Below are 72089 nucleotides of genomic sequence, written 5' to 3' on the forward strand. Positions count from 1 at the left end.
TCTCGTCAAAGCAGGAGAGAACATCTCTGCATCCTCCCAGGCCCAGAGGGAATGTGGTAAGTGCATCCATCCATCAAGAGCTCCCTAAGAAACACAAGCTTGTACACTTTGGTTTCAATAGGAAACAGGATGAAAAATAAGGACTTGTCTTCTGCTTCACTGCTTGAATTTATGCTTTTAGAGTGAAGTATAAATTTATCTTAATTATGAAATTTGTACCATTTGTCCCATTTGATTAGAGACAATGTTCTCTAATGACAATGTTCTCATGACAATTGCCATGTTCTTATCTAAAACTGGAAGGGGTGGTAACTCAAACATCCTGGAGTTTTCATTATTGTAGTGTGAAGAACAGCAGCTCCTAGAGCCACATTGGAGGCTTTCTGTTTGCTCTCTCTATAACCATTACTAATTTCTGAGGACTTCCAAATATCCCCCTGTGAATTCTGACTTGAAAGCTCATCTGGAAATTCAGACACCATTGGAGTCCCTACAAAGCCTTTCTCCTCTGTGACATAAGAGCCTATAATTTTCAATCAGAAGATGGATCTCATTTTTATCCCCTGTCTCTGCTGATGCCATTCATGGGATGCGACACTGCCTGATGGGTGATGGATAGAGAATTTTAACTAACATGGGTAAGAATATTAATACCATTCACATCTTTTTCTGCTGGCATGGTGATGGGGTTCAGATTCATATTGATGTTAAAGTACTCAGCTCTAGTGTTTTATAGCTTTTAACCCAGGCTTTTAAGGTGTCATTATACTGTGCTGTATTTGAGGAGTGTTTATATTCTGGTCACTAAGGAATATGGTCTCTCCTTATAAATACCTTCTTATTTCAAGACTTATTTTTTCATTCTTAGTGATTATTCATAAAGCCCTCAATGTAGAAATAGATTATAAACAAGAAAAATAACTCCAAGGGAGATTATTTAAAATGAAATTTAAATATAGAAAATTCTGTCCAGAATGAGGACATATCAGGTACTCGTGAGTGTCTCATGTGCCGTGGTCATTTTCCTTCTATCTTTTCTTTCCCATCTGTCATCTCAAAAGAATGGCATTATTGAATGACATCAGTGGGATCCTTTCCTTCAGCTTCACTTGAATTGAGCCACTAGGAGATGCCACCAGGTCACTGGGAGGAAGGGGAAGGCTTTGTATCTCATTTCTGGCCTCTCTTTTGTGAGGCTGTGTGTGCTGTCGCAATGGCAGGGTTTCATCAGCTGCCTGCTTATATAATACATTTTAATTCAGTTTTTAATTATCATGTGTTTATGGTTCTGCACATATTAGTGCAGGTACTCTCAGATGCCAGAGGATTTAATGGGGCTGGAGTTACAGGCTGTTTGTGAAGCACCCACTCTGGGTTCTGTTCACTGAACATGCCTTCTCTTCAAGAGTAGCAGGTGTTCTTAACAATGGTCCCATCCCTCCAGGCTCTCAATACCATTTCTGACCTACAAGGGTGAGTTGTCAACATTGCCTCATAACTTAAAATCTTATTAGAAAAAGTAATCCTGTTTAATTGTGGTTTCCCTAATGATGATTCAGCATGCGTTTCCATTTTCATCAATGCTGCTCAGTCACTGTTTGCCAGCCCATGCAGCAGCAGTGTTCCTAGTGTTGGTTCTTTCCAGTGGTCTGCCTCTCCCTGTCTTAGGCCCACAGGTGGCCACCACAGCCAAACATTGTATGGAGCATAGACACTCTTATGGAAGAGTTGGGGGTTCCCGAAGAGTGTAGGAACTCCACAGGAAGATTAACTAAATAGTTTAATCTGGATCCTTGGGGGCTCTCAGAGACTGAATCACCAACCAAAGAACGTACATGGGCTGGACCTAACCTTCACCACATATGTAGCAGATTGTGCAGCTGGGTTGTCATATGGGTCCTGAAGAAATGGAGGGTCTAACACTAATTACTTGACATATCATTACCAACTTTAAGTGTGCACCTCTGCCCTTTGTCTAACTGTTCTTATGTCTCATACCTGAGCTCAGACTTTAATGAGTACTCACAAGTTTCAGGACACATACCTTCCCTTTCCACCCTCCCCACCTATATACACACATGAAACTTTTTTTAGTACTCATTCCATTCATTAACATCTCATATGATATACCACTTCCTGGTTACCACCTCCATCAGCCATCGATATTACATCTACCCTCCACCCTCTCTTTTGCCTGTATAAGAGTGTACCACCACCCAGCCATTTTCTCCTGCCCCACTGCTTCTGCACCCACCTACTCCGGGGCATCTAACCTCCCAGGACCATGGGCCTCCCCTCCTGTTGCTACTGTGCAAGGCCATCTTCTGGTACATATGCATTTGTAGTCATGGATACCTCCAGGAATACTCCTTGGTTGGTGATCTAGATTTTGGGGGCACTGGGTAGTCAGGCCAGCCTATGTTGTTCTTCTAATCTGGTTGCAATCCCCCTCTGCTTCTCCAGTTTTTCTGCCAGCGTTCCCACCAGGTTCTCTGAGTTCAGTCTGGTGGTTGGCTCCGTATCCACATCTGCATTGGCCAGTTGCTGGACTTACCTCCCCTGGAACTGCCACATTTGGTTCCTTCCTGTGAGTGCCTCTTGACTGTGGCAACTGTGTTGGGTTTGCTGTCTGTAGACATGATGAATCCCCAGGTGGGGCTGTTTCTGGTTGGCCCTTCCTTCACTCTGTTCAATTTTTCCCCTGTTCTTTCCTTTGGACAGGAACATTTCTAGGTTAAAAAACTTTGAGAAGGGTGGGTAGCCCCATTTCTTGACCAGGGGCTCTGCCCATCTACTAGAGGTGGTCTCCACAGATTTTATCTTCCCCCTTCTCTATGTAATATGGCTAAGATCAATCCTGCTGGGTCCTGGGAGCCTCACATTTCTCTGGTATCTGGGACCCTCCAGTGGCTATTCCCAGTTCCTCATCCTCCCTGCTACCTATTTTTGTTTGATTTCATAACTCTCTGTACCCCTCTCACATCTACTACAGTTTGTGATACTGCCACCATTATTTCCTCTTCCTTCTTTCTCCAACCCTTGTCCCCCTCTTCTTCTACCTCCCACAATCCTCCTTTTCCTCCAATGCAGATCTGAAGCATCAAGATCTTTCTTCTTTCTATTCTCCATATGGTCTGTAGGTTGTATCATAGGCATTGTGAGCTTTTGTGCTAGTATCAACTTATTAGTGAGTACAAACCATGCATGCTCTTTTGTGTCTGGGTTACATCACTCAGTATGATATTTTCAAGTTCCTGACATTTTCCTGAAAATTTCTTGAAGTCATTATTTTTAATTGTTGCATAGGACTCCATTGTGTATATGTACCACATTTTCTGTATCCATTCCTCTGTTGAGGGATCTCCGGGTTCTTTCCAGTTACTGGCTATTATAAATAAGGCTGCTGTGAACATAGTTGAGTATGTGTCCTTCTTATAGGATGGAGCATCTTTTAGGTATATGCTCAGTAGCAGCATAGCTAGGTCTTTAGGTAGAGTTATTTCCAACCTTCTCAGGAATTGCCATACTGATTTCAAAAGTGGTTTTACTAGCTTTCATCCCACCAGCATTAGAGGAGTGCTAGTCTTTCTCATCCTCACCAACATCTGCTATCCCCTGAGTTTTTGATCTTAGCCATTCTGACTAGCTTGAGGTGGAATCATAGGGTTGTTTTGATTACCATTTCCCTGATAACTAAGGGCTTTGAACTTTTTTTCTTTTTTTTTCTTAGATATTTTCTTTATTTTCATTTCAAATGTTTTCCCCTTTCTAGGTCTACCATTTGGAAATCCCCTATTCCATCCTCCCTCCCCCTTTCTCTATGATGGTGCTCCACCACACACCCAACCACTCTTTTCTTCCCTCCCTGGCATTCCCCTACACTGGGGCATCAATCACTCTCAACCCAAGGGCCTCTCCTCCCACTGATATCCAACAAGGCCATCCTCTTCCACATATGTGACCTGAGCCATGGGTCCCTCCATGTGTAAGATTTGGTTGGTGGTCCAGTCCCTGGGAGCACTGGGTATCTGGCCTGTTGACAGTGTTGCTCCATCCATGGGGCTGCAAATCCTTCAGTCCCTTCTCCAACTTTTACATTGTGGACCCCTGAGCTCAGTCCAATGGTTGACTGTGAGGAGCATCCACCTCTGTATTTGTTAGGCTCTGGCAGAAACTCTCAGGAGACAGCTGTTTCAGTCTCCTGTCAACAAGCACTTCTGAGCATCCACAAGAGTGTTTGGGTTTGTATATGGAATGGATCCCAAGGTGGGGCAGTCTCAGGAGGCTTTTCCTTCATTCTTTGCTCCACACTTTGTCTCCATATTTCCTCCTATGAGTATCCTGTTCCCCCTTCTATGAAGCACTGAAGCATCCACACTTTGTTTTTTTTTATTATTATTATTACTTCTTCTAGATTTCATAGTCTCTGGTGAGAAGTGTGTTGCAATTTTGATAGCTCTGCCTTTATATGCTACTTGATCTTTTTCTCTCACTGCTTTTAATATCATTTTTTGTTTTGTTTTGTGCATTTGGTGTTTTGACTATTATGTGAATGGAGAAATTTCTATTCTGGTCTAGGCTATTTGGCTTCTTGTATGTTCATGGTCACCTCTTTCTCTAGGTTAGGAATGTATTCTTTTATAATATTGTTAAAGACATTTACTGGCCCTTTAATTTGGAAATTTTCACTCTCTTATATAACTATTACCTTTAGGTTTGGACTTGTCATTTTGTCCTGGATTCCCTGTATATTTTCAATTAGGAGCTTTTGTATATTGCATTTTCTTTAAATATTGTGTCAATGTTTTCTATGACCTGAGATTCTCTCTTCAATCACTTGTATTCTGTTGGTAATGCTTGCATCTATGACTCCTGATCTCTTTTCTAGGTTTTTTATCTCCAGGGTTGTCTCCCTTTGTGATTTCTTTATTGTTTTTAATTTCCATTTTTAGATCCGGGATGGTTTTGTCCAATTTCTTCACCAGTTTGATTCTGTTTTCATGTATTTCCCAAAGTAATTTATGTTTCCCCTTTAATGGCTTCTACCTGTATAACTCTGTTCTCCTTTATATCCTTAAGAGAGTTATTTATGTCCATCTTAAAGTCCTATATCATCATCATGAGATGTAATGTTATACAGGTTCTCACTTTTCTGGTATTTTGTGGTATCCAGGACTCAGTGTGGTGGGAGTACTGTGTTCTGATGAGGCCAAGTAGGCTTGGTTTCTGTTGCTTATGCTCTTCTGGTTGCCTCTCATCATGTGATTATCTATTGTGTTAACTAGCCTTGATGTCTCTAACTGGAGCCTGTCCCTCCTGTGAGCCTGGTTTTGTTTGTCTTCCTAGGGTCAGGCTATCTCTGGGTATGAGAGGAGGTCTTGTGAACCTGACCTGTGAGTCTGCTGTGTAAGAACTCATTGGGGTCAAGCTGTCTCTGGGTGTGAAAGGTGTGGGGAAGATGGCTGGGGCAAGGATGGGCTCTTTGGGTCAGATTGGAAAGGAAGTATGTATGTGTCTCGCAGGGCAGGAGGTTCTCTGTCCTTTGGGCCCATGTGTCCTCTATTAGGCCAAGTATTGAGGACAAGCTATGGGACTCACCTGTGAGCCTGGGTATATCAGAACCATGGGGGTCAATCTGTTTCTGGGTGTGATTGGGGTTAGGTGGGCTGGAAAAATATATCTGCTCTTGGGCAGAGATCAAATATCCCGAGCTTATCCCCATCCCGCGGGAAATAAACACAGGACACACCAGATTCTTCCACGGTTAACTTTTACTTCTATATCATATTGAGGTAGACCAAGAAAGCTCAGAAAGTGTGTGGCTTAAATACTTTTGGTGATGTGTCTAAACTAGGACTGGTAGCAACACCCATGATCTTCATGCACCCTGGGGATAGGTTAAAGCCCCCAGGGGTTGGGCAAAAGCCTCGGAGACGGACTGGTGACTTTGGCTGGCTGTGCTCTCGCAGCTGCGCACAATGAGGTTTAGCACCATCTAGTGGCGGCACATAGATTGCAGCCCTTTACATCTCCCCCTCTATAATTTATTAAAATGAGGCTGGTCTAGGCCTATGTAGTTATGTCCATCTGCTGTGGCCCCTGTTTTAGGTCGTTCCTCCAATGTCACAGCCTTACCCGTTATCGGGTAACCCTATCACCACCGGGCCCCATTGTCTTAGGTTGGTCTGTGCATGAGGAAAGTTGCCCGTCTTTGGATACCACAGTGCTGTGTGACTATAACTGCTAAATGGCCTAGGGTGAACTCTACAAAAGAGACCAGCCAAAAATGAATTAGTGGGGAAATCATGATCACCTTATCACATGCAATGAGGAAACCTCAGCAATGTGCACGGACTGATCAATGATCGTTGAGTTTCTCTCATCTCAATGCAATGTATCCACAATTTTGTGGGATGCAAAGACAGAGAACTCAAATGCCAACTAATTCTTGAGAATAGATAGCCAAATTTCAGGGGAGGTGCCTTGCTCTATGGCAGCAAGTGCTTGAGCAATTACCACCTTGTCACGTTTCTGTTGAGATCTGAGTTTGCATACCAGCCATAGAAGAAACACTAGTCCACAACACAGGGTTGCGCCAAACAGGCCCACTCCCACCCACTCTTTAAAATGTGAGAATGCAGAGGACATCCAGGAAGAAAGTCCTTTGATTCCATCGATCAATGATGGGTCCACGCGAGTAGAATTAATCATCATCACTGCTGTACATAGCACCTCAAGCTTTTCGTCAAATCCTTCAGACCAGTTTCCTGTAAGAAACAAAGACAATTCTTTAGATAGATTAGCTGCATGTGTCCAATTTTCATATTGGACACTAGTAATACATAAGGCTCCTGATTTCTTATCACAGCCAACCTGAGCCAATTGGAGCAGAATTTCCAGCCTTTCCTCCACCAGGTCAATGCACTGGTTCACTATCATTAGCCCACCTTTTAATTGGGCACTGAGCACTGAATGTTGATCGATGGCCTCTGCCACAGAGGAGGACAACTGCTCGACAGTTGTACTCGACTGGACTGATGTTGCCATAGCAATTCCAGCAGCTGTAGCTGCCGCCACACTGGCAGCCATTGCCACCACAACGGCTGCAGTGATACCAAAGTCTCGCTTTTGCCTGTGTAAGGTTATGGTGGAAGGGATCTCCACGGGGACAGGAACCCATCGTGGAATCTTGGCAAGCATTGCACGGCTGGCCCACTTAAGGCTCCAGCATTGTGACATCCAGCAGGTTTCATTAGTACAGGATTCAAAGGAACCATTAGAAAGAATAAACAAGAAAGGGGTGTACACACAAACTGGAGTAGGTAAATAATTAGTCTGCTTTATCAGTGTCTTATTAAATCCAGTGATTTCAGTAGTAGAATTTTGATAAATGGTTCTATCAGGTAACAGAACTTGATGAAACTGAGCAAATTTTGAAATACCACTAAAAATCGCTTTTCCAGCAGCTCCTCCTTGGAGGAAAACCAAGGGATTAAGATCTGTACAGCTACCATTAATCCCACAAAGTACCCATTTATGAAAAGGATGCATTTTAAAGTCCTGTATGAAAAGTCCCTTTTTCATAACATATTTCTGCTCTGGGTCATCTATCATGTTGGGAGAAAAGGAAAAAGTTTTACTCTGATCTGCCCAACGAGTGACAGAGGATTGACAATCAGACCAAGGCAGGATCAGCCCTTCATCTTCCAAGCTACAATGAGGAGCCATTTTTGGTTGATTGGGACGTTCTTTATCTGAAAAGTTAGGTGGTAGAAATGTACCATTAACCCAAGTTGCCTCATGCCAGAAGGTCCGATTTGTAAGGGTAATATCTCTGTTGGAAGTGTCTTGGGTTATTTTCACCACGCCTCCTCGATACTTAAAAAACATTCCCAAAGCTCGGCTGGTGAGTCTGATACAATTTCCTAATTCATAAATTTGGAAACAGAGAGAACCTCGTTCCCTTAAAGAGCGTTTTTCTCCCAATGGTGCCCAGATAGGGTCAAATGGTAGGTATGGCAGGCCTAAAGTTTTATTGGTCGTAAAAAACTTGGGAAAAACAGCTGTATTATGACGGACAGGCATGGGCTTAGGGAAAGCAGACAGAATTGCCCATCTATACTCTCCAAATATACTAGGAACCCAAATCCACAGAGGTAGCACGAGGACTAGAGGTAGTTTCCAAGGGATCCATCTGGGAGTCATCTTCAGGTGTCGGAATTCTCCGTGTCAGTCGTTCCGGCAGCCAGAATGGGTTGTCTTCTTCCTGTGGGAAAACACAAACAGCTCCCCTGGATCTTATTAATATAGGATTCGGGCCTTTCCAGAGACCAGTCAAAACATCTTTCCATTTTACCATCTCTTTTGGCCTGTCAGGCTCTGAACAGTGACGTTCAGCCGCAGTATGGCCTTGAGCATCAAGGTTTAAAAAATTAAGAGTGAAGAGTGCCATAGAAACAGCTACTCTTGGCACTGTGGGTAGAACTTCCTGGATTCCCCCTTTTTGTTTAATAAGGTAGGACTTGAGGGTGCGATGGGCACGTTCTACAATGCCCTGCCCTTGAGGATTATACGGAAGACCAGTCAGATGAGTCACTTCCATCTGGCGACAGAACTGTTGAAATTTTTGAGAGGTGTAAGCTGGTCCATTGTCTGTCTTAAGGAGTTTGGGTTTTCCCCAAGCACTCCATGCCTCGAGACAATGTTGTATAACATGAGAGGCTTTTTCACCTGTTAAAGGTGTGGCAAACATTACACCAGAGCAGGTGTCAATAGAAACATGTAAATATTGATTTCTCCCAAAGGAGGAAATATGCGTGACATCCATTTGCCAGACCTGTAATGGCCTGACGCCACGAGGGTTTATCCCCACATGAGGGACAGGTAAAAATTCACAACAATTCTGACATTGAGTAACAATCTCTCTAGCTTCTTTTCTAGTTAATGCAAAGCGGCGACGTAAAGTCTCAGCTGTCACATGAAAGCGCTTATGAAATTCTTTTGCTGCTTTTACCTGGGAAGACAGAGCAACAGCTATAACCTTAGTGGCTTTGTCTGCCAAATCATTTCCCAGAGACATAGGACCAGGGAGGCCTGAGTGTGCCCTAACATGAGTAATATAAACAGGGAATTTTCTATTTAATAAAACAAACTGTATTTGTCGAAAAATATTGGCAACTCTGCTGGAGGGTTTTATTACCCCAGCTGTTTCAAGAATGTTAACTGCATTTACTACATAGGAGGAATCTGATACAATGTTAAGCGGTCCTGGGAATGCCTTAAGAACCTCTAGTACTACTAAACATTCCACAACTTGAGGTGAGGTCTCATTATATTGCTTAGTTACTATCTCATTATTAACCACATAAGCACCTATACCAGTTTTTGATCCATCAGTGTACACCACAATCCCATCTGTGAGTGGGTCCTTAGCTGTTACTTGTGGGAACACCATAGCCTGATTTAGAGCAAACTGTAAAATTGGATGTTTAGGATAATGGTTGTCAATCCGTCCTGAAAAGGAGGTGACTAAAACTGCCCAATCATCAGATGTAGCTGCCAAGGTTTGAACCTGTGCAGCAGTATAAGGTACAATTAGGATTTTAGGATCTTGTCCAAAATAAGTAAAAGCTGCTTTTATTCCTCGAAGTGCAAGTTGTGCAACTGCATTAGGATACCAATCTATTATTTTAGCAGGAGATGCATTTGGATGAATCCATAATAAAGGTCCATTTTGCCACAAGACTGCGGTTGGCAACTGGGCTGTCTTAAAGACACACAAATCAAAAGGTTGTGACTCATCAATGCGTTGTAATTGAACCTTTTGCAAAGCTTTTTCTACCGTCTGCAAGGCCTGATTTGCAGCAGGAGTAAGGACTCTAGGGGAGGAGATATGAGACTCTCCTTCCAAAATGTCAAATAAAGATTTTAACTCAGCAGAGGAAATCTTCAGAAATGGTCTCAGCCAATTTATATCTCCTAATAATTTTTGAAAATCATTTAAGGTGTGTAAATGATCTCTGCGAATCTCTAATCTTTGAGGAACAATTTTGTCAGGATAAATGAGTGACCCTAAGAAGGCTCCTATTTGAGCAACTTGTACCTTTTCAGTGGCTACCTGCAGTCCCCATTTCCCTAATGTTTTTATTAATATAGGATATGCTTCTTGTAATAACTGTAAATCTCTGTGACATATTAGTATGTCATCCATATAATTTATCAGAAGAATCGATGGAAAATGATTTTTAACTGACTTAAGTGCCAATTGCACATACAGCTGACACATAGTGGGGCTATTTGCCATCCCCTGAGGCAAGACCTTCCATTGGTACCTATGATCAGGCTCTAAGTGATTAATGGCTGGGATGGTAAATGAAAATCTTTGCCTATCTTGAGGACATAAAGGTATAGAGAAAAAACAATCTTTAATATCTATAATTATAATTTCCCAATTTTTAGGTAGGGCGAAGAGCAATGGGAGCCCTCGCTGAACTGATCCAAACAGGCGCATTTGTGCATTAATTGCTCTAAGATCATGTAATAAACGCCATTTGCCAGATTTTTTCTTAATTACAAAAATAGGTGTATTCCAGGGTGAGGTAGAGGGTTCTAAATGACCTAAGCGTAGCTGTTCAGAGACCAGTTTTGTGGCTGCTTCTAATTTTTCAGAGGATAGAGGCCATTGAGGAACCCATACAATCTCCTCTGTAATCCATGGTATGGGCATGGAACCCTCAACAGCTGATTTTAGAAAAAACCCAAGCCTTGTCTTCCTTTATTACCCTCTTGAGGAATAGGTTCAAGTCTACCCTGCTCTCTTTTCCCTAATCCCTTTCCCTCTTTATAGCCCATTTTCTTCATCATTTGAACAGCTTGTGGTGAGTACTCATTAGTCAAGGTTATTCCTAGTGCCTGTAAAATGTCTCTCCCCCAAAGATTAACTGGGAGTGGTAAGACATAGGGAGTAAACCTTCCCGTTTGACCTTCAGGTGCTTGCCAGCTCAGAGTTCGAGAGCTGATAGTGGGGCAGGACTGATAGCCTAACCCTTGCAAAGAATGTGATGACTGAGTAACGGGCCAAGATTTTGGCCACCAGTGGGAAGAGATGATACTTTTATCTGCTCCTGTATCTAGAATCCCTTTGAAGTGTTTCCCTTCTATAACTAACTCTAAAGCTGACCTGGAATCAAGAGGCATTATTAAGTAAGCAGAATTATTTTCAGCAGAGCCAATTTCTCTAGCAGCTTGAAGGACACCAGGGGAGGGGGAGTAGCCATGTAGGCTTGGCAAGATTATTAGCTGAGCTATTTTATCTCCTTGTGCTATAGAAAAAACACCTTGAGGACAGGAACAAAGAACTTGAAGTTCCCCCTCATAGTCTTGATATATGACTCCAGGGTGGATAATGAGGCCTTGCAAAGCCAAGGAGGCCTGGCCCAGTATTAGGCCAACACTTCTGGATGGCAGAGGCCCTTTGAAGTCAGTGGGAATGGGCTGCATCCCCATTGAGGGTGTCAGCATGAATCGAGTGATGGCACAGAGATCCACTCTTGCTGAGACTTCTGCAGCTCTGTGGACTGTAGTGTCCGCCTGTTGTGAGCTGGGATCCCATATGTTTTGGGGCCCTGGGACCTGGGGCCCAGAAACTCGTTTTTTGAATTGTCTTCACTTCCTTCTGCCTGAGGTCCAGACTGAATAAATCTGCCTCTGACGTCTTTAATTGAACGACACTCACTGGCTCGATGATAGCCTTTTCCACACCTGGTACATAGCCCTAGCACTTTCCCTTTTATGAGTGCCTGGCAGTCCCTTCTCATATGCCCTGGTTTGCCACAGTTATAGCAGACCCTGTTATTACTATTTGTATCTGAACGCCTTTGGCCCTGCAGGATGGCAGCCACTAACCCTGCATTAGATAAGGGGCCTCCAAATTCACGGCATACCCTTAACCAGTCTTGCAGTCCTTTGCTCTTTCTGGGTGTAATTGCTGCTCTGCATTTTTGAGTGGCTTGCTCATAAATCAACTGTTCCACTAAAGGCATTGCCTGTTCAGAGTCTCCAAAAATTCTGCCTGCTGCCTCTGTCATTCTAGCTACAAAGTCTGAGAATGACTCTTGAGGATTTTGTATAATTTTTGTCAAGTATCTTCCAGACTCTCCCTTTTTGGAAAGTGCCTTCCACGCCTTAATGGCAGCAGTGGAGATTTGATTGTATGCTCCCCAATCATAATTCGTCTGATTATTAGTGTATTGCCCTTGTCCTGTTAATAATTCAAATGTCCAATTTCTCTGATTGCCTTCAGCAGTGGCATTGACTTTGGCCTGTGTCTGAGAAGCATCATGCCACAACGCTTTCCACTCCATATATTGCCCCATATTAGGGAGTGTAGCCTTCACTGTTTTCTGCCAGTCTCCTGGGGTCATGGCTAAAGTAGCAAATCTTTCAATTTGGGAGATAGTGAAGTTGGCATTAACTCCATAATTGCGAACCGACTCAGCAAGTTCTTTTATCTGAGTATACTCTACGGGGGCGTGTACTCGCCCTCCATCTGCAGCTTCAAAAACAGGAAATGCCTGATATAATTTTTTCTTTTCCTCCTTTGAAAGAAAAGAATCAGAATAAAATTTCTCCACATAAGGTGGAGGTGTATTGAGACTAGAAGGCCCAGAGGTGGCCTGTTCTGTGTCTCTAGTAACTTTTAATTTTTTCTCTGATTTCTTCACTCGCCTTTCCTCTGGATGGTATCTTTCTTTTTTATAATGAGCTGCCTCATAATGTGACTCCTCTTCCTCAGAGGAGCTAAGCTCATCTGCTTTTAAACTATCAAGCTTCAAAGCCTCTAGTTCCTTTACCGGATAAAGGCTTTTCCTTTTCTGAACTTTCTCCTTTTCCTTTTTCTCTCCCTGAGGACTTATCCTCAAATTTTTCACTTCCTCTGACTCAAGGTCTCTGGAAGGGCTTTTTTTCTTTTGTGCACATTTTCCTTTTTTAGAGCTCTTAACCTTTCACACCATTCCGTTTCTGCCATACTGTCCTGTGCTTCTTCTAATATTTCCTGCCCTGTTATTATTGCTGGAAGGCATCTCTCATCCTCCAGGCACGATCTCACCAGTTTCCATAATGGCATGGTCCCTGCCTTTAATTTCCCATTCTGTTGTTCCTTAGCTAAGTCTTCCCTTAATTTCTCCCAAGAGGAAAGAGTTAACGACCCTGAACACGCGTACCAAGGTGATATACGTTCTATTTCCCTAATGAACGTTTCTAAGGTTCTTGTAGAAACTTTTATCTCTCGCTGTTTTAAAACAGAGTGTAGAGCTGTAGTTACAGAATGTGAATTTCCCATACTGCTCCCTTATCTACGAGAGGCTTAAATATGAGACAAGCACTGCGGCTTATATACGTCCGTCTGACCGTGCTTAACAGCATTCAAAACTTTTTCTTTCAGCGCCACTTCTGGTGAGTGCAGGATCAAACCGGGAGAAATAGGGTTAACACAGCCAGCATGAGAACAAAAGGCTTTTAGTGCTGCCTTCCAGTTAAGGGGAGGGATTAAGAAGGATCAGAGTTACTTACAAGGATTCAGCATGCTCTCAGAATTCCAAAATCCACCGTGGTTCTGAATCTGCTTCGATTAGAAGGGTCTCCTCTGGTGCCGGCGTTGTTAAGGCATTTTTTCCCGGGTTTCTAGCACCAAGTATCCCGAGCTTATCCCCGTCCCGCAGGAAATAAACACAGGACACACCAGATTCTTCCACGGTTAACTTTTACTTCTATATCATATTGAGGTAGACAAAGAAAGCTCAGAAAGTGTGTGGCTTAAATACTTTTGGTGACGTGTCTAAACTAGGACTGGTAGCAACACCCATGATCCTCATGCACCCTGGGGATAGGTTAAAGCCCCCAGGGGTTGGGCAAAAGCCTCGGAGACGGACTGGTGACTTTGGCTGGCTGTGCTCTCGCAGCTGCGCACAATGAGGTTTAGCACCATCTAGTGGCGGCACATAGATTGCAGCCCTTTACAATCAAAAGTGTTTTTTGATTTATATATCTGGACTTTTTCCTGTCACATTTTGTTTTTGTCTTCCATGATGTGATTATTCTTATCCTTTCATTTACTCGTATCTCCATTACATTGTATATAGGGACATAGAGAGAGTGCTTCAGTCATACACTGAGCCCTCAAGCCATAAGCCACAATAGTCCTTCTTTTCTTCATATAATAATAAATTTTTTTTTACTTGTAATGAATTTCAGCGAAAGAAAGAAAGAAAGAAAGAAAGAAAGAAAGAAAGAAAGAAAGAACAAGACAAGAATAACAAAAGCCCAAAGCCCCAAACCAAAACCAGAACATATAAACCCAAAATTTATATTGATATCATATGCTCACTATGGACATTTTAAAATAAAATAAAATGCCAGGGCTCGATCAATACAGATGGGGATGGACGCAGCCAACCATCAGACTGAGCATGGAGAAACTAGTGGAAAGGTTAGGGGAAGAACTGAAGGAGGTGAAGGTGTTTGTAACCCTAAAGAAAGAACACAATCAACCAACCCGACTCCCTAAAGCTTCCAGAGACTAAACCACTAACCAAAGAGTACACATGGAGGGACCCATGGCTCCAGCTGCATATGTAGTAGAGGATTGTCTTATCTGGCATCAATGGGAGGGGGACCCTTGGTCCTGTGGATGCTGGAAGACCCAAATAGGGAAATGGTAAGGTACTGACATGGGAGTGGGTGGGTGGGGCAGCACCTTCATATAGTAATTGAGAGGGAATGGGGGTTTGTGGAGGGGAAACTGGGAAAGGGTTTAACATATGAAATGTAAGTAAATAAAATAACCAATACAAAATGATAGTACAAAAGAAAAATAGGCCAGAGCCAGGCATGGTGGCGCACGCCTTTAATTCCCACACTTGGCAGGCAGAGGCAGGAGGATTTCTGAGTTCAAGGCCAGCCTGGTCTACAAAGTGAGTTCCAGGACAGCCAGGGCTATACAGAGAAGCCCTGTCTGGAAAAACAAAAAACAAACAAACAAACAAACAAAACAACAAGAAAAAAAGAAAAGGAAAATAGGCCAAAATACAAGGAAAAAAAAAAAGACAATTCTTTCTCAGATAAAAAGACACTGTTATATGTGTATTGGAGCATTAGTTACAGCATCCAGTAAATAGAAGACCTAGGCTTTCTACAATGGAGAAATGGATTTTGACATTGTGATAATAACACACAGCATGTTATTCTTCAACTGTTAAAAGAGGTGTTCTTATCTTTGTTTACAAATGGGTGGACTTAGGCCCTAATATTTGTATAATGTCACAACATAGAATAACTATCTGCACAATAAGCATTTAAATTATTAGCCTAGGAAGATTTTTGACACTCAGACCTTAACAGTCTGCCTTTTATCCTAAAATGTCATGCACATTTCATAACGTAAAGCTTATGGAGTCCTTCTCCAAGAGTCACAAAATACTTATATTTTTCAACATTGTTTCAAAGCCCAATTTCATTGAAAAGGCTAAGTGGAGGGTAGAGTTTGGGGAAGGACAAAGATAATACAATAGGCCTTTTGAAAACCTATATGAACAGCTACTGCTTTCTATTATATTATACTACACATATATGCATATACTACATATATATATATGGAATTTAAAAGGAGTTACCATTTAACTGAACTGGAAGTAAGAACAATGTAGGGGAAAATATTGCATAACCTAACCTCATTTACATTTGTAAAGTATTTTAAAGTATCCTTCTGTATAGACAAACCACATGAAATTCATTTACATATGGCATATATTTTAAAGTGTCAATATGTGGAGAGAGACTACATGATATGTTGGTGGTAACTAAATTTCTGTGGTAAGAGTAATTGGGAAAATATCAAAAATGTAAAGTATATGTAAGATGAAATAAAAATTATTTACATCACAAGCTCTTTATGTGGTTATAGTACATTACATTCAGAAATTTCCCGAAAGAAGTAGCTTTTACTAAATGTAGAAAAATTGGTAGATGATATACTCTTTTATTTTTTTTTATTTTTGTTTTTTATTAGGTATTTAGTTCATTTACATTTCCAATGCTATACCAAAAGTCCCCCATACCCACCCACCCCCACTAACCTACCCACACACTCCCCCTTTTTGGCCCTGGCTTTCCCCTGTACTGGGGCATATAAAGTTTGCATGACCAATGGGCCTCTCTTTCCAGTGATGGCCGACTAGGCCATCTTTTGATACATATGCAGCTAGAGTCAAGAGCTCCAGGGTACTGGTTAGTTCATAATGTTGTCCACCTATAGGGTTGCAGATCCCTTTAGCTCCTAGGGTACTTTCTCTAGCTCCTCCATTGGGAGCCCTGTGATCCATCTATTAGCTGACTGTGAGCATCCACTTCTGTGTTTGCTAGGCCCCGGCATAGTCTCACAAGAGACAGCTGCTACATCTGGGTCCTTTCGATAAAATCTTGCTATTGTATGCAATGGTGTCAGCGTTTGGATGCTGATTATGGGGTGGATCCCTGGATATGGCAGTCTCTACATGGTTCATCCTTTCATCTCAGCTCCAGACTTTGTCTCTGTATCTCCTTCCATGGGTGTTTTGTTCCCACTTCTAAGAAGGGGCATAGTGTCCACACTTCAGTCTTCATTTTTCTTCAGTTTCATGTGTTTAGCAAATTGTATCTTATATCTTGGGTATCCTAGGTTTTGGGCTAATATCCACTTATCAGTGAGTACATATTGTGTGAGTTCCTTTGTGAATGTGTTACCTCACTCAGGATGATGCCCTCCAGGTCCATCCATTTGGCTAGGAATTTCATAAATTCATTCTTTTTAATAGCTGAGTAGTACTCCATTGTGTAGATGTACCACATTTTCTATATCCATTCCTCTGTTGAGGGGCATCTGGGTTCTTTCCAGATTCTGGCTATTATAAATAAGGCTGCTATGAACATAGAGGAACATGTGTCCTTCTTACCAGTTGGGGCATCTTCTGGATATATGCCCAGGTATTGTGGGATCCTCCGGTAGTACTATGTCCAATTTTCTGAGGAACCGCCAGACTGATTTCCAGAGTGGTTGTACAACCCTGCAATCCCACCAACAATGGAGGAGTGTTCCTCTTTCTCAACATCCACGCCAGCATCTGCTGACACCTGAATTTTTGATCTTAGCCATTCTGACTGGTGTGAGGTGGAATCTCAGGGTTGTTTTGATTTGCATTTCCCTGATGATTAAGGATGTTGAACATTTTTTCAGGTGCTTCTCTGCCATTCGGTATTCCTCAGGTGAGAATTCTTTGTTCAGTTCTGAGCCCCATTTTTTAATGGGGTTATTTGATTTTCTGAAGTCCACCTTCTTGAGTTCTTTATATATGTTGGATATTAGTCCCCTATCTGATTTAGGGTAGGTAAAGATTCTTTCCCAATCTGTTGGTGGTCTTTTTGTCTTATTGACAGTGTCTTTTGCCTTGCAGAAACTTTGGAGTTTCATTAGGTCCCATTTGTCAATTCTCGATCTTACAGCACAAGCCATTGCTGTTCTGTTCAGAAAATTTTCCCCCTGTGCCCATATCTTCAAGGCTTTTCCCCACTTTCTCCTCTATAAGTTTCAGTGTCTCTGGTTTTATGTGAAGTTCCTTGATCCACTTAGATTTGACCTTAGTACAAGGAGATAAGTATGGATCGATTGGCATACTTCTATATGATAACATCCAGTTGTGCCAGCACCAATTGTTGAAAATGCTGTCTTTCTTCCACTGGATGGTTTTAGCTCTCTTGTCGAAAATCAAGTGACCATAGGTGTGTGGGTTCACTTCTAGGTCTTCAATTCTATTCCATTGGTCTACTTGTCTGTCTCTATACCAGTACCATGCAGTTTTTATCACAATTGTTCTGTAATAAAGCTTTAGGTCAGGCATGGTGATTCCACCAGAGGTTCTTTTATCCTTGAGAAGAGTTTTTGCTATCCTAGGTTTTTTGTTATTCCAGATGAATTTGCAAATTGCTCCTTCTAAATCGTTGAAGAATTGAGTTGGAATTTTGATAGGGATTACATTGAATCTGTAGATTGCTTTTGGCAAGATAGCCATTTTTACAATGTTGATCCTGCCAATCCATGAGCATGGGAGATCTTTCCATCTTCTGAGATCTTCTTTAATTTCTTTCTTCAGAGACTTGAAGTTTTTATCATACAGATCTTTCACTTCCTTAGTTAGAGTCACGCCGAGATATTTTATATTATTTGTGACTATTGAGAAGGGTGTTGTTTCCCTAATTTCTTTCTCAGCCTGTTTATTCTTTGTGTAGAGAAAGGCCAATGACTTCTTTCAGTTTATTTTATATCCAGCTACTTCACCGAAGCTGTTTATTAGGTTTATGAGGTCTTTGGTGGAATTTTTAGGGTCACTTATATATACTATCATATCATCTGCAAAAAGTGATATTTTGACTTCCTCTTTTCCAATTTGTATCCCCTTGATCTCCTTTTGTTGTCGATTTGCTCTGGCTAATACTTCAAGTACTATGTTGAAAAGGTAGGGAGAAAGTGGGCAGCCTTGTCTAGTCCCTGATTTTAGTGGGATTGCTTCCAGCTTCTCTCCATTTACTTTGATGTGGGCTACTGGTTTTCTGTAGATTGCTTTTATCATGTTTAGGTAGGGGCCTTGAATTCCTGATCTTTCCAAGACTTTTATCATGAATTGGTGGGACCACCAAGCTGCAGAGAGAGTGGCCTGCGCCCCGCCCAAGCCCAGCGGGCAGCTGTGGGTCCCCGCTGCTTGGCTCTAAGTCTCAGGAGCTCCTCAGGGGTGGCAGTGCCATTGGTGGCTGTGGTGGTTCTGCAGCTGTGGTGGAAGTGTGCCTGGTGGCCCCAGCCCCGCCCACGTGCCTCCATTGCACCGCCCCTGTGCCCACTGCGGGAGCATTGGATGCAGGGAGGGGGGGAAGGGAGAGCGGTCACGCCATGGGAGGGGCAGCCCCACCCCCTGCCCACGCAGGTGGGACGGGGGGAAGAGCGCAGCGCCAAGCATCTGGCTTCCTGGGCCCCAGGATTTGGCGAACGCTGCTGCTGGGGGGCTGTAATATTCGGGGTGGGGTGTTCGGGGTGCACGGGTACACGCCGCCCCACCCCCCGAGCCACCTTCCACACCGGGCCTTCCCAGCCATCCCGGATCCAGTCGTGGCGCACCGCCATGGTGGAAGTGTGCTTGGTGCCTGGTCGCCGGCTGGGGGGACAGTACCCTGCCGACCCCTGCCCCAGCCCCGCCCGCGCGCCCCCATCGTACCGCCTCCTGCGCCTGCCGCCAGAGCGCGGGACGCAGGGAAGGAGGGGGGAGTGATGCGCTGGTGGAGGAGTTTTCGCTGCGCGCCTCCTGTAAGGTTGGATGTGCGCTGCGCGCCTTTCTTTTTTACTTCCCTGGTGCTCCTTACCTTTGGACAGAGGCCCTAAATGGGTGGATGCTTAGCATCTCAGGGCGGAGCCTTCTGAGAAAAGAAAACTCTTAAAATGAAAGCAGTTAAACAGGCGAGCACAAGGGAAGTGCAGGCAAGCACCCGTGTGCAGACTCTGAGAGGAGCCAAATGAGGCGCTGTGGCAGGCATTGTGGCTGCTCTAGACTCAAGAGGCCGCCCGCACACACCGCCCGCACTCGCAATAGCATAAAATGTAAAGCTTTCACTGCTCCCTTCCCTCACATTACAGCTATTTCTTACTTTCTCCTTCTTCTTCTCTCCCTGGGGTATCTTTTTCCCCTATCTTTAAGTGCACTTTTCCCTTTTTTGAGCTCTTCACCCCACTCTGTTTCTGGCATGTTGTACATGCCTCTCAGAGTTTACCTTTTCCCGCTATGGTTCTGGATCTTCTCCGCTGGAGCAGAGTGCCTTCTCTCTGGCGCTAGCCGATGGTGAGGCGGTCCAACGTTTCGGCGCCAATTGTCCTGAGCTATTGTTCCAGCCCGCAGGAATGCACACAGGACACAAGATCCTTCCGTAGCTAAACTTTATTACATCTTGATGAGAAAGACAAAAAAGGCTTAGAAACGTGTTGCTTAAATACCCCCTGGTGTGACATGTCTATACCTGACTGGCAGCTTCACCCACGATCTCCTATGCCCCGGGGATGGGCTAGTGACTTGGCAGGCTTTTGCTCCTTGCACATGCGCACATAGTTTGTTCTTTGTTTAGGTGGCATAAGGCACTGCGGAGCCAGCGCCATCTTATGATGGTAAATGTTATTGCGGTTCTCCACATTTAGGTATGGGAAGTTTTCTTCTATAATTTTGTTGAAGAAATTTACTGGCCTTTTAAGTTGAAAATCTTCATTCCCATATATACCTATTATCTGTAGGTTTGGTCTTATTGTGTCCTGGATTTCCTGGATGTTTTGGGTTAGGATCTTTCAGCATTTTGCATTTTCTTTGTATGCTGTGTCCATGTTCTCTATAGAATCTTCCACACCTGAGATTTTCTCTTTCATCTCTTGTATTCTGTTGCTGATGCCCACATCTATGTTTCCTGATTTCTTTACTAGGTTTCCTATCTCCAGAGTTGTCTCCCTTAGGGTTTTCTTCATTGATTTTACTTCCATTCCTAGATCTTGTATGACTTTGTTCAATTCCATCACCTGTTTGGTTGTGTTTTCCTGTAATTCTTTAAGGTTTTCTTGTGTTTCCTCTTTAAGGATTTCTACCTGTTTAGCAGTATTTTCTGGTAATTCTTTAAGGACTTCTACCTGTATAGCAGTGTTCTCCTGTATTTCTTTAAGTGAGTTATTAATGCCCTTCTTAAAAAGCTCTATCAGCATCATGAGGTATAATTTTAAATCTGAATCTTACTTTTTGGGTGTGATGGAGTATCCAGGACTAGCTGTGGTGTGTGTACTGTGTTCTGATGATGCCAAGTGGTCTTGGTTTTTGTTAGTAAGATTTTTATGTTTGCCTTTTGCCATCTGGTAATCTCTGGTGTTTGTTGTTCTAGCTGTCTCTTGCTGGAGCTTGTTTGCCCTGTGATTCTTTAGCCTTTGTCAGCACTCTTCGAGTCCAATTCTCTTCTGAGTTCCAGTGGCCAGAGAACTCTCTGCAGGCAAGCTCTCCTCTTGCAGGGAAGTTGCACAAAAGTCTGGCACTCAGATCCACCTCCTGAGTCCTGAGGTCACAGCCCTCCCTACAGACCAGCTCTCCTGTGACAGGGAAGGTGCCCAGTGTCCTGGGTCTCAGCTCTGTCTCTTGGCTGAGGATGAAGGATTGAAGGGAACCTGTTCACAAAGTACTGTTGCTTCTGCCACCCACGAGCCCTCCTGCTTAGACTGGTCTCAGTGATACCAAGATATTGAGTGTACTAGGGCCCATTGAATTCGCTCCTAAGATGGAGTGGGAGTGGCGCCAACCAGAATGAACACCAGCCATTGATCAGGCAGTATTCTATTGTCCCTGTTCCTGCTAGCACAAGACTCCCTGGGCTTTTTGGAACAGGTGTTGCGTTCCACTCACCAGTGATCTCAAAATCCTGGGAATGCTAGTGTGTCTGCAGTGTGGAGAGTCCTGTGGGCACCTTGGGACCTTCTGCTGACTTCGTGCTCAAGATGGCACAGGGTTGGATTATTATTTTTAAGAAGGCTTTAAGTTATGAGGCAGTGTTGACAAGTCACCACTCTAGGTTAGAAATGATATTTAGAGCCTGGAGGGATGGACCCATGGTTAATTATGTCTGCTGGTCATGAAGAGAAGGTGCAGGATAGAGCAGAGACTGAGTAAATGACCAACCAATAACCCGCCCAACTTGAGACCTATCCCATGGGCAAGCACCAATCCCTTACACTGTTAATGATACTCTATTTTGATTGCAGAAATGGCTGTCCTCTGAGAGGCTCCACCTATCAACTGACTGAGCCGCATGCAGAGGTCCACAGTCAAACATTTATGAAGCATGGGGACTCTTATGGAAGTGCTGGGGAAAGGATTCAGGACCCTGAACGGTAAAGGAACTCCACAGGAAGACCAACAAAGTGGACTAACCTGGATCCTTGGGGGCTCTCAGAGACTGATTCGCCAACCAAAGAATCTACATGGTCTCGACCTAGCTCCCAACACATATGTAGCAGACTGTGCAGCTGAGTTGTCATGTGTGTCCTGAGCAACTGGAGGGTGTTATCCCTAAGTAATTACTTGACATACTGTGTGCACGTATGCCCTTAATTTCACTATTCTTATATCACATACCCAAGCTCAGCCTTTAATAAGTACTCACAGGTTTCAGAACACTATTTTCCCTTTCCACTCTCCCCACCTTTATGCACACATATAGTTATACTAAATTTCCAGTGTTCTTTCGGTGGAATATTTTTATTAACCATTCTATTCGTTAACACCTCAAATGATATCCCACTTCCTGGTTACACCCTCTACCTGCATTCCGTCCCACCTCTACCCTCTTCCCTCTCTTTTGTCTTTATGAAGGTGCTCCTCTACTCACCCATTCTCTCCTGCTCCACCACTCCAGCATCCACCTACCCTGGGGTATCCAATCTCCCTAGGATCAAGGGCTTCCCCTTCTGTTGCTGTCTGTGAATGCCATCCTCTGCTACATATGTATCTGGAGTCATGGATACCTCCAGGTACACTCCTTAGTTTGTGGTCTAGACTTTGGGAGAACTGACTAGTCAGGCCAGTCTATATTGTTCTTCCAATCTGGTTACATTCACTCTTTGTTCCTCCAGGCTTTCTGTCAGCACACCCATCAGGTTCCCTGAGTACAGATTGGTGGTTGGCTCCATGCATTCATGTCTGCATTGGTCAGTTGCTGGAGTTACCTCCCCTGTAACTGCCACATTTGGTTCCTGCCTGTGAGTATCTCTTGACTGTGGCAACAGTGTTGGGTTTGCTGTCTGTAGACATAATGTATCCCGGATCTTCCTTCACTCTGTTCCATGTTTTCCCTGTTCTTCCTTTAGACAGGAACATTTCTAGGTTAAAAAACTTTGAGATGGGTGGGTGGCCCCATCTCTTGACCAGAGGTTGTGCCTATCTACTGGAGGTGGTCTCCATAGGTTTTATCTCCCACTTCTCTACAATATGGCTAAGGTCAATCCTGCTGGGTCCTGGGAGCCTCACATTTCTCTGGTGTCTAGGACCCTCCAGACACCAGTTCCTCATCCTCCCTGCTACCTATTTTTATTCAATTTTGTGACCCTCTGTACCCATCTCACATCTCCTACAGTTTCTGATACTGCCACCCTTATTTCCTCTTCCTTCTTTCTTCCTTCCTATTCCCACTCTCCTTTTACCACCCAAAATTGTCCTGTTTTTCCAATGCAGATGTGAAGCATACAGATTTTCCTTCTTTCTATTCTTCATATGTTCTGTAGGTTTTATAATAGGCATTGTGAGCTTATGGGCAAGTATCAAATTATTAGTGAGTACATATCATGTATCTCGTCCCGTGGGATTCAGTTATTCATGGGTGCGAGGGGGACCACAAACCTGGAAGAAAATGGGATTGAAAGGGGAAGAAAAGCCGAAGACCAAGCAACGAGTTATCAAGGTCTTCATTTATTAGGCTGAGACACCTGGTTTTAAATCATACATTGCGGGGAATAGGGGAGGGGTCAAGGAGGAATTTAGCAAAGAACAAAGAAGTGGGCATCTGCTGACATGAGGGTCGAAGTCAGGCTCCAGGTGTCGGGCACTCTGCATCTTATTTCCAGAACATAGATCCTCTTTAATATCCTTGAGGTGTCAGGCCGGGCTCAGGCATAACTCATGTCCTTGGAAATCATTGGAGTTCAGGAAGAGATAGGGAAGAGGGGACTATAATTCAGCTTTTACAGCCTCAGGTGCCAGGAAGGGAACAGGGAGGAGAGAGTGACAACCGGCTCCTAGCATGAGGCCATTTGACCTGTCAGGGTGGGAGATCGTGAAGAGCTTGATTTCTCACAGTTTGGTCTCTGACAACTACGTATGTTCTTCTTTGTCTGGGTTACATTACTCAGGATGATATTTTCAAGTTCCATCCATTTTCCTGTAAATTTCTTAAAGTCATTAATTTTAATTGTTGTATAGAACCCCACTGTGTATATGTACCACATTTACTGTTTCCACTCCTCTGTTGAGGGACCTCTGGGTTCTTTCCAGTTACTGGCTATTATAAATAAGGTCACTATGAACATAGTTTGGCATGTGTCCTTGGTATATTATGGGGCATCTTTTGGGTATATGCCCAGAGGTGGTATAGAAGGGTCTTTAGGTAGAGATATTTTCAATTTTCTCAGAAATTGCCAGACTGATTTCCAAAGTGGTTTTACTAGCTTTAGGTACACCAGCATTAGAGGAGTGTTCATCTTTTTCCTCATCCTCACCAACATCCGCTGTCCCCTGAGTTTTTCATCTTATCCATTCTGACTAGGGTGAGGTGGGATCTCAGGGTTGCTTTGATTTGCATTTCCCTATGACTAAGGATGTTGAACATTTTCTTTTTTTCTTCTTCTTTTCATTCTTTTTTTATTGGATGTTTTCTTTATTTACACTTCACATGTTTTCCTATTTCTAGATCTCCCTTTTGGAAATCTCCTATTTCATCTCTCCCCCTTCCTCTGTGAGGGTGCTCCCACATACTCATACCCACACTTTTTTTCCCTTCCTTGTATGCCCCTACATGAGGGCATTAAACACTCTCAACCCAAGGGCCTTTCCTCCCACTGATGTCCAACATGGCCATCCTCTGCCACATATGTGACTTGAGCCATTAGTCCCTCCATGTATACTCTTTGGTTGGTGGTCCTGTATCTGGGAACACTTGGAGTTAGGCTGTTTAACACTGTTGTTCCATTCCTGGGACTGCAAACCCCCTTAGCTCCTTCAGTCCCTTCTCCAACTCCTACATTGTGGACCCCTGAGCTCAGTCCAATTGTTGACTGTGAGCATCCACCTCTGTATTTGTGAGGCTCTGGCAGGACCTCACAGGAGACATCCATATCAGGGTCCTATCAACAGGCACTTCCCAGCATCTACAATAGTGTCTGGGTTTGTATATGAGATGGATCTCCAGGTGGGGCGGTCCCATGGATGGCTTTTCCTTTAGTCACTGCTCCACACTTTGTCTCCATATTTCCTCCTGTAAGTATCCTGTTCCCTCTTCTATGAAGGACGAAGCATCTACACTTTGGTTTTCTTTATTCTTAATAGATCTTCTAGCTTTCATAGTCTCCTGTTAGAAGTATGGTGCAATTCTGATAGGTCTGCCTTAATATGCAACAAGACTTTCTCTTACTGCTTTTAATATCATTTTTTTCTATTGTGCATTTAATGTTTTGACTATTATGTGAAGAGATAAACGTCTTTTCTGGTCTAGTCTATTTAGAGTTCTGTAGGCCTCTTGTATGTTCATTGTCATCTCTTTCTTTAGGCTAGGGATGTTTTCTTTTATAATTTTGTTGAAGATATTTACTGGCCCTTTACATTGGGAATCTTCACTCTCTTATATAACTATTATCCTTAGACTTGATCTTGTCTTGGATTTCCTGAATATATTTGGTTAGGAGCTTTTTATATTGCATTTTCTTTGAATGCTGTGTGTATGTTTTCTATGACCTGACATCCTCTCTTCAGTCTCTTGTATTCCATTGGTGATGTTTGTATCTAAGACTCCTGATCTTTTTCCTAGTTTTTTTTTTTTCTTTTCTTTTTTTTATCTCCAGGGATGTCTCCCTTTGTGATTACTTTATTGATTTTATTTCCATTTTTAGATCCAGGATGTTTCTACTCAATTCCTTTACCTATTTAATTCTGTTTTCATGTATTTCTTAAAGGAATTTCTGTTTCTTCTTTAATGGCTTCTACCTGTTTACCTCTATTCTCATTAAAACTGCACTGGCTAGTTTTGTATCAACTTGACACAGGCTGGAATTATCACAGAGAAAGGAGCTTCAGTTGGAGAAATGCCTCCACGAGATCCAGCTGTAAGGCATTTTCTCAAGTAGTGATCAAGTGGGGAGGTTCCCTTGTGAGTGGTGCCATCTCTGGTCTGATAGTCTTGGTTCTATAAGAGAGCAGACTGAGCAAGCCAGGGGAAGCAAGCCAGTAAAGAACATCCCTCCATGGCCTCTGCAACAGCTTCTGCTTTCTGACCTGCTTGAGTTCCAATCCTGACTTCCTTTGGTGATAACAGCAGTGTGGAAATGAAAGCTGAATAAACCCTTTCCTTCCCAACTTGCTTCTTGGTCATGATGTTTGTGTAGGAATAAAAACCCTAAGACAATATTCTTTTATTTTCTTTTGAAGATTTGTTTATTTATTTTATGTATATGAGTACACTGTATCAGACATACCACAAAAGGACATCAGATCCCATTGCAGATGGTTTTGGGTTACCATGTGGATGTTGGGAATTGAACTCAGGACCTCTGGAAGAACAGTATTCTTAACTTGAGAGAACTCACTAGATATGTCTTTTTAAAAGAAAATATTATATTGTTCTAAAAATTCCTATTTTTAAGTTAAAAAATATATGAATAGATGTTTTTGTAATCAATAATATTCCATAACCTAACACGTGAACATCTTTTTTTTTTCCTTTTCAGTTGATGAAAATCAGTACATTATCCACTCTGATTTTTGTTAAGGGAGTTGAATTCTATGGATTTGCTTTCATCTAATGCACTGAAACTATGTTAGTCGTAACATTCCATCTAGTAATTTTTCCATGACTATTCTGCTTTCATATTAAAATATAAATTTCTGTGAAAACACTGGAGACCTTTTCATGGACAACTACTGAAATTATAAATAACATAAACAGAAAGTACATTAACAATTTTCACTTAATTAATTTTTATTTCTTTTTAGATTTTTTATTATTTTTTTAAATTATAAAATGTATTTTGATATTCTTTTCTCTCCTCTGAGTACTACCAGATCCTCCCTATCCCCTACCCTAGCCAACTTTGTGTTCTTCCTCCTTCTCAATAAACAAAAGCCTATAACATTGCCAAAATTTAACATTTTGCATGATAGCATATGATGTCTCATTGAGTAATTGCACGCCCCTGCTGTACACACTGTATGAGGGCTCCAATTAAATTACTTTTATCTATGTACGTATTCTAGGAGCCACTACAGTAGTAAGTTTCTATATGATTGTTGAAAGGAACTTTAAGGGTTACCTTCATCTTCCCATCTTTCTTTCTTTAACTTAGTCTCCCACTCTCTTACTATTTACTCACCCTATTCTCATTTCCCCATTGTCTATGATACTGCTTTCTAATTTCCCTTTGGAAAGATCCCCTCCCAAGTCAACTATAAAGCTATGTAACCTATGTGGATTTTCTTTTTTTTTTCCATTTTTTATTAGGTATTTAGCTCATTTACATTTCCAATGCTATATCAAAAGTCCCCCCATACCCACCCACCCCCACTCCCCTACCCACCCACTCCCCCTTTTTGGCCCTGGCTTTCCCCTGTACTGGGGCACATAAAGTTTGCATGACCAATGGGCCTCTCTTTCCAGTGATGGCCGACTAGGCCATCTTTTGATAAATATGCAGCTAGAGTCAAGAGCTCCGGGGTACTGGGTAGTTCATAATGTTGTTCCACCTATAGGGTTGCAGATCCCTTTAGCTCCTAGGGTACTTTCTCTAGCTCCTCCATTGGGAGCCCTGTGATCCATCTATTAGCTGACTGTGAGCATCCACTTCTGTGTTTGCTAGGCCCCGGCATAGTCTCACAAGAGACAGCTACATCTGGGTCCTTTCGATAAAATCTTGCTAGTGTATGCAATAGTGTCAGCGTTTGGATGCTGATTATGGGGTGGATCCCTGGATATGGCAGTCTCTACATGGTCTATCCTTTCATCTCAGCTCCAAAATTTGTCTCTGTAATTCCTTCCATGGGTGTTTTGTTCCCACTTCTAAGGAGGGGCATAGTGTCCACACTTAAGTCTTCATTTTTCTTGAGTTTCATGTGTTTAGGAAATTGTATCGTATATCTTCGGTATCCCAGGTTTTGGGCTAATATCCACTTATCAATGAGTACATATTGTGTGAGTTACTTTGTGAATGTGTTACCTCACTCAGGATGATGCCCTCCAGGTCCATCCATTTGGCTAGGAATTTCATAAATTCATTCTTTTTAATAGCTGAGTAGTACTCCATTGTGTAAATGTATCACATTTTCTGTATACATTCCTCTGTTAAGGGGCATCTGGGTTCTTTCCAGCTTCTGGCTATTATAAATAAGGCTGCTATGAACATAGTGGAGCATGTGTCCTTCTTACCAGTTGGGGCATCTTCTGGATATATGCCCAGGAGAGGTATTGCTGGATCCTCTGATAGTACTATGTCCAATTTTCTGAGGAACAGCCAGACTGATTTCCAGAGTGGTTGTAAAACCCTGCAATCCCACCAAAAATGGAGGAGTGTTCCTCTTTCTCAACATCCACGCCAGCATCTGCTGTCACCTGAATTTTTGATCTTAGCCATTCTGACTGGTGTGAGGTGGAATCTCAGGGTTGTTTTGATTTGCATTTCCCTGGTGATTAAGGATGTTGAACATTTTTTCAGGTGCTTCTCTGCCATTCGGTATTCCTCAGGTGAGAATTCTTTGTTCAATTCTGAGCCCCATTTTTTAATGGGGTTATTTGATTTTCTGAAGTCCACCTTCTTGAGTTCTTTATATATGTTGGATATTAGTCCCCTATCTGATTTAGGATAGGTAAAGATCCTTTCCCAATCTGTTGGTGGTCTTTTTGTCTTATTGACGGTGTCTTTTGACTTGCAGAAACTTTGGAGTTTCATTAGGTCCCATTTGTCAATTCTCGATCTTACAGCACAAGCCATTGCTGTTTTGTTCAGGAATTTTTCCCCTGTGTCCTTATCTTCAAGGCTTTTCCCCACTTTCTCCTCTGTAAGTTTCAGTGTCTCTGGTTTTATGTGAAGTTACTTGATCCACTTAGATTTGACCTTAGTACAAGGAGATAAGTACGGATCCATTCACATTCTTCTATATGATAACAACAAGTTGTGCCAGCACCAATTGTTGAAAATGCTGTCTTTCTTCCACAGGATGGTTTTAGCTCTCTTGTCGAAGATCAAGTGACCATAGGTGTGTGGGTTCATTTCTGGGTCTTCAATTCTGTTCCATTGGTCTACTTGTCTGTCTCTATACCAGTACCATGCAGTTTTTATCACAATTGCTCTTTAGTAAAGCTTTAGGTCAGGCATGGTGATTCCACCAGAGGTTCTTTTATCCTTGAGAAGAGTTTTTGCTATCCTAGGTTTTTTGTTATTCCAGATGAATTTGCAAATTTCTCCTTCTAATTCGTTGAATAATTGAGTTGGAATTTTGATGGGGATTGCATTGAATCTGTAGATTGCTTTTGGCAAGATAGCCATTTTTACAATGTTGATCCTGCCAATCCATGAGCATGGGAGATCTTTCCATCTTCTGAGATCTTCTTTAATTTCTTTCTTCAGAGACTTGAAGTTTTTATCATACAGATCTTTCACTTCCTTAGTTAGAGTCACGCCGAGATATTTTATACTATTTGTGACTATTGAGAAGGGTGTCATTTCCCTAATTTCTTTCTCAGCCTGTTTATTCTTTGTGTAGAGAAAGGCCATTGACTTGTTTGAGTTAATTTTATATCCAGCTACTTCACCGAAGCTGTTTATCAGTTTTAGGAGTTCCCTGGTGGAATTTTTAGGGTCACTTATATATACTATCATATCATCTGCAAAAAGTGATATTTTGACTTCCTCTTTTCCAATTTGTATCCCCTTGATCTCCTTTTGTTGTCGAATTGCTCTGGCTTATACTTCAAGTACTGTGTTGAAAAGGTAGGGAGAAAGTGGGCAGCCTTGTCTAGTCCCTGATTTTAGTGGGATTGCTTCCAGCTTCTCTCCATTTATTTTGATGTTGGCTACTGGTTTGCTTTAGATTGCTTTTATCATGTTTAGGTATGGACCTTGAATTCCTGATCTTTCCAAAACTTTTATCATGAATGGGTGTTGGATCTTGTCAAATGCTTTTTCTGCATCTAACGAGATGATCATGTGGTTTTTGTCTTTGAGTTTGTTTATATAATGGATTACATTGATGGATTTTCATATATTAAACCATCCCTGCATCCCTGGAATAAAACCTTCTTGGTCAGGATGGATGATTGCTTTAATGTGTTCTTGGATTCGGTTAGCGAGAATTTTATTAAGGATTTTTGCATCGATATTCATAAGCGAAATTGGTCTGAAGTTCTCTATCTTTGCTGGATCTTTCTGTGGTTTAGGTATCAGAGTAATAGTGGCTTCATAAAATGAGTTGGGTAGTGTATTTTCTACTTCTATCTTGTGAAATAGTTTGTGCAGAACTGGAATTAGATCTTCTTTGAAGGTCTGATAGAACTCTGCACTAAACCCATCTCATCCTGGGCTTTTTTTGGCTGGGAGACTATTAATAACTACTTCTAGTACTTTAGGGGATATGGGACTGTTTAGATGGTCAAATTGATCCTGATTCAACTTTGGTACCTGGTATCTGTCCAGAAATTTGTCCATTTCGTCCAGGTTTTCCAGTTTTGTTGAGTATAGCCTTTTGTAGAAGGATCTGATGGTGTTTTGGATTTCTTCAGGATCTGTTGTTATGTCTCCCTTTTCATTTCTGATTTTGTTAATTAGGATTTTGTTCTTGTGCCCTCTAGTGAGTCTAGCTATGGGTTTATCCATCTTGTGGATTTTCTCAAAGAACCAACTCCTCGTTTGGTTAATTCTTTGAATAGTTCTTCTTGTTTCCACTTGGTTGATTTCACCCCTGAGTTTGATTATTTCCTGCCGTCTACTCCTCTTAGGTGAATTTGCTTCCTTTTTTCTAGAGCTTTTAGATGTGTTTTCAAGCTGCTAGTATATGCTCTCTCCCGTTTCTTCTTGGACGCACTCAGAGCTATGAGATTCCCTCTTAGAAATGCTTTCATTGTGTCCCATAGGTTTGGGTACGTTGTGGCTTCATTTTCATTAAACTCTAAAAAGTCTTTAATTTCTTTCTTTATTCCTTCCTTGACCAAGGTATCATTGAGAAAAGTGTTGTTCAGTTTCCACGTGAATGATGGCTTTCCATTATTTATGTTGTTATTGAAGATCAGTCTTAGGCCATGTTGGTCTGATAGGATACATGGGACAATTTCAATATGTTTGTATCTGTTGAGGCCTGTTTTGTGACCAATTATATGGTCAATTTTGGAGAAGCTCCTGTGAGGTGCTGAGAAGAAGGTATATCCTTTTGTTTTAGGATAAAATGTTCTGTAGATATCTGTCAGGTCCATTTGTTTCATAACTTCTGTTAGTTTCACTGTGTCCCTGTTTAGTTTCTGTTTCCACGATCTGTCCATTGATGAAAGTGGTGTGTTGAAGTCTCCCACTATTATTGTGTGAGGTGCAATGTGTGCTTTGAGCTTTACTAAAGTGTCTTTAATGAATGTGGCTGCCCTTGCATTTGGAGCGTAGATATTGAGAATTGAAAGTTCCTCTTGGAGGATTTTAGCTTTGATGAGTATGAAGTGTCCCTCCTTGTCTTTTTTGATAACTTTGGGTTGGAAGTCAATTTTATCCGATATTAGAATGGCTACTCCAGCTTGTTTCTTCAGACCATTTGCTTGGAAAATTGTTTTCCAGCCTTTCACTCTGAGGTAGTATCTGTCTTTTTCCCTGAGATGGGTTTCCTGTAAGCAGCAGAATGTTGGGTCCTGTTTGTGTAGCCAGTCTGTTAGTCTATGTCTTTTTATTGGGGAATTGAGTCCATTGATATTAAGAGATATTAAGGAAAAGTAATTGTTGCTTCTTTTTATTTTTGTTGTTAGGGTTGGCATTGTGTTCTTGTGGCTGTCTTCTTTATGGTTTGTTGAGGGATTACTTTCTTGCTTGTTCTAGGGCGTGATTTCCGTCCTTGTATTGCTTCTTTTCTGTTATTATCCTTTGAAGGGCTGGATTCGTGGAAAGATATTGTGTGAATTTGTTTTTGTCGTGGAATACTTTGGTTTCTCCATCTATGGTAATTGAGATTTTGGCCGGGTATAGTAGCCTGGGCTGGCATTTGTGTTCTCTTAGTGTGCGTATAACATCTGTCCAGGTTCTTCTGGCTTTCATAGTTTCTGGTGAAAAGTCTGGTGTAATTCTGATAGGCCTTCCTTTATATGTCACTTGACCTTTCTCTCTTACTGCTTTTAATATTCTATCTTTATTTAGTGCATTTGTTGTTCTGATTATTATGTGTCGGGAGGAATTTCTTTTCTGGTCCAGTCTATTTGGAGTTCTGTTTGCTTCTTGTATGATCGTGGGCATCTCTTTCTTTATGTTTGGGAAGTTTTCTTTTATTATTTTGTTGAAGATATTGGCTGGCCCTTTAAGTTGAAAATCTTCATTCTCATCAATTCCTATTATCCGTAGGTTTGGTCTTCTCATTGTGTCCTGGATTTCCTGGATGTTTTGAGTTAGGATCCTTTTGCATTTTGTGTTTTCTTTGACTGTTGTGTCGATATTCTCTATGGGATCTTCTGCACCTGAGATTCTCCCTTTCATTTCTTGTATTCTGTTGCTGATGCTCGCATCTATGGTTCCAGATCTCTTTCCTAGGGCTTCTATCTCCAGCGTTGCCTCGCTTTGGGTTTTCTTTATTGTGTCTACTTCCCCATTAGTTCTAGTATGGTTTTGTTCATTTCCATCACCTGTTTGGATGTGTTTTCCTGTTTTTCTTTAAGGACTTCTACCTGTTTGATTGTGTTTTCCTGCTTTTCTTTAAGGGCTTGTAACTCTTTAGCAGTGCTCTCCTGTAATTCTTTAAGTGACTTATGAAAGTCCTTCTTGATGTCCTCTATTATCATCATGAGAAATGTTTTTAAATCTGGGTCTAGATTTTTGGTTGTGTTGGGGTGCCAAGGACGTGGGGTGGGAGTGCTGCGTTCTGACGATGGTGAGTGGTCTTGATTTCTGTTAGTAGGATTCTTATGTTTGCCTTTCGCCATCTGGTAATCTCTGAAGTTAGCTGTTATAGTTGTCACTGTTAAGAGCTTGCTATTACTGTGTTAGCTCTTGCTATTACACTGTTAGCCTCTATAAGCAGACCTGGGAGGGTAGCTCTCTCCTTAGTTTCAGTGGGCAGAGTATTCTCTGCAGGCAAGCTCTCTTCTTGCAGGGAAGGTACCCAGATATCTGGTGTTCGAACCAGACTCCTGGCAGAAGTTGTATTCCACTTACTAGTGGTTCTAGGATCCTGTGTGGAATCCTGTGTGTGCCCTTGCGGGTGTCAGGCGACTCCGCTGGCAAGGTACCCTGGGGCTCGAGTGGAGCGGAAGGGGCTTGTGCCCCAGGTCAGGCCCTGGTGGTCTGCTTCCCTATTTCCCGAAGTCTCAGGTTCTGCGCGATTAGATTGGGGCAGGCACTGTGTTCCACTCACCAGAGGTCTTAGGATCCCATGGGGAATCCTGTGTGGGCCCGTGCGGGTGTCAGGCGAGTCTGCTGGCAAGGTACCCTGGGGCTCGAGTGGACCGGAAGGGGCTTGTGCCCCAGGTCAGGCCCGGGTACCCTGCTTCCCTATTTCCCGCGGTCTCAGGTTCAGGGCAATTGGATTGGGGCAGGCGCTGTGTTCCACTCACCAGAGGTCTTAGGATCCTGTGGGGAATCCTGTGTGGGCCCTTGCAGGTGTTGGGCGAGTCTGCTGGCAAGGTACCCTGGGGCTCGAGTGGAGCGGAAGGGGCTTGTGCCCCAGGTCAGGACCCATGTACCCTGCTTCCCTATTTCGTGCAGTCTCAGGTTCCACGTGATTGGATTGGGGCAGGCGCTGTGGTCCATTCACCAGAGGTCTTAGGATCCCGTGGGGAATCCTGTGTGGGCCCTTGCGGGTGTCGGGCGAGTCTGCTGGCAAGGTACCCTGGGGCTCAAGTCCTAAGACAATATTCTTAAGGGAGTTATTTTTGTTCATCTTAAAGTCCTATATCATCATCATGAAATGTGATTTATACAGATTCTCACTTTTCTGGTATTTTGTGGTATCCAGGGATCAATATGATGGGAGAACTCGGTTCTGATGAGGCCAAGTAGCCTTTCTTCTGTTGCTTATGTTCTTCTGGTTGCCTCTTATCATGTAGTTATCTGTGGTGTTAACTGGCCTTGATGTCTCTGATTGGAGCTTGTCCCTCTGTGAGCCTGGTTTTGTTTGTCTTCCTTGGGTCAGGCTATCTCTGGGTATGAGAGGAGGTCTTGTGAACCATGAGTCTAGCGGTGTCAGAACTAAATGGGGTCAAGCTGTCTCTTGGTGTGAAAGGTGTGGGGAGGATAGCTAGAGCACAGGATATGCTCCCTGGAGCAGGTTGAAAACAAAAGTATGGATGTCTCTGACAGAGCAGGGGGTTCTCTGTCCTTTGGGCCCCTGTTGTCTCAGGTAGGCCAGGTATTTGGACCAAGATGTGTGACTAACCTGTGAGCCTGGGTTTGTCAGAACCATGCAAGTCAATCTGTCTCTGGGTGTGGGTGTGGTTAGGTGGGCTGGAGCACTATATCTGCTCTTGGGCAGAGACCAAAAGTGTTTTTTGATTTCCATATCTGGACTTTTTCCTGTCACATTTTGTTTTGTCTTCTCTGATCTGAGCATTTTTCTCCTTTCATATGCTCATATCTACATTATATTGTATATAGAGGCATAGAGAGAGCCATGCATTCATAGATTGAGCTCTCAAGCCAAAAGCCACAATAATCCTTCTTTTCTTCATATGATAATAAAAAATTGTGACTTGTAATGCATTTCAACAGAAGAAAAAAAAAGAAAAAGAAAGAAACCAACAACAAGAAGACAACATTAACAAAAAAAAATCAAAAACCCCAAACTCAAAGACAAAAATCAAAACCAGAACAAACAAACCCAAAATTTATATTGATACCATATGCTCACTATGGAAATATTAGACTACAAATAAATGCCAAGGCTCAATCAACACAGATGCAGATGCATTGAGCCAACCATTGGACTGAGCATTGCGACACTAATGGAAGCATTAGGGGAAGAACTGAAGGAGGTAAAGGGGTTTGTAATCCCATAGGAGGAACACAATCACCCAAACAGACTCCCCAAAGCTCCCAGAGACTAAACCACTAACCAAGGGGTACACATGGAGGAATCCGCAGCTCCAGCTGCATAAGTAGTAAAGGATTATCTTATCTGGCATCAATGGGAGGGGAACCCTTGTTACTGTGGATGCTGGATGTCCCAAGTAAGGAAATGGTAAAGTGCTGACATGGGAGTGGGTGGGTGCGGCAGCACCCTCATAAAATCATGGGGAGAGAATGGGGTTTGTGGAGGGGAAACTGGGAAGGGGTTTAACATATGAAAGGTAAATAAATAAAATAACCAATACAAAATAATAGTACAAAAGAAAAATAGGCCAAAATACAAAAAAAGACACTTACATCTCAAATAAAAAGACAGAGTTGTCTGTTTATTAGAATATTAGTTACAGCATTCAGTACATAGAAGACCTAAGTCTTCAACAATGGATAAATGGATTTTGACGTTGTAATAATCACACACAGCATGTTATCCCTCAAATGTTAAAAGACGAGTTCTTGTCTTTGGTTTCAATATGGGTGAACGTAGGTCCTAATATTTGTATAATATCTCAAAATAGAATAAGTAGCTGCACAATAAGCATTTAAAACATGAGCCTAGAAAGATTTTTGATACTCAGATCTTAGCATTTTGTCCTTTTTCCTAAAATGCCATTCACATTTCATAATGTAAACTTATGTAGTCCATCTTCAAGAGTCACAAAATACTTATATTTTCAACATTGTTTCAAATCCAAGTTTACTAAGACGGCTAGCTGGATGGTGGAATTTGGGGAAGGACAAGGATAGTACTATAGGCCTTTTGAAAAGTTCTATTAACAGTTACTACTTACTATTATATTACTTCCGTATATATGTATATTTATATGTATAAATGGTATTTTAAAGGAGTTACCATTTAAATGAACTGGAAGTAAGAACAGTGGAGGGAGAAAATATTCCATGACCTCATTTACATATGGAAATTATTTTAAAGCACCATTATGTATAGACAGACTACATAAAATCCATTTACATATGGCATATATTATAAAGTGTTAATATGTGGAGAGAGACTACATGAAATGTTAGAGGTAACTAAATCTTTGTGGTAAGAGAAATTGGGGAAATGTCTAAAAGGTGAAGTATATGTAAGATGAGATAAAAATAATTACAATGCAAGCTCTTTATGTAGTAATAGTACATTACATTCAGGATTTTTCCCTAAAGAAGTAGTTTGACTAAATGTAGAAAAACTGGTAGATGATATACTCTTTTAATTTGCACTTTCAATTTCTGATTGATGCACAATTATGAACAGTACAGGCTTCCAAGGCAGAGTTATGACTGGAGTAACAATGAGAATTCACAGAAGCAAGGAAGTACTTTTCATCGTGAATGGGTTTGGAGTTATGTAGTTATATTTATTCAAGCAAATTTTTGACCTATGTATTTGTTTAATCTTTACATATCATTTTTCTAAATTATACTGTAAATTATTAAATATATCAGCATTTAAGATTAGAACATTGTTTTATAGGAAGTGTTATCTCAGTCAAGATATTTTCTATGTTTATTTGCAAATCTCCTGATTTCATTTTTCCTTACAGCTGAATGGTATTAGATTGTATATGTCCACATGTTCCTTTTCCTGTCATCAGTTGAAGACATTTGGATTGTGCCTACTTCACATCTATTGTGAAAAAGGCAGCAATGAACACTGGTGAGCAAGTGTCTATGGAATAGAATGTTCAGTTCTTTGGTCATATGCCAGTGAGTAGTATAGCTGAGTCATATAACAGATTGAAGATTCTCCATCCGGTTTTCCAGAGTGGCTACCTACCAAGACTGGAGGGGGGATCAGCTTTCTATGCCACCTTGACAGAATTTGTTGTCAGTTGTTTTGCTGATTTCAGGCATGCTGTTCAATGTGACATAAAATGTAAAACTTGTTTTAGTTTGCAATTTTTCTATTGCTAAGGATGATAAATAACTTTTCAAGATTTTATTCGCAATTTTTATTTATTCTCTGAATATCTCCCTGTTTATGTCCCAGGCCCATTTTTCAAATGGTAAATTGGCTCTTTGTTCTTTGTTTTTGGAATTCTTTATATGTTCTGAGTACTAATCCTTTGCCAGACGTATAACTGGCAGAGTTCATCTCCCATTCTGTTTATTTCTTCTTTACTTGGCTGATTGTTTCTTAGCTGTGAAGAAGTGTTTTGGTTTTATGATGACCTACTTATCAATTGTTTGCCTCAATTTCTTTGCAAATGGAGTCCTGTCCAGAAAGACAAATTCTACAAGGTCTCTTTTATTTGTAGTTCCTAGTTCAAAATCCTCAGATATACATATGTGTCATGTAACAAACCAGGAAAATATAAAATTCCATATGTTGGGGGATAGGGAAGTAATAGCAGGATATAGACAATGGGAAATGGGAAATAGAATAATGTTTATTATACATGCATACACACATATGTTCATATTCACATGTCTTAAAGTTAAGCCACTTGGGCTGATAATAATCTTCAAAAGGAGCAGTTCAAGGCATGAGAAATCTTTCTTTGAATGATTAGCCAGAGCATTCCCTGTGATTACCAAAGCAATATAGATTATCGATGTAACCTTTGGTTGAAGGTGGATCCCATTGATGGAAACACCTAACATTTAGGACAAAAGACTGAGGTGATTCAGCAATGATCTGACCTCTTTCTTGTAGCCTGACTTCCAGAAAAGTCATTTATTTATGGTCCCAGAATACTATACCTGCTGCCAAGGGGAGGAAGCATTAAAACATCCTACCAACCTTCAATACCCATGAATCATGAAAATTACCAGAATGGCATGATATCAATAAAAATATAAACAGAGTCACATGTCAGTGACAACCAACAGCTCTCTGTTGGATTTAAAGCTCAGATGACAAAAGGGAAATCATGTCTAGTACTAGAAATCTAGGCAGCCTTCTGGGGATAGAATTCTTTGAAAATAATCTATTACTGTCACTTTGTTAGAACAGCACAATTCCTTACTACATTCTAAATGTTTTTCTTATACCATAGTTATGTGTAGCTGCCAATGATCATTAAAGAAGCTTCTCTTTATAGCTAATGGAGACCTTCCCATGAAACTACAAATGGACACAATACAGAGATTCACATATTTTGGGTATCCCAGCTCAGTGAGAATATCTTCATCATAGCTTCTGTATCTATGACTCAAGGGACATGATGGAAGATGTTGCATAAAGACTATAAGAACCAGAATACCAGGAATTTTTATTATTAGTTAATGGGTCCTGCCATTTAACCATGGCATAAGAACTGGAAGTAACTGGATGCCAGAGGCGATCTGCTGCAGACTGACCTTTAATATCAGTTTGCAAAAAAAATTAAAATGAACAAGACAGAAGCAAGATGTGCTTTTGGTGACTTTGGGAGTATAGCTGCCCCTTTTTGGTCTTTAAAAGCCAATTTTTCAGAGTGTGATGAGCACGTTCAACAATTCCTTGTCCCATGGGGTTATAAGGAATTCCAGTTTTATGTTTGGTACCAAATTCCTTATAAAATGAAGTAAAATTGTTGCCAGAATAGGATGGCTCATTATCTGTCTTAATGAATTTAGACAATCCCATAGCATTAAAGACTTGTAGATAATGATCAATTACATTTCTAGAGGCCTCTCCCATATGTAGAGAAGCAAAAGGAAATCCCTTGAAAAGGTATTAAGAGTCACATGTACATAATTTATTTATTAATCAGAAATAAGTGTTTCAATTTGCAGCAATTGATTAAGTATAAGTCCTCAAGAGTTAACACCATTATGTGGAAACAGTTAGGAACAGAGAACACTAAGAACTGTGAGGAGCCGCCCTCACAGTCGCAGTTACAAGATGGCGCTGACATCTGTTGCTTGTAGTAAAATGTGCGCAGGCATCAGGGTATCTTTCCATTACCTGAGCCCTGCCTCTCTCGTGGCATTAACTGACTGATAGTGGGCAGCCAATCCCAGTGGTGCACATCTTCAACCATTTTTTCGCAGCCTATAAAAGGGAAGGGTTTTCTGCTCTCTGGGTCTCCTCTCCTGAAGCTGATCATCCATCTCTCGAGATGTATTAAAGCTGTACTGCAGAAGGATCCGAGTGGCCTGCGAGCGTTTTGCTGGCGAGACGGTAGCGTGGGTCAAAGAACAATTTTTTACAATTTGATATGCATATTCTCTAAAAATACCAAAATATTATCTTAAGCCATTACTGTTTTGTTAATATAAAGAACAAGATTATATGGCCCATTATTCTTATGTAAGGCCTGTAATCTGCCTGAGATATAAATCTAGCATGGCATTGCCTTAAGAGGTCTTGTCCAGGCAATATAGAATAAATTTTTAAATGTCCAAAAACAGTCTTCTTAAAAGAACAGCATTTTTTCTTACAGTTTGTATATGCATAAACAATTTCAAATTTGAGACTTTATAGTATCTGAGAGATGACCAATTTTAAGCAATTTTAAGCTCTGAGATATACTATTGACTATTAATATACAAATTAAATCTTGATTATTCAACATTTTAAAACACCATCTACAGCACACAATTTAATTATCTGTGCTGAAGCAGGAGGAAACTCAAAAGAATAAGCATGTGATCCAATTCACATATAGTTTTCTCCCATAGAAGGACTGTTTTTAAACACAATAAATGAGATGCATGCATGAATTTATAGAAGGTACAAAAGCATGCATAAAATCAATTTTTAACTTATCTATAGGATAATGATTACCAATTTTATTTAAAATGATTGTATGCAATAGGCCAAATATCAATAAAATAACCAAATTAATTGCTGTTAATTTTTTTTATTTTTAAACAAGGAATAGACACTTTGTCAGGTTCTTAAGACACAATTTTTGTTATAGTTTTTTCTAAAATATACGAATTTATCTTACAATTCTTTATTAGCACAACAGCAGCCTTAATAGGATGCTAAAACTTTGTGTTGAGGCAAAGAAAGATGATTTTATATTAATGTTTTCTCTTGCCAAAGAATTGCTGTGGGCACATTTAATAACCATAACTAAAATAAGCAGCTAATATTTAATTACCATTGATTATAATTTATAACAATTATAAAAGCTTTCTTTATTTTCTGCAAAGCCTTTTATTGTTTACCAGTTAATTTGTGTCTCTCAAGATAACTTCTGACAAAGGTTTAAGTCACTTTAAGACATTAAGGTGAGGCCTTAGCCAATTAACATCTCCTGGAAGCTTTTGAAAATAGAATATTGAAGCAAATCAATTTTTCTTTCTTAGATTTTCTGTACCACAATTTTCTAGTATAACTAAAACCCTAATTAAAAGGATATTGCCTCTGAACCTTATGGAGCAACAGCTACTCCCCAGAACGTTAAAGCTCATTGTGTGAGAGCAAAGATTTGAAATAAACTTCTCTTGAAAGGCATTAGCTAATAAAATACTTTCCACTTAAGAAACAATATACACTGAAAGATTCAAACTCTTACCTTCTTATATTGAAGGAGAGACAATAAAAATTTTTTCATACATAATATAAAGCTATATTAGCTATACCTAGAGGCAAAATTTTCCAGTGATTACCAGTTCACTAGAAGCAAACCATTTACAATTATCAGGATGCGAAGGAAAAAAACAAACGTTTAAATCTATAATAACTTTATATGAAGTAGGGAAGCCAAATTGTAATGCCTTTATAAGTTCTACAGTCTGATTGACCTTTTATAAACTTTGCATTTTAACTTTATTTAGAACAACATCTGGATAGATCTGCAACAATGTTCTTTTTGCTAAAAGAAAATTCCCCTGAAGGCAGGGAGAGGCAAGTTTCAAGAACTTCTTTAGGCACCATTTGCAAAATAAAAGAAACTCCCACAAGTCCCACAGAGGCTGCTCTGAGCATCCTATGGCTTTATGGCCACAGAGAGCTGTATTAGTGCTCTCATAAGATGATTACTCTTGTAATCATCTTAATTAACAATATATGGGTGAGTAGAAAATCCTAAATTTGCAGTCAAACTGCAAGCTGCAGTCAATGGAACATTGGCAATTTTAATCATAATTTTTAAGTTCCTTTTGCAATGTCAGGATAATATCTACAACCTTGGGAAAGCAAAACCCAATTTTAAAACAATTTATCACCTTTAAAATCAATATTCGAAACATTAATACCATGTTATAAAGTTTATCTGCCAAGTTATGCCTATGAATGCATTACAGTGCAAATTTTAATGCTTCATTAAAGAGCCATTGTTTTAAATCTTATCTCTCATTCTACTTTTTAGGATAAGAATCACATTAAATACTATCTCAACTAGAAGTATTTTTAGAGGCCTAGTTTTTTGGCCTGCTTTATGCCACTTGTTTGAAAGACTCCAAACCTGAGTTACCAATTTAAAGCTGTCTTGCCCTTTGTTACACCCTTTTAATCATACCCAATAACTTATGAGCTAATATTCTATGATGAAGACACATAGAGCACATTACACCTTTAAGACCAGTAAAAAAACAAACAAACAAACAAACAAACAAACAAAAAATTAAGTGGCTACAGGAATATTATAAATTTAGACCAATCAAAGAATTTTAATTTTTTCTAGCTATAGTTTCAAGATAAAAAAGCACTTTGTTATTTGCTAACATAAATAATCATTATTGCAGAGAATTTTCTAGGAAAAAACTATCTATCAGCTTTTTTGCCTTAAAACTAAGAAGGTGCAGACTCCTTTTCTTTAAAAGCAGTTTTTCAGCAGTGGCTCTCCTGCTGTGCTTGATTCTTGGCTAAAGTGTGGGCCACTCTTGAGTTTTGCTGAACCAGCAGATAAAGTCTTAGCCATTTTTATTTTCCAACATGGAACACAGAACATTCAGTCATTCAGGCAACGAAACAAAACACACATGAATTGACATGTAAACAAATTGGTGCACCAGACATTAGATAACACAAAAAGGGTAGAGAACTTCTGTTGTAGGGGCCAGAGAGAATAACACAGGGCATCCCCTCATATCTCTCTGTCTCTGGGAGAGTTTCAAAATCCATTTTCCTCTATTTTATTTTATTTTATTTTATTTTATTTTATTTTATTATTTTTTTTTAAAAGAAAGATTTATTATTATACATAAGTCGTCTTTAGATGTGCCAGAAGAGGGCATTAGATCTCATTACAGATCCACCATGTGGTTGCTGGGATTTGAACTCAGGACCTCTGGAAGAACAGACGGTGTTCTTACTCACTGAGCCATCTCACCAGCCCTTATTTTATTATTTTAATCCCTATTCCTCTAGTCTGAGGCAGTTCTCGACTGTGGACAACCACCTCTTTTATTATTTTAAACCCTATTCCTCTTACCTGAAACAGCTCTTGAAAGCTGCAGACAACCGCCTGATTCGTAGTTTCTAGTCTCACACGTTTTTCGCTATCAAACCCTAAGTGGAATCAGCACCAGGTCAATACTGTTCCAACTTAGTCCGTATCCTACCGCACCTCTAGCAACACTTTAAAAAGTGAAGTTTAAAACTAGTGCTAGCATAAATACCTGTTATTCACTGTGCCCGATACAATCTTCTTATTCTTTTCTTCTCGTGGAGCTCCACACTTAAGACAGCGATTCCCTCAGTGTTTCCCCGCCTTTCCCTGGTCCCTGTTTAGGCGTCAATCTGTAGTAAGCCAGCCTGCAGCCTACATGAACTGGTTATTTCTGGAAGGGAGGCTGGGTCTGAAAGAGACTTAGACTGTGAGAAAAGTGATGAAGCTAAGACATTTTTTTCTCTGATCAAGGCCTGCAAGTTTACTAAGAGACTGTTCTTATAAGGGGGGGGAAGGCCCATCTCCCCCGCCATTCCATCCTTGGTGCTTTGAGACATCCTGTAGGCGATGTGCAGGATAGGATGTGTCTCTGGAAAGTCTCAAGGGTCTCTAAGCAGGTATCAGAGTCTCAGAGAAGAGCAATGGTAGTTGACATAACAATATAGCCATCTAAATCAGAAGGCTACACCACAGGTGATCTCATATTCAGTGCCAGCAAAGTCTGAATCAGCCTGCTTCAAGGCTGTGGGAGGCTACACCTGTCCAGGATATAGATTAGCCAGGTGAGTGACCTTGTCTGTTTTAGGTTGGTGTCTATATTACTCCTTTTTACCTGTCCTGGAGAACAAACACAGCTTTTTGGTATTTGTCTCTGTCTTAGCTTTCTAGGAACTTAAGAACACTCTTACAAGTCTCTGACTAACTGTCCTTCTGTAGCATATTCTTTTCCATACAGATCAAAGCCATGGAGGTCATATCTCTTAATGCATCTCTCCATAATGACGAACAACTGCCATTGTGAATAGCTGAGCTTGCTGAAAGCAATCTTGTATGAAAACAATCAGCCTGTTTAAAATACAAGGTACAAAAATTAAAATCAACAAAGTTATAATTAATGGTTCAAGCAATGTAGAAATTCAAGTTGTAAGTCATGGAGAAGTGGAAAGCCAGTATTTAAACCATCCCTGATTCTGTTCTCTTTCATTTTTTTTTTCCTTTTTGCCAGTCCTTGAACTTTAGCCATAAAATTCTTTACTACTCCTGAATGATCGATATAAAAACAACATTTTCATGGAGGGCTGCACACACTCCTCCCTGTTGAAGGAATAAATCAAGTCCCCTCCTGTTCTGAATAATTACCTCAGACAAGAGGTTAGAGACTCTTACAAATAAGAAATAGAAGTTTCTATTCTCTCTCTCTCCCTCTCTCTCTCTCTCTCTCTCCCTCTCTCTCTTGTGTTCTAAGAAGTTCATAATTTTTTCCTTGCAAAACTAGGGCAGAAGAACCTGTAGCTGCACCTCACACACTAAGGCCTTCCCATACAGTTGGATGTAAAAAAAAAAAAAAAAGTGGATCAGAGATGTAGGCCCAATACAGCTTCCCTATTATCATTGTCAGGACACTATTCAAACTCCCAATCAGCAACATTCCTTGTCTTATCACCAGCATGTCTCATTATCCACTCTGATGGCTAGCACACTCCTTCAGCATCCTGCAGAAAAAAAAACCCACAAACATTCTCCTCTTCCCCACACTTAGAATGTTCCTTGACATCAAATTTAAAAAATGTTTGTGGTGTATAGGGATATGATTCCCCTTTTTTTGTTTTCAAAAGCTAATTTTTCACAGTGTGATGCATACATTCAACAATTCCTTGTTCCATTGGATTATAAGGAATTTCAGTTTTATGTTCAATAGCAAATTCCTTACAAAATTGTATAAAGTTGTTTCCAGTATAAGCTAGGCCATTATCTGTCTTGATGATTTTAGGAAATCTCATAGCAGTAAAAGCCTGTTAACAATGATCAGTTACATTTCTATAAGCTCCTCCTGTATGTAGAGAAGCAAAAATGAATCCAGAACAAATGCATTATACACATGTATATATTTCAATTTCCCAAATTCTGAATGAGTTACATCCATTTGCCAGATATGCTTGGACAAAAGGCGTCATGGATTAACCCCTAAATAAGGAACTGGAGACAATATAAGACAGTCAGGTCATTGTTTTACAATCATTTGACCTTGCACCTTAGTGATATTATGGCAGAACCTTAAAGTATGACTAGAAAGATGAAATTTATTATGATCATGTTTAGCCAAAACAATAGGATCTGAAACTAAAGCTCTGTCAATACAATCATTGCCTGCAGCTAAAGGTCCAGGAAAATAAGAATGAGCTCTTATATGCCCAATATAAAAAGATTTTTTCCAGCAAGAATGATGTTTTGCAATTGTGAGAACAGAGATCCAGCTGGCATATTGAAATGAAATGTACCACAAGTTTCCAATAAAGGAATTGACTGAGCCACATATAGACTATCAGTAAAAAGATTAAAAACATTTAGTACTGTTGTGAGTTCTGACAACTGAGCAGAAAGCCCAGGAGTCTCTATGATTACTTGCTGATTATTTATAAGATATCCTGCACATCCCTTAGAGGGATCATCAGTACGTATTAAAAGAGCATTCTGTAGAGGTTGTAAAGATGTCATATTAGGAAATATATTCTTATGTGCATTTAGAAATTTTATTAACCTATCTTGAGGATAATGATATGTATAATGCCTTCAAATCTGCCGCAGACCCTCTGGGCCCCTGTGTCTGCATGGAACGGGTTCTCTCTAGCATATAGGCAAAGCGTAGGAATTGACAAACAGATGCACACAAGAGAGGTGTTGAATCTGAATGTAATGTCTGGTCGAGCATTAGACTATTATATTACAGTGAATTAACAGGAGTTACAAATCACAAATAAGACAAGGTACACTGAAATTTACCAGATACAAGCAAGATTACTGCTAAAGGAATTTGCAGAAACTTAGATAAATGTTTACAATAGAGATCAGCAGCCCTGCCTAGGATCAGCCTAATACCAGGCAAGAATTTCACACTTTAGTGTTAATAGCACCAGGGGGTTTTAACTCTTGACAGGCCTCAAGAATAATGTGGTGTCACGGAGCTCTAAATTCCTAGGTCTTGTAAAATTTTATCTTGTCTGGAGAATTCCCCATTTATCAGGATAGTATATCAACTTGTTCTTGGCATGGAATGTAGCCTGTAGTAAAGATTTCTATCTCAGTGAGATTTCCAGGCTCTTTCTGCAGACAACTGAGATAATGGCTTTGATTTATTGTAGTGCTTAATTAGTTACTGAATAGGTTAAACTCCTTGCTGTAATCTGGAATTTTGGAACACTGGGAGAGGCTTTAGCTAATTCAGAATTCAATCTTAAAAGGCACTTATTATAAGGTAATGCTTAATAGAGGGCACGTGGATCCATACACTAGACTAACGCGGGAGTGGAAAATTAATTTTATGGGTTAGGGGGATGGCCAAAACTCCAGGAGGGAGTTTCCTTGAAACTCTTTTCCTCATGAGAAAGCTTCCAGACTTTCATCTGTCAAGCTGACTCCACCAGAGCCCGTGGCACAAATCCTATTTGAGCAAGCAAACAATCTATACTATGCTGCTTTAAAAAATTATTTGGATCCACATTAAAAGGCTGAATAATGATATCTGGTTCTTTGCCAAAATAAATCAGTGCCTGCTTTCTTTCAAACATCATCATATGAGCCACTGCCTCATAATATAGCAATATATTACATTTAGGAGATATCCTTGAATGTATCCACATAAGAGGAGCTTTTTTGCCATAGCAATCCTGTAGGTATATGAGTCATATTATAAATCAACAAAGGTAAAGGCAAAGAATAATCTATGTAAGTAACAAATTGTTTTTCAGTAGCTCTTTCTACTTGTTTTAAGGCCAACAACCCTTCTGAAGTTAAAACTCGAGGAGAGGTAGGGTCAGCACTCCCCCTAAGAATAACAAATAAGGGTTTCAATTCTCCTGTAGTAAGCTTTAAATAAGGATGAAGCTGATTAATATCGCCTAACAGGTTTTGAAAATCATTTAAAGTTTTTAAGTTTTCCCTATAAATAATTATTTTCTGAGGGAAAACAGCTTGATCTATAAGCCTAAAACCTAAATAATTATAAGGATCTTGAGCTTGCACTATTTCTGGAGGTATTTGTAATCCCTTATCAGATAATATCTGTTGTAAATCTCTGTAACATAGAAACAAGTCCTGAGGCTCTTTTCCTGCTAATAAGATATCATCAATGTAATTATAATGCATATTATTGTCCATTGCTGTCTTATATGCTGAATGGCTTGTGCTACAAATTTGGGACAATATGTAGGACTGTTAGTCATGCCTTGAGGAAGAGCTATCCATTGATACCATTTCATTGGCTCTTTAGAATTAATAGAAGGAACACTTAAAGCAAATATTTCACAATCCTGATGATGCAAAGAAAAAGGAAAGAAAAGAAAAGAAAAGAAATCTTTCAAATCTACTACTATTTTAAAATTCCTTTTAGGAATGTCTCCACTTGATTGATTTTTTTATTTTCTTTTTTTTTTTTTTGTTTCTGTTTTTGTTTTTATTTTTATTTATTTATTTATTTATTTATTTATTTATTAGATATTTTCTTTATAGACATTTCAAATGCTATCCCGAAATTTCCCTATACCCTCCCTCCACCCTGCCTTCCTACCCACCCACTCCTGCTTCTTGGCCCTGGCCTTCCCCTGTACTGAGGCATATAAAGTTTGCAATACCAAGGGGCATCTCTTCCCAGTGATGGCTGACTAGGCCATCTTCTGCTACATATGCAGCTAGAGATATGAGCTCTGGGATTTTTTTCTTAATTACAAATATGGATGAGTTAAAATCTTGAGCTTGTGATTAAATTATAAACTGCAGCTAATGTAACATTGGCAATTTAACTGTATTTTTAAGGTTTTTTTTTAATATTAGAGCATGCCCATAATTTTGAAAAACAAAGCCCAGTTTTAAACAATCCATTCTCTTTAAAATCAATACCAAGAGCATTACTTTCATGTACAAAGTTTGGCTGCCAGGTTTTATATATGAATGCATGACAGTGAAGCTTTTAATATCTCATTAAAGAGACATTGTTTTAAATCCCATCCTTTATAAGTATACATTCTAGGATAATAATTACATAAAATATTATCCCAATTTAGAAGTGTCTCTAAAGACCTGTTTTCCTGGGTTGTTTCCAGGTGTTGTTTAGAATGACACCAACCCTGAGTTACCATTTTTAAGCTAACTTTGTTACTAATTTTACAAGCAAAAAGCTGTTGGCTCCTTTAAGAGTGGTTTGTGTAGATAATCAGCCCCTAGCAGGGCTTCTCCACCTGTGCTTGATTACCACAGTGCAGTGTAATTTCTGAGTTTCTACTGTGCAAATTGAGACTGCCTTTTAAACAAATTAAACTAAATCAAAGGTTAGACAGCCAGTACACATTTTAGCCATTTTTTCAACATTAAATACAGAACAAAATCACTCAGACAACAAAATAAAAACAAACATATATTGACAGACATGGACAGATTGGTGCACCAAGGACAAAGAGTAAAAATAGAGGAAAGAGAACTTGATGTCTCAAAGGAACCCAGATGTCCTAACCAGAACTAAGCATATCTCCAGTAGGAGCCAGAAAGGAAACAGTATGCCTTCTGATTTACTCCTGTCCCTAGGAGAGCTCTAAAATAGCTCAGGGATATCCATTTTCCTTCACTTTTGCTAAAATGTCCTGGATAGGGGACAACTAACCTACTCTCTCTCTCCTCTATCTTTCTGTCTCTCTCTTTCTCTCACATGTTCAAGGTCTAACTCTTCCTCTCCTTCTGAGAATTCTGCCAGAGATGAGAAAAGAGGCATAGTGATAGCTACTGATAGTTGCTCCCCGGTGCTCTGCTTTTCTAAATTCCCCAATTCCTCCTCAATTTGTCTAATTAATCCTTTCATGTATACATTTACCATTCCTACTTCTGGAAATTAAGTACAGCATAAATATACTTGAACTAAGAAATTTTTCTAACATCTATTTTTGTTGTTGTTGTTTTTTATTTTATTTTATTTTATTTTATTTTATTTTATTTTACTTTTCTTTAAACCCTACTCCTCTCACCTGGAGCAAGTCTTGGCTTCAGGACAAATGCCTGTTTAGAATTCCTCTGCCCCACTATGCTGCCACACCTAGGTGAAGTCAGTTTCTGACAAATAACTCTTCAGCCTAGCCTGTATTCCTCTGAATGTACATTTTTACACTAAAAGATCCAAAAGATAAAATTTATGGCTAGGGATAGCATTAATTCTGAATGTTTCTTACCTTGATTACTGGATACTTTCACTTTTATTCCATTTTCTGTGGAGTTCCACACAAGAAAGCACTTCTCAGTAGTTCCCGGGCCCCCTACCCCAAAAGTTTCAAGTCTGCTTGTTCCAGCAGAATTTGTAGCTGTCTAGCAGCCACACGTGAACTGGGTTTACCTGAAAAGGGGGCCTGGAAATAAGGTAAGGGGGAAAGAGAAGGATGAAGCCAAGACAAGGTTCTGATCAAGGCTCAAAGTTTAATAATAAGCTTTACATTTATAACGGAAAAAAGGCACGAACCCCATCCCCTTATTTAGCTGGAGTATTGTGTATCAGCAAGGTCAGTGCAGGCAGTCAAATCATCAAAGTTCCCATGGAAACCTTCAACTGAAGCTAAGACAGATGTCTCTGTTCAGGTTGAAAAGGCCTGTCATGGCAACTGTTCAAGGTCTGCTTAGGCTGCTCATGGCTGGGTAAACTGCTCAGACTTTTCAAGGCTAAGAAAGACCTACTCAAAGCTGATAAAGCTATAGTTTTGTTCCCAAGTGATTACAAGGCTTATATCACAAGAGAATGTAATGAGACCCACATAAGACAGCTTTATGGTGTTGCACTCAGTTTCTGTGTAACAAGCCCCTTTCTCCCAATTTCTATAAAATGACTATTTCTTTACAAATTGTACAAGATTGTGAAAATTGCTTACATAAACAAAGGCAAAACTGACTCTCAGAGTAACCATGTCTGATCAAAGACTCACTCAACTACTGCACTAAACACTTTCCAGTTCCCCAGACCTTTGTGAGGGAACCCTCTCTCCACTATCTTCCTCAGGAGTGTCCTGCATGGCTCTCTGAAGAAGTAGCTTCAGAGACTGCCATTGCAACCTGTGCTGCCTAATGGAGCCAACAAGAAAGTAAATGATGGGATTGGCACAGCTGTTAACACAGGACAGGAATATTGTCACTTCAAGGACATGGTAAGAGAAAATGCTTTGAAACTCCTTAAACATTATCAAGAAAGATGAGTAAATCCCAAAGGGCAGACCCAAGAATATGAAGACCACCAATGTGAGAGCAATGGTCACATAGAACCTGGTCACAGGAATCCTGTGTGATCCACAGATCATCTTGACCAACAGGGCCAGGCTGGACACAGAAGGAACCACAGTTAATAATATTATAAGTGCAGTAGTGATTAAGGCACAAGTAATACAGAAATAATATTTAGGATCACTGAACAGAAGGCCACAGCCTTCCCCTAATAGGAAATTCAACAGTAGACAGAAAGCCCAGAGCAGAGCACACATGATGGATGATGTATGTCTTGGTCTTTGGCAGTGATACCAGATGGGCCACATAACAGATAGAGAGCGCTCAACACTGATGGCTGCAATCATACACAAACCTGCAAGGTAAGCAAACATAAATACAACGGTGAGAAAAAAAGTGTGTCTCCTATTTAACTGAAGGAAACATTCCAGGGAACCTAAAATCTGAGTGCAAAGTTGCAAGAAATCAGCACAAGCCAAGTTGCAGACATAGACAGAGAAGGCATTCCTAGGCAGGTGGAAGGCTAGAAGCCATAGGACTATGGCATTTCCTGCCAGGCCAAACATGGCAATGATGACAGTAAGAAAGTTCAGGGTATTGAACTTGCTGACACAGGAGAAATGTTCAGTATTGTTACTTCCATTCACTACTGTGTTGTTAATGTTCCAGGCTGGAGTGGTTAGACCCATGTTTAGGAAGTTTCCAGTGGTGTTCCCGCAAAAAAATAGAGATATGAACACATGATACTCTCTGTCAGGACCATGTGACTATGTAGGAATGTCTGGCACCGGTCCATAAAGAGGGGTAAGCAGGAATACAGAAATTAAATAGTTTACCAACCTTCCAGATGTGCTACAATATCCTTTTAAATCAAGTTTGTACTATTTGGTCTATCTATAGATCCATATGATATGGGGTAGTTGATAGTCCCAGTACTAAGCATTTCAGGTTTTGTTATGGGGAGACAAAATTTTGAAAGGAATGTTATTTCTGTTCTAAGGCTGAGATTTCTTCTCAGGTGTAGAAAAATGGAAGCTGTTGGCACAAGCCATATCTTCCCATAGTCACTGGAAGGTATCTATTAAACAGGTGAAATGGAATCGTGAATGAGAAACACAAAAGGAATTTTACTTGCTATGAAGATGTGTAGGTAAACATTATGCTAGAAACATTATGCTAGAAATGCATTTAAATTTTTGAAAACTAGAAAGCAGAGAATCCTTTAGGAACATCAAGCACATTTCTTTTAGGTTTAGGCCAACAGTGTTCTGTTCTCTGCAGGGGTTCGGTGAAGAAATAAGAACTGTAACAAATGAGTCAGACATTCAAGAGTAGCTGAAAAATTGGAGTAAATGTTTTTCTGGTTGTGACTTGTACATACATGCAAATGAACATGTCTCTGGCAGGAAAAGTGTGGGCTGTGCTGCAGAGAAAAAGAGAGAGCACCTCCATTTGGAAATAGTATTCCAATCCCTAAGAAGAGCTGTGAGATCTCTAAATTGATACAAATAGTCTGGAAAAGAGAGCAGGGTAGCTGGGCAGGTAGCATCACTTAGAGCTTTCTGTCAACTCTACTCCCCCATACAAACATCCTTGATAGGCTTCTTTTTTCTCTCATAAAACCATATAAACATTTGGAGAAAAGACAAACTACCCTGGTATTACTCTTTCATTCCTATACTGGCCAACAGTTCAGAATGAGGGCAGTTCCTGTGCTTGCGGTTGTTTATCCTGAACAGTATTTTGTAATGAGAGCTTTGCTTCACAGGATCCTTCTGGCTAGCTTTTTATAAAGACATAGGACTTCATGAAGGAGAAATCATTGGAGGATGCTCAGACAGAGCTCAGGGAAAGCACCTACCCACAAGACCTTGCAAACTGATCTCTGACAAGAGCTTTGAATGTTATCATGCAACAAACTCATTTGTATTCACCAATATCACCCCATTCCTTTTTGGAGCCGTGGTTACAACACAGGAGCACAAGATTTTCATTCAGGGAATCATCTGGGCATCAACAGCTTAAAATAGGCAGAGTGATACTAGATAAACAGAAGATGAGCTTGATGGTGATGGTAGCACCTCAGTCATCTCCACAATTATTTGCCAAGGGGCTGTTCAGTTTCATGAAACAGAATCAGGAAGCCAAAATAGGATCAACTCAGCCACAGAGAGCTGTTTTTTTTTTTTGTCTCTGCACAACAATCTCAACTAAATAGTCCTCCCCCTGCCTTTAACCATAGCCACCATGTGATAGGGATTTGGACCAAAGACCATGTGAGCAAGTTGGTCTGGAATTGCCACTGCCCTACTCCATGATCAGTGTCCTCATTTTATATCCAGGTAAAGTGTTTGGTTCTAACTTTAAGATCAATGTTCATATTGTCAACATCTCAACATAATAAAGATGCCACAAAATAGCTGTGGGCTCAGGTTATATAAAAGACAATGCAATATTTCACAGAGGAGAGGAAGAAAGAGATTCAAAGTTATGAAACCTTAGGAAAAAAATAAGCATTACAAGAGGACTAGAAAAATGGTAATATGAAAGAATCAACCATTTAAAAATTCAGTAAAAGAAAAACCCTTAAGATGAATAATGCATAAAGTGCAGATTCAATCTTCAATTCAATCAAAAACTCCACAAATCACAGGAATTGGCACATGTATATCAATAGTAAACTGAAGTACAAATGGTCTTAACTCGCCATTGTAAAGAAAAGAATGCTTGATTGAGTGAGAAAAGACAATCTAATTTTGTTTATCTGTAAGAAAGACGTTTCAGTGTCAAAGCTCAGCACATAACTAAAACACAAAGATAAAAAGAGACAATGCAAATTAATGGAATATGAAAGAAAAATAGATAGGGTGTTTATGCTCATATTTAACACAACAGATTTCAAGAGAAAATTAGAAGCAAATAGGATACATAAATGAAACGTTTCTTCAAAAAGTAATATATGTATCTGTATGTGGATAATTTTGTGTGTATCTGTACATACTTCATAGAATGAACACTACTAAGTACTAGGAACCAGTAAATCCAGATACATGGTGGTGATTTAATACCCATATCCCATTAATATATTTTATTTAGAGAATAATTTGACACAGAAACTTCAAAGATAAATTGTACTACACATTAAAGGACTTTCACATACTAGTACATAATAGTTCATGCATGAAGTATGGAACATATATCCTTGCCAGCAACCGACAGTAAATTTTCTACAATATGTCATATTTTATGTTATAAAACATTCTTCATAAGCATAAGTAAAATTTCAATGTTTCTAATAATGTCAGTTCACAATAGGATAACATTAGAAGTGACTGAGAAATGAATCAATAGGAAACATGCAATGACATAACGATGGAACAATCAGTGGATCATTAAAAGATGACATGAAAGTGGAAAACAGACTGCTTAGGAGGAAGAAGAAGGCCAAACAGGATTCAGTAAGGGATAGAGAGCAGATAACAGTGGGTGAAAATGATCACAATGAATTGTGTACATGTAGGAAACTGGAAAAACTGACCATAGCATAAATAAGTTGTATTCACAGTGTTCTATGCAATGTTATTCCATGATTCTAGGATAGGTCATTATTAAATAAATAAATAAATAAATAAATAAATAAATAAATGTAATAAAGAACATAAATATCAAGGAAAAATAGATCATTTCAAAAGATGAAGCAAATGCAGTCACATGATAGAATGTACCCAGGATGGTAATCTGTGAAGAAACTTGAAAAAAGAGATAGGATAGTGAAACATTGCAAAAGCAATATATCACAAAGAGATAGATAAAAAAGCTCTCTGAAGTAAGACAATATAAAATTGTTTAACAAATATGAAATAAGTATGTCCCCTTGACCCGATATATCCAATATTGTGCTTAAAATCTTCATAAAACTATGAGCCAAGAGAAAGAAAAGGATGGAAATCTAAAATTTAAAGGATAAAATTTAACTTATCTTGTACTAAAAAACCCCATGTAGCCTAGAAATGCCTCTGTGTGTCAGTGAAGATGGAATGTTTTTATATCCCCTTGCTTGTTTTTGTGAGATCCTGACATTGTTTACTCATGAATGGCTGCATATATGTAAATCTTGACAGCATTAGGTGGTGGGCCATGTATATATTGTAAAGATAAATGCAACAAAAGTCATTGACCAGCACAGATAATGTGATAAAGAAATTCTCCATATTTCTAACATTTTGTGGACAGTCCTGAGACTTTTCAGAATTATCCATACAGGGACAAAACACTGATGCTCTTCATGGGCAGGACAATGAGGTAAGGACCTAGTTCAGCATTGTTGGGCAGCAGGTTCACTGCCTGAAGCTGGATGTGGAACTGAGCTGATTGCTCAGGAAGGAAGGTTAGGTGAATTCTGAGTGTTGCTGCAGAGAAGGACCTGAAAGGTGGGCATGTCTAAGGGAGGACAGCTAAGTGGAGAGCAGAGAAAAGAGAGACAAACCTAACATAACATGAGCCTCCTCCATAGTCTATTCTAGTAGATGGGGAGTTTTTTCTGGTGATGAAAGCTTTCTATGCAGACTGAAAAGAAGCAGGAAGATCAGTGTTTGAAATATGAATAGTGATTCATAGGCTAGTCGCATTTGCATCTAGACTGTAGTTGCTAAAGGAATACGACAAGTTCCCATGTGGCCTAAATGACTGCTTTCTTTAAATGCTTACCTATATTGTCAATTGGAATCCTCCCTAAAGCTTATGGTGTACAGAATGACTGGTTTTGCCAGTTTTCTTAGAATAGAATTGTAGCATAAAAGTATCAGTGACTATACCTGATAATCATTTCAAAGTGTGAATTTCAATGCAGAAAAACTGCCTCAGGGCCAATGCAATGCATGTGACTCTGTGTGTGTGTGTGTGTGTGTGTGTGTGTGTGTGTGTGTGTGTGTGTGTGTGTGTTCCTGGGTGAATGGGTATGTGCATGTGCATGTACAGAGGGTGCACACAGGTGTTTGTAGAAGCTACATGTTAACATCAAATTTCCTCCAATAGATCACTAGCTTATTTTTTGAGACAGGGGTTTTCTTTGAATATGGAGCTCAAAGACTAAATAGCAGACACTGAGGGATCTTCTGGTATCTGTATTTTCAGCACTGAAGTGATGGACATGCCTTTCTAGGCCAGTATTATTCTGGAAGCTGGAGTACACATTCTCATGCTTGTACAGCAATAATGTGCACATGCCTTTAATCCCAGCATTTGGGTGGCAGAAGCAGGCAGATTTATGAGTTCGAAGCCAGCCTGGTCTACAGAGTAAGTTCCAGGACGTCCAGGGCTATACAGGGAAACACTGTTTTGAAAATTCAAAATAATAATAATAATAATTACTAGATTAAGATAGCTAACCTGGAAAGGATTAATCTCTTGTTAATCTCTTCTCACACTACAACACTGTGTGAACTGGAAAGTAGTAAAGAAAACACAGGGGACATACACCCACTATTAACAAGATGGCAATCAGAATTGAGGATGAATGAGAACTTGTGAACTAGCAGGGAAGAAGCATCAAATGGGGCTAAGGATGGCGGCAGTGGACATCAGCTACAGTCAGCAGAAATGTGGGTAAGATAGTGTTTACCCGTAACACTAGTGCTCAGTAGGTAGAATCTGGAAGATCAGAAGTTCATGATTTTTCTCCATGACCTACGGAGTCTGAGGCCAGCCTGGAATCACAGTAACTGGTCTCCTATTTCTGCCTAACCTGTCCTCCAAAGTCAATGCTCTTATCAACCATCACGATCCAGGGTTTCTTTACTGAATTTAAACAAATACAGCTTCAGAGTACAGAACAGCCACCAAAACAGCAGACTTTCAGAAGGAAAGACATCATCTTCTTAGGGAGCAGAAATCCATGCTGAGGCTGTGCCCTCCATTAACTCTTAGAGTAAGCAGCCCCATCACATTGGGTAACTTGAGTAGACAGGGGAAGGAAGAATAAGTTCTATATCTGCTTATGTTATATCACAGTTTGAATATATGTTTGCATGGTGTGATGTAGCATCACCATCCAATGTGGAATTCCAGAAAGACTAAGTCATGCATCAATCACTTTCCTGATTTGACTCAACTCTGGGCATACTCTCCTTAAACAACTTTTGTTGTGATGTTGTCTCAGGGAGGACAAGGGTATTCTGGAAATCACATTAATATCAGATTCTTAGGTTTTCTTCTTTTAATCAATCACTTCTGATGTTTTTCTTTCTCTTTCTGCATGTTTGTCCCCTGATTTTGAGAATGTACCAAAATTTTTCTTTTGTAAAAATCCTTGAGAGACCTTCAAGACCTTTACAGACTGCTAGAGAGGCCAAGGTTCTTAATTTATGTCTTAAAAATTATCTAGGTTTTAACTAAAAATGGATTTCAGCTCACACTCTCTTGATCCCTGTGATCAAAACATTTCCAGAAACTGATGATTCAGAGCTAAGTGGAGAAAAGCAGCAAAGTTATGTCAGGAGAGGAGCAGCCTTCCTGCTCCTCTCTGCATCTTCCCTACACTGACACTCTGATGTGGCTAAGAGTCCTTGCCCACAGAGCACTGATGCCCATTTAGGACTGAGGAACAGCAAGGTGGCAGTTCTTATATCTGACATGATGCAGCTGCCAACCCATGCAGAACAACTTTCTTGCTAAGGTTTTCTTCTATCAGTCTGTACATGAGTGATCACACTTCGACTGTAGTCAATAAGAACTATGCTTCCCTGCACACACTTCAGTGTAATCTCAAGTTGATAACTGTTGATCATCCCATACTTCTTTGTTCTCTCTGCCACCTGGCAACTTTCAGAAGTGCTGGATCTGAGCCCTAAGAGGGTTCCTCTCTCTAACTTTTCTTTTATTTGAGGCAGTTGGTGACGTTTCAATGATTGTGGAGAGCAGAAGGAAAGATATTTAAGATTTTTATTTTTTATCTCTCTCCTGGTAAATTGTGTGTTGACAGCAGTAGAGCTTCCCTGTGTATGCAATTATCTCCTTACAACAACATAGTTATAGCTATGACACCATCTCTCTTTCTCTTTCTCTTGTTCTACAGTATCAATTACCTCTGCTGATTTTTGAAGCCAAGGAGTGGACAACTTGCTCCACTGCTTTCTTTCCCACAGTCCCCATGCTTTCCCTCTGTCACTGAGAATCATGGTTTTTGTAAATAAACACTTCATCTGGCATTCTTCAGTTACTTACCTTTTCACCATCAGTTTCTTCAAAGAGGCAGCATACACAAGTGGTGGATTAGTTTTGGGAACCAACAAACAATGCACCTGTTTGCAGGTTTCTTTACAAGAAACAAACTATGCACATCCCTTTCTTCTTTAAAGGAATGACAGGAACAAATATGAATGATTTCAGGAAAAATAAGAAAAGTGTATAAGCCAGGCCACCTCTCTGCTTCAAAGGGAGGCTTCTGACTCATGCCTTCTCAGGAGGAAGGCCTAGACCATGCATGTTATATGTTGTCATAGCAACACGGGGATTGGAACTCAGCATGACAGTAACTCTGAACATTATATCCTTACCTTTCTTCCATTTTTTTTTTTTTTTTTGGTCTAAAGATGGAGAACAGGCAATGCAGAAGACCCTTCCACAGACAGAATCTAGACTCTGTTTCCTTGCTCTGGAATTGGGATTTGCCTTCAGGAGCTGAGAGAAAGTTTCTGACCCAGGTGAGGCTTATAAAAACACTGAGCAGACCATGTGATTTCCAGCATGAATACTGGGAACAGGACACACCTTTCCAGATGCCCTGTAAGATGTTTCTTGGCATCTGTCCCATTTCCACTCACAGATATGCCTCTCCCATCACATCCACTTAGGTATACCTATCTCTAAACAATTACTCTTTCCTCCTTTAAGGACCAACTCCCTTCAATAGGTAGTAAGACTGGGCAGTGTCAGTTTGGTGTGGGTGACTGTATAACTTAAGCATAAGCATATCATATCTTACATATTGACATCTCTCATCCCATCCTAACTGGTCCACCTCCATGTAAGTTTTCCTTTTTTCTGTATATTATGGGCTCCATTATAGCACCACTGGGCAGTGCCATCCTGGGGTCTGTGACTAGATTAATGAAGCAGAAGCAGAACAAGCAGCCTGGCTGGCATCTGCATGGTGAAGGTAGTGGCACTGTTGATACAGCTCCTTCCACATCACTGCAACACTCAGTGTGGTTTTCTTCCAAATGACATTCGGGTTGACAGTTTCCCTGAATCCTCCACAGATGTACTAAGTTCCAGCTCTCCCATCTGCATACTTTCATTACTAGTGGAAAGCCTGCATCTGTCTTAAGCTTAAAAGCCAAATCATAGTAAAGACAAACTATGTTCATTCCTGTTTATGATTAAATGACTGCTTTTCAAGAATTGGTGTATGAGTCTGTAACATTTTCAAAAAATGGTTCTGTAAAGCCTTTTGCAGGATTGGTAATCATGACTGTGTGGAATCTTTCATTCAGCTCAAGAGTTCCAAAGCCCTTGTTCTTACCACAAGAGATTTTTCTCAGAGTGACAGAGAATAAGGATTAGGGACAAAGATGGGAGATAGAGAAAATGAAGATGGGGAAGGGAACAAATGAAAGGAGAAAAGAGTGGCAAGGGAGAGGGGTAAGGGGAACTTGTCTTGCCTGACAAAGGACCACCTCTGGATTGAAAGGAAGCAGACATATCACATAGGAAATCAGCATTTTATAAAGGGATAAGGGAAATCGTCATGTTAGGAGGACTTTGATACTTAAAAACTGGGCCTTCCTAGATGCCTCAAGAGGAGGAGGTGGCCAAATAAGGGAGTAGATGTTGGGGATTAGCTTTAGTTGTGCAATCTAAAGGTTTTTAGCAAGGCAGAGGGAATGTGGAAGAAGGTCAAGGCCTGCCAGAGCCATGCTCAAGTGGGCTAGATTCCCTTCTTTGCCTCTTTTAAAATTAGATATTTTCTTTATATACATTTCAAATGCTATCCAGAAAGTTCCCTATGCACTCCCACCACCCTGATCCCCTATCCACCCACTCCTGCTTCTTGACCCTGGCATTCCCCTGTACTGGGGCATATAAAGTTTGAAATATCAAGGGTGCAATACCACTCTTCCCAGTGATGGCCAACTATGCCATCTTCTGCTACATATGCAGCTAGAGACACGAGCTCTGGGGTACTGGTTAGTTCATATTGTTGTTCTACCTATAGGGTTGCAGACCCCTTCAGCTCCTTGGGTGCTTTCTCTAGCTTCTCAATTGGGGGCCCTGTGTTCTATCTTATAGATGACTGTGAGCATCCACTTCTGTATTTTCCACTTTGCCTTTGTTTTAAAAAAATTTTTTTTTATAAACATCATGCTACTCGAACTTTTTCCCCCACAGGTTCTGTGACCAGTTATGTCTACCTTGCTGTTGCTGCCTGTTGTGATGACTTTGTTTTGACCACCTGTTTTGTTCTTCTCCTGTGACTCCACCCATTTCTCTCCTTTTGAAACCCCTACACTGGAACTCTATAAATACCTTATCTTCCTCATATCCAATGGTGATCTCTTGAACCCTGCCTTAGTGGGAGGAAGTTCTTATACAGAAATCAAAAAGCATGCTTTAATTAATTGCTTGCTTTAATTGATTTGGGCATGATGAGTTGTGTCAGTGGTCTTTAGTACCTCTGAATAGAAATGCCATTTTTGTTTTATTTCATCAATGTGAAGAAGTGTGTTAGCATGTGTACTTTCTGAAATGCCGAGTTCGGCATGTGTACATGCCCTTCTATCTCACTTCATAAAATGTGCTTACCCTTACCTTTGTAAAGTGTATATTCTCAGATTCCAAGTCTTTCCTCCTGTGATTTACATGTACCGTCTTCAAATCACCGGCACCTTAGAATCCTTTCTAGTTTTTCTAAATGTGATTTCATTTAGAAATCATGAGAGTTATGCTGTTCAGAGTTTGTGGGAAGAATTATGTGCTTTGGATGTGGCTTAAATGTGTCCTGCAAGCAAGCAGTGTTCACTTATTCACCCAATATGAAAGTTGTGAGAGGTTCTGTGGTGATTTTAAGAAGAGAAGGCTAATGGCAGGTCATTAGGGAACTGTAAGTAAGCTCTGGGGTAGTTGGTTCTCATATGACATCAAGGGGGTTGTGAGCATTGTTGTAAAAGGAAGTAATGTGGGTGTACTCCTATCTCATTCTTCCTGTATGGAGCCAAGATCCTCTCTCTGCTCCTGGTTCAATATCCAGCCTTGGTCCTAACCAGAACCCTGCTACACATGGGATGGTAAAATTTATACAGTGTCAGTGGGCTCTGAAGTATATTTTGTTTCACCAATATCAAGTATTCTTTATATTAATATACTATATCAGTGTGGTGTGTCATATCACTACAGGGTGGGAAGTGGTACCAAACAACTGAAAAGTCACTGTGTGAAATTTATTAACTACCTGGATGTCACTATCACTATGAATAATGTGATTTGAGTGGTAGAGGAGGTGGTCTACTGGGCCCATCTCCAGAATTAAAATATAAGCATTTATTCACCTTACTCAGTTAGATAAATTTTTTTAAAAAATCTCATATTTTATTCTAATAGTCCTTTGAAAAACGATAACCAAAATTTAGAAGTAGTTATAGTCCCATACCAACATTTCTTTTTTCCATGGCCCACTCTTGAGTTTTTAAAACTTGATAGGATTTATTCGGTTCCACATTCAACACCATGCCAAAAGAAATATTCCTTATGAACACTGAGGTAGTGTGCAGATGAATTCTTTTATGTCTATTAAACTGGATTAGAGTTTTAAAAACATGCACCATAAACTCACACAGATGTATCTGTTCTAACTGCTAGCCAGGTAAAAGTGACACACAGCATTAAATCTGAGATATCTCATAGTCTGCTACCAGCATCCTCTGTATTACATACACAAAAGTTTGTAGTAAATTTTGTTAGAAGAAGAAAGCTTTTTACTCATGTGAAGATGGAAGCTCATCCATGTTTCAGATTTTGTCAACATGAACACAGTAATGGAGATTACCAGTCCTAGGCATACTCCAACATGCTGTCTCCTACTATAGAGATGGTTGCCCACTGATGTCTGTTATTGGACTCTTTACAGTAGCTGGGAAATACAAACAGGCTAGATCACCATCCACTGATAAATGAATGATGAAAATGTTGATGCACATATAGGATATTTCTCATTTATAAAGAAATATGAAATTTTTAAGTAAGTGGATAGATTTGGAAATGATCCTTCTGGAGGAGAAAACCAGACACAGAATATCAAAAGTCACATTTTATGTCATATATGTAGATAACAGATTTGAAACTTTAGATATGTATGTTTAAATAGAGTATCCATAGAAATCAGAAAACTGGTTATTGGTTGTAATTGGCATGGGCAAGAGAATTCAAAAGCAGGTGTTATGAAGGGGTAAGGAGACTAATGGAACAGCAAGTTTAAATGGGATAGAGGATGGGCCAGCATTGTAGAGATATGGGAACAGAGAATGGTATCCCTAAAACCAAACACTTTAGAAAAAGCCATGTGGAAGCCAATTTCTGTAATCCCTTTCTAAAACACATGTACAGACACATGTGTGAGTAGACTTACTTTATAATGAAGGAGATATGTTTCTTCCAGCCAAAATAGGCTATCAAATCAGATGCCCAGTGTATTTGAAGATGTTGGCCACTGTGGTTCTATAGACTCCCAACCCTCAAACACTGCAGGCCAATGCTCTTCATCAGACTCTTTAGAAATTGATGCTAAGACCCTATTGATGAAGATACCACATACTTGAGTCATAGAGCATGAAGTAATCAAGGTGGTTTCTTTTTCTGACATAGAGTTTGGAAGGATTTCTCCCACTATATTGGGGTGAGCATGGCAGGATGAGTGAGAGGCTGTCTGGTCACGTTACACTTTGGTCACATTTGCAGTTTGGAAGCACAGAATAAAGAACAGAGGTACCTCCAGCCCTGATTCAATTCTGCCAGCAAGGCTCTACTTCCTGAAAATGCTACAATCTCCCCATTTTCCATTCCTACTGGGGACCAAGTGTTCAAATGCAGAAGCCTGTGTGAGATGCTTCACACTGAAACTGCGATACTACATTAGAATATTTTGATGGCTGAATGTCTCAGAGGAAGGGCTCCCACTTTGCCCCTTTCTGCAAAAAGGAGGCATAGTTAACAGCAGTCCTCTTCAAAGCTTCAGTTCACCAGTTCCCAAGAAGTTCAATGACCAAATTTTGAGTTTGCAGTAAATTTCTAATGATGTCACACTACCTTTGGCTTTTTGCCCTAGATGATTCTGTAAAGAAATAGATAACCAGAGAGGGAGAATTGGTACAATGGAAATGAAAGATTCAGGAAAGGTATAGTGTGAAAATATTGGGGCAGTAAACATGCAGAGACTTGAATTGTTATGGTAGGAAGGATACCAGGGGAACCCCCACCCACCTAGGTGTGCAGGGAGTGGAAGGGAGGATAATTGTGGCAGGAGGTGACCTGGGGTGGAATTTGGAGGGCTGTAAAATGAAAAAGTAAAAATAAAATCAAATAAAATGAAAAAGAAAATACTGTTGTAAGAAAATATTGTTCCAATTTCTCTCAGGATCCTAGATATACTGTTCCCTGCATTGTTAGCCAGCATCCAGATCATATGTGTTCTCTGCTTCATATTCATGCTTTAATTGTGTTTATAAGGAGATTAGCACCCCTACTGAAGTTCCAAATGTTTCCTTTATCACACTGGGATAGTAGCATGAAGGTTGACTGTGAAGAATGGTTGGGCCATACTTAGTAGAAGTTCATCAGTATTGAGTGGAATATTGTGTGCTCACTGGGGAAACTAGAAATCACTTTCTTTAAGTTCAGCATTTAGAAACTGTGGTATGGTATGGGGAATCAATGCTACATCTTAATCTGAGAGCCGAACATGGCAATGTGCAATAATCTCTCATATGATACTGAATTTCAAGGTATAAATGCAGCAAGATTTAAGAGGTCACAAATACAAGCTGAGATTTGTTACATTTTTGTAGAGTCAGAGTCCTTATGGAGGGGCCATTTATAAAGGCAGAACCCCAGTTTCAGTGAAGACCCTGGGATATTGGAGATACTAGGACAATGGTATAAATGGCCAAAGACAGTCACCTGGAGCCACTGTAATACCATGAGAAAATTTGAGTGTGCTGCATATGGCAGAGATGGGCAAATGGAATTCCCTAACCCCTTTGAAATTAGATGACTATAAATTTGGTTCTTGAGTTACATAATTTGGGTCAGTAATGATAAATTATGAACTTCTTTTTTGGGATGTTAAATTTCATTCTTTTTGGAATAGAAAACAATTTTTTTAAACTTTATAGTATCCCACAGTTAAGAGACTCTGGATAAATAAAAGGACCTTCACCTTTTAATGTGCTTAAATTTTTAGAGCCTCTTAAACCCTTAAATTTGAGTGACTTCATTTTATGATATTAACATGAGCTCTCAGGGTTAAGAAGCTGAATGATTATGTCTTAAAGTGAAGTTTTGTGTCAGTTGACAAGTGCTCTTTCAAGAAGCAGCTTGAGAGACTTCCTACGTAACATGCAATCTCTAAAGGGATCAAGAAAGGAGGAAAAGATGGGGTTTGCACAGGTGATAACACAGAATAGAATATTGTGATTTTGTAAATACCACAAGATATTTTCATACTATACAGAATCTACATTAAGGGGAACTAATAGATCCTATAGGACAATCTAAGGAGCAGAAAGACCAGTGAACACAATGGTCACATAGAGCCTGATCAAAAGCATCCTCCAGGAGCCACAAATTTTCATGACGAGCAAGACCAGAATGAACCCTGAGAGAATCACAAATAAACAGACCATGTAGCAGTGATGTAATTAAATATATTGTAGTAACAAGAACCAAAATCATTAAAAAAGTGCCACGAAATTCCCTTCATCCCAGAAGACTAAAGATCTGGGACAAAGCCCAGGGCAGGGCACACACAACAATAGACATATATTTGGGGCTTTGGCAGTGATAGATTGGCCGTATGACAAACAGGTGCTGTTTAGTACTAATTGTGGTGAGCATGCTCAGACCTGTATGATAAGGAAGGATTTACTGGCTAGTTTTGTGTCAACTGGACACAGCTGGAGTTATCACGGAGAAAGAAGCTTCAGTGGAGGAAGTGCCTCCATGAGATCCAACTGTAAAGCATTTTCTCAATTAGTGATCAAGGGGGAAAGGCTCCTTGTGGGTTGAACCATCTCTAGGCTATTAGTGTTGGATTCTATAATAGAGCAGGCTGAGCAAGCCAGTGGAAGTAAGCCAGTAAAGAACATCCCTCCATGGCCTCTGCATCAGCTCCTGCTCCCTGACCTACTTGAGTTCCAGTCCTTACTTCTTTCAGTAATGAACAGCAATGTGGAAATGTAAGCTGAATAAACCTTTTCCTCCCCAACTGCTTCTTGGTCATGATGTTTGTGCAGGAATAGAAACCCTGACTAAGACAAAAGGTAACCATAATGTTTAAAGAGAATACAGCAATATTGATATAGATGGCATGAAAGAGATAATGGTAATGCTCCAGGAAATAAGTAACCAGAAAGCAGAGAAAGAGCAAATCAGTCCCAGGTAGGTTGAGGATACAGGCAGAGAAGACATTTCTGTGAAGATGCTCAGAATATACAGCCCAGTGCCATGCCCTGTCCACCCAACCATGGCAATGATGAGGATCGGTCAATTGAGCAAAAGAAAAATGGCTGCCATAACTTAAGTTCCACTGTGGTCATTTCCATCCCCTACTGTGCTATCATTCCCCACATAAGATGGATGGACCTGTGCTTTGGATTCTCCAGTATTTTTCCTGCAAAGAAAATGAAAATATGAGTGTGTGCTGCACAACCACTGATTGGGATTGACTGACCCTGGTTCTTAAGGAGAGGAAATTTGTTTTCAGAGATTAAATCATTCATAAAATACAAAGGGTTCTAGAAACTTCTTTTAAATTCAAGTTGTTTGTATTAAGTAGTCTCCAAAAGAACTTCTCTATTGCTTGTGAATTATGTGATGGCCAGAGGATAGCTACTCAGCATCTAAGGCAATGCTATGAAAAGATGGGCCTTTGGATTCATCTTCCTTTCTGGTATAGGTCTGAGATGTCTTTTTCAGGTTTAGGAGAATGGAAGTCCTCACTGTGAGCAATAGTCATGAGAGTAGTCTATCAAATGAGAAAGAATGGTTCCAGAGAGAGTGTTATGAAGAAAGCAATGCTTCTTACTAAGACCGGTGTGAGAACAGTTTCACTCATCAGGAGAGATATGCTGGGTCTTCATTCCAAATTTGAAAACTAGAAATAAAGTAGCCTTGAAGGACATCAAGCACTTTCTATTTTCTGTTATGTCACAAATGTCCAGGTCATTACATGGGAGCACAATAGATAATTAAGAAAAATGACAAATGAGTAAATCAATGTTAAGCCCAACGGTTGTTAGAACTGCAGTGAAGAAATTCAATCTCAAGGATGAGGGGCACTGCAATGCATTCCATGATTCTTCAACTAGTGGGACACTCAGTTCATCTTCTGTAGCAGGAAGAAAAAGTAGAATAAAGTCAGATGAATTCCCTAATATGACTGATTTGCTTATCCCTGTATGCCAGCCTACACTGAATTGTCCTGCCCCTCCTTGCCCATAGTACATCTCTGAGCATGGGCTTGGACCACAGGCCTTTGGAAGAAGGTGGTCTGAAACTGCCTTCAACCCACTCCATGTATACTCTTTCTGTTTGACAATGAGCTGAAGTGTTTTGGTGGATTCAATCTTTCTATCATGTGTTTGCACTATTCACATTACAGTGGAAGAAAGATGCTTCCAATTATGTGTGAGAAATTCAAAATTATGACACTTTGTGAAAGACAAAATTTGATGAGAGTAGAGAAATAGAATTAAGAAGGTATCAACCATTTCCAATTCAATGACCCAGTACACTTTTAAGAATAATAACATACAAAGGCCAAGTTAGTACTCAAATCAACAAGGGAACCCCCAAATTATAGGATTAGCACATATATCTTAATAGTATTCTTAAATGTTAATTGGGTTAACTCCGCTTGATTGTGTGAAAAAGCTTCTCTAACTGTTGGCTATATTCAAGAAACGTATTTCCATTGACAAGACATACACAGAATGAAAAAATGAATGAAAATAATATTCCAAATGAATGGAATATGAAAGATAGGTTATGTGTACTCTTACTTGGCACCACAGATTTAAAAGTAGAAGTAATAATAATGCATACATGCTTCTTAGTGGATAATTCACTAAAATTAATGTGTGTGTGTGTGTGTGTGTGTGTGTGTGTGTGCATATACCAATAAATTAAACTACACAATGGTGGCTTAATATACAAATTCTTTTTTTGTTGTTGTTGTTTTTGGTTGGTTTCTGGAAGCAAGGTCTCACGGTGTAGTTTTCGCTTACTTGAAACTCATTGTATAGGCTAGGTTGGCCTTGAACTCATAAAAATATGTCTGCCTTTGCCTTGCCTCCAGATTTCAAAGATTACAGGAAAGTGCCAATAAACCTGATTCCAGCTCTTATATATTGCATATCATTTAGAAAATAAATTGACAAGGAAGCATCATAGATAAACCACTTTAACTAAAAGAAACTACAGGTGCCTAGTAATTCATCCAACAACTCTGGAGCACATCCTTCTAAGCAACACACAAAAATTCCACTGCAATAATATGTTAGCTCATAAGACTGTCTTCACAAAAGCCACCAAATTGAATTGCTTCCTGTCTTATCAAACACAATAGAAATGAACAATGCAAACCACATGAAATGTGTAAAGATATCAAGATTGTGTAACCAATGAATTATAAAAACAAGATGCCCAATGTCCTGCTTACTCGATTGCAGGGGACAATAAAGTAAACAACAGAAAACAACCAAAGATATAAAGATTGTTTGACCAATGAATTAGAAAAATAAGATACCCAGAAGCCTGCTCACCACAATACATCATTCATTGGCAGGGGCTACTACAGTGAGAATGTATGTGGTGGAAATATGGCAATTAAAGGGAAGAAGCATTGTTTGTGCACTATGAAGTAGTCAGAACCTATGAAGTAGTCAGTACACATGACCTATCTTTCTTTCATATTCCATTTATTTGGAATATTATTTTCATTCCTTGTTTTCATTCAGTATTCACAGGATAAATAAGATCATAATGAATTATTTCCACATATTAAATTGAAATAAAATAAAAAACAACAATGATAAGAATTTAAAAGCAGATAAAATTTGTACAGTGAGTAATTTTTTCAAGAATGTAGTGATCCTTCACTTATCAAACTTGGGAGGCAAAGGCAGGTGGATTTCTGAGTTCGAGGCCAGTCTGATCTACAGAGTGAGTTCCAGGATAACCGGGGCTATACAGAAAAACCCTGTCTCAAAAATCAAAACAAAAAACAAAACAAACAAAGAAAAAAGGTAATAGATATTATTACAACATGTAAATAAATGAAGAAACAGATTTGAATTTGAAAAGATACAAAAAAGGACATTTAAAAACTGGTGCAAACTGAAGAAATTTGGAATTGGTAGATGATATCCTAAGATGGTAAAGGCTGTGTATTACAAACAGCCAGAGTCTTACCAAATGTGGAACAACAGCATCACCTCTTAATATCAGGAATGAGACAAGCACATCAATTCATCCTTCTTTCATTCACCATGATGCTTGAAATCCTAGTAGAGGTAATAAAACAAGAGGAAAAAAAGAACCATTCACAGTTTTCTTTTTGAAGATATTAGAATTCTGCACTTAAAAATCAAAAAGCATAGAACTATCTCACAGAGTATCAGAAATTGAAGATGGAAATTATTTTACAACTTCATGCTAAGGTTGGGTTTGGCCCATGGTAGTCTCCATTTTAGAATGAATATAAGTATGTATATTATTGAATTAATTGTGTAATGTAGAAAATAAAGATGCAGAAAACAGGCCTAACCAGGGGCACAAGTCCCTTCTGGTCAGCACCAGCACCTTGGGCAAGGAGTTGGCAGACACACCCATGGTCCCTAGAGGACTCTCCAAGTGATCTTAGTCACTGGTGAACAGAACACAACATCAGTTCCAATCCAATTATGACTGGCCTGTGACAGCAGGAACAAGGACACCGGAACCCTTCCTGAACAGAGGTTCAGATTCCTTTTGATCAGTTCTGGTTTACGGTTTCAAACAGACCAGACAGCTCCACAGTCCTCAAAGGAGACACCATTTCCAGGCACTGTAACATGCCCAGGATCTTAGGACAACTGAATCCCAGAATAACAAGAGCTGGGTCACACCAGTATTTTAGGGTGTCAGAGGAGCTTGACTTCCAAGAACTATGACACTCCCAGAATCTCAGGTTCACAGGATCCCACAATCAAAGGATCACAAAGAAAGCTAGACTCTGAGGAATCCTGAATCAACTGGGATTATAGAAAGGACAGGTTCCAATCAGTTATATTGAGGGCAGAAAGCACTTGAGATAGTCATATCGCCGGAGACATGCATAAGAACAGAAGCAACAGAAACCAAGGTTACTTGGAATCATTAGAACCAAACTCTCCCACCATAGCAAGTCCTGGATACACCATCACACCAGAAAAGCAAGATATGGATCTAAAGTCATTTCTCATGATGATGATGGAGGACTTTAAGAAGGAAATACAGGAAAAAACAGTTTAAAAGATAGAAGCCTTTAAAGAGGAATAACAAAATCCCTTAGAGAGTACGAGGAAAACACTACCATACAGGTGATGGAAATGAATAAAACCATCCAGGATCTAAAAATGGAAGTAGAAACAGTAAAGAAAACACAAAGGGAGACAACTCTGGAGATAGAAACCCTAGCAAAGAAATAAGGAATCATACATGTAAGCATCAGCAACAGAATACAAGAGATGGAAGAGAGAATATCAGGTGCAGAAGATTCCATAGAGAACATGGACACAACAATCAAAGAAAATGCAAAATGCAAAAAGATCCTAACTCAAAATAACCAGGAAATCCAGGACAAAATAAGAAAACCAAACCTACAGATAATAGGAGTAGATGAGAATGAAGACTTTCAACTTAAAGGGCCAGCAAATATCTTCAACAAAATTATAGAAGATTTCCCATACCTAAAGAAAGAGATGCCCATGAACATACAAGAAGCCTACAGAACTCCAAGTAGACTGGACCAGAAAAGGAATTCTTCCAGACACATAATAATCAGAACAACGAATGCACTAAATAAAGACAGAATATTAAAAGCATTAAGGTAAAAAGGTCAAGTAACATATAAAGTCAGGCTTATTAGAATTACTCCAGACTTCTCACCAGAGACTATGAAAGCCAGGAGATCCTGGACAGATGTTAGATAGACCCTAAGAGAACACAAATGCCAGCCCAGGCTACTATACCCAGCAAAACACTCAATTACAAATTCCATGACAAAACCAAATTCACACAACTTTCCATGAATCCAACCCTTCAAAGGATAATAACAGAAAAACACAAATACAAGGACATAAACTACGCCCTAGAAAAAGCCAGAAAGTAAACCTTCAACAAAACTAAAACAAGACAGGCACAGGAACAGAATCGCAACGCTAAGAACAAAAATAACAGGAAGCAACAATTCCTTTTTCTTAATATCTCTTAACAGCAATGGACTCAATTCCCCATAAAAACACATACACTAATGCACTGGCTACACCAAATAGGCCCAACAATTGGCTACTTATAGGAAACTCATATCAGGGAAAAAGACAGACACCACCTCAGAGTGAAAGTCTGGAAAACAATTTTCCAAGCAAACGGTCTGAAGAAACAAGCTGGAGTAGCCATTCTAATATTGGATATAAATCGACTTCCAACCAAAGTTATCAAAAAAGACAAGGAGGAGCACTTCATACTCATCAAAGGTAAACTCTTTCAAGATGAACTCACAATTCTGAATATCTATGTTCCAAATACAAGGGCAGGCACATTCATTAAGGAAACTTTGGTAAAGCTCAAAGCATATATTGCACCTCACAAAATAATAGTGGGAGACTTCCACAACCCACTCTCACCAATGGACAGATCCTGGAAACAGAAATTATACAGAGACACAGTGAAACTAACAGAAGTTATGAAACAAATGGATTTATCAGATATCTACAGAACATTTTATCCTAAAACAAAAGGATATACTTTCTTCTCAGCACCTCATGGCACCTTCTCCAAAATTGAACATATAATTGGTCAAAAAACAGGCCTCAACAGATACAAAAATATTGAAATTGTCCCATGCATCCTATCAGATCACCATGGACTAAGGCTGATCTTCAATAACAACATAAATAATACAAAGCCAACATTACATGGAAACTGAACAACACTTTACTCAATGATACCTTGGTCAAGGAAGAAATAAAGAAAGAAATTAGAGACTTTTTAGAGTTTAATGCAAATGAAGCTACAACCTACCCAAACTAATGGAACACAATGAAAGCATTCCTAAGAGGAAAACTCATACCTGTGAGAGCCTCCAAAAAAAAAAGTAGAGAGAGCATACACTAGCAGCTTGACAGCACACCTAAAAGCTCTAGTACAAAAGGAAGCAAATTCATCCAAGAGGAGTAGACTGCAGTAAAAAATCAAACTCGGGCAAAATCAACCAAGTGGAAACAAACAAAATATAAACTATTCAAAAAATAAACCAAACCAGGAACTGATTCTTTGACAAGAATCAGTTGTCAAGATAGATAAACCCTTAGCCACACTCACCAGAGGGCACAGGTACAGCATCCTAATTAACAAAATCTGAAATGAAAATGAAGACATAACAACAGATCCTGAGGAAATCCAAAACACCATTTGATCCTTCTACAAAAGGATATACTCAACAAAACTAGAAAACCTGGATGAAATGAAAAAAAATCTAGGCAGGTACCAGGTACCAGAGTTAATTCAGCATCAGGTTAATGACTTAAACAATCCTATATCTCCTAAAGAAATAGAAGCAGTCATTAATAGTCTGCCAACCAAAAAAAAAAAAAAAAAAAACCCAGGACCAGATGGGTTTAATGCAGAGGTCTATCATACTTTCAAAGATGAACTAAATCCAGTTCTTCTCAAACGATTCCACAAAATACAAACAGAAGGTACTCTACCCAATTCATTCTAAAAAGCCCAAATTACTCTGATACCTAAACCACACAAAGATCCAAAAAAAACATAGAAAACTTCAGACCAATTTCCCTTATGAATATCAATGTAAAAATACTCAATAAAATTCTCACTAACCAAATCCATGAACATATCAAAACAATCATTCATCATGACCAAGTACACTTAATTCCAGGGATGCAGGGATGGTTTAATATACGGAAATCCATCAACTTAATCCACTATATAAACAAAATCAAAGACAAAAACCACATGATCATCTCATTAGATGCTGAGAAAGCAGTTGACAAAATCCAACATTCATTCATGATAAGAGTCTTGGAAAGATCAGGAATTCAATGCCCATACCTAAACATAATAAAAGCAATCTACAGCCAACCAGTAGCCTACATCAAAGTAAATGGAGAGAAGCTCAAAGCAATGCCACTAAAATCGGGGAATAGACAAGGCTGCACACTTTCTCCCTCCCTATTCAATATAGTACTTGAAGTCATAGCCAGAGCTATTCGACAACAAATTGCTAAGGGGATAAAAATTGGAAAGGAAGAAGTCAAAATATCACTATTTGCAGATGATATGATAATATATGTAAATGACCCTAAAAATTCCACCAGAGAACTCCTAAACCTGATAAACAGCTTCAAAGAAGTAGCTGGATATGAATTTAACTCAAACAAGTCGATGGCCTTTTTATACACAAAAGATAAAGAGAGTGGGAAAAAATTTAGGGAAACAACACCCTTCACAATAGTCACAAATAATATAAAATACCTTAGTGTGACTCTAACTAAGGAAGTGAAGGACCTGTATAATAAGAACTTCAAGTATCTGAAGAAAGAAATCAAAGAAAGTCTCAGAAGATGGAAAGATCTATGATGCTCATGGATTGGCAGGATGATTGTAGTAAAAATGGCTAACTTACTGAAAGCAATCCACAGATTCAATGCAATTCTCATCAAAATCCCAACTGAATTCTTCAACTA

General features: G+C 39.8%; 2 protein-coding genes and 1 pseudogene across 2 annotated transcripts; 1 reads left to right on the forward strand and 2 right to left on the reverse strand.

The window, feature by feature from the left end:
* The first annotated feature begins 18973 nt into the window (after positions 1 to 18973).
* Gm51464 (predicted gene, 51464) lies at positions 18974 to 24319 on the forward strand. Its single transcript, XM_030243146.1, has 4 exons — positions 18974 to 19389; positions 21854 to 21982; positions 22464 to 22621; positions 22724 to 24319. Exons 1-4 carry the CDS (start codon positions 18974 to 18976, stop codon positions 22825 to 22827), a joined length of 807 nt encoding a protein of 268 aa, XP_030099006.1. The 3' UTR covers positions 22828 to 24319.
* A 25276-nt stretch (positions 24320 to 49595) lies between these two features.
* Mrgprb5 (MAS-related GPR, member B5) lies at positions 49596 to 50564 on the reverse strand. Its single transcript, NM_207538.1, has one exon. The coding sequence runs from the start codon at positions 50562 to 50564 to the stop codon at positions 49596 to 49598; it is 969 nt and encodes a 322-aa protein (NP_997421.1).
* Gm18352 (predicted gene, 18352) lies at positions 63435 to 63996 on the reverse strand (annotated as a pseudogene).

Source organism: Mus musculus, chromosome 7 (assembly GCF_000001635.26).
Source record: "Mus musculus strain C57BL/6J chromosome 7, GRCm38.p6 C57BL/6J".
In the NCBI taxonomy this organism is placed as follows: domain Eukaryota; kingdom Metazoa; phylum Chordata; class Mammalia; order Rodentia; family Muridae; genus Mus; species Mus musculus.

Coding starts and splice junctions, on each gene's coding strand:
- Gm51464 (XM_030243146.1), top strand. CDS start 18,974: ATGGGAGGGGCAGCCCCACCCCCTGCCCACGCAGGTGGGACGGGGGGA. Junction 19,390..21,853: donor CGCTGCGCGCCTCCTGTAAG/GTTGGATGTGCG, acceptor TTTTGATTGCAG/AAATGGCTGTCCTCTGAGAG. Junction 21,983..22,463: donor AGGATTCAGGACCCTGAACG/GTAAAGGAACTC, acceptor GTCTTTATGAAG/GTGCTCCTCTACTCACCCAT.
- Mrgprb5 (NM_207538.1), bottom strand. CDS start 50,564: ATGGGTCTAACCACTCCAGCCTGGAACATTAACAACACAGTAGTGAAT.